At 37.4% G+C, this 72089-nt stretch overlaps 4 protein-coding genes across 4 annotated transcripts; 2 read left to right on the top strand and 2 right to left on the bottom strand.

The window, feature by feature from the left end:
• Window positions 1-15402: 15402 nt before the first annotated feature.
• LOC145821312 (uncharacterized) lies at window positions 15403-16552 on the top strand. The gene is made up of 2 exons (XM_082917819.1): window positions 15403-15906; window positions 16205-16552. Exons 1-2 carry the CDS (start codon window positions 15403-15405, stop codon window positions 16550-16552), a joined length of 852 nt encoding a protein of 283 aa, XP_082773945.1.
• Window positions 16553-19020: 2468 nt separating this feature from the next.
• LOC114287504 (alpha 1,4-glycosyltransferase family protein) lies at window positions 19021-20848 on the bottom strand. The gene has a single exon (XM_028230881.2). The coding sequence runs from the start codon at window positions 20585-20587 to the stop codon at window positions 19361-19363; it is 1227 nt and encodes a 408-aa protein (XP_028086682.1). The 5' UTR covers window positions 20588-20848; the 3' UTR covers window positions 19021-19360.
• A 16288-nt stretch (window positions 20849-37136) lies between these two features.
• LOC114287485 (clathrin light chain 2-like) lies at window positions 37137-41102 on the top strand. The gene is made up of 3 exons (XM_028230864.2): window positions 37137-39003; window positions 39565-39718; window positions 40538-41102. Exons 1-3 carry the CDS (start codon window positions 38726-38728, stop codon window positions 40883-40885), a joined length of 780 nt encoding a protein of 259 aa, XP_028086665.2. The 5' UTR covers window positions 37137-38725; the 3' UTR covers window positions 40886-41102.
• Window positions 41103-41542: 440 nt separating this feature from the next.
• On the bottom strand, window positions 41543-49722 carry LOC114287484 (Protein kinase superfamily protein). The gene is made up of 7 exons (XM_028230863.2): window positions 49171-49722; window positions 48928-49062; window positions 46209-46321; window positions 45834-46044; window positions 45182-45419; window positions 44111-44261; window positions 41543-42049 (listed from the first exon to the last, which is right to left on the bottom strand). The coding sequence occupies exons 2-7, from the start codon at window positions 48983-48985 to the stop codon at window positions 41705-41707; spliced, it is 1116 nt and encodes a 371-aa protein (XP_028086664.1). The 5' UTR covers window positions 48986-49062; window positions 49171-49722; the 3' UTR covers window positions 41543-41704.
• Window positions 49723-72089: the final 22367 nt, after the last annotated feature.

Raw genomic sequence — 72089 nt, 5'->3', positions numbered from 1 at the left:
GAATCAGGCGTTCTGACATATCTGTGACCAGCCACTAAAGGCTCAATCAGAATCCTATAAGCCTCTCCAGTGTACCGCCAACCCGTCAACTCGGTTAGAAGCTCTGGCCAACCAAAATTCTGCCTAGCGAGGGGTACCCCTCTAGCCCTGCCCCTCGGCGCTCAAGCTCTACTCATCGAAGGGGCATTTACTGCTCTCCCTCCACGAGCATGAATACCCGTCAAAGGAGACATAAGATGCGTATGGATGTATGTCGCATAATCCCCCTCTCCAACAAAGCAGTCGGCCTCCACGCCTCATGTAAAGTGGATCACCTCCTGGGAGAAGAGACTTTCTGTGGCCAACATGGATGGCGGAGGTGGCAGGAGAACTGCCTGTGATGGCAAACCCAAGGTCTAGTGCAGGAAACGCTCGCCTAAGAACCAAGCTTGGCCTACTGGTCCCTCAAGTACGAGCCGGTAACGGGAAGCGCCCCAAGCACCAGTAAATTATCTGACGCCCTTGGGCATCGTCGCCCAGGGCTGCCATGAGATCTACAGACAACAAATACATAGATTGTTGGTTTCCATTAGATATGCAATATGAAGTAGAGTTGAAGTAAAGTTGAAATAACTGTGAGTTTCGAGTTACCTCCGCTGCAGTCGCGGTGTCAAAATACCGGCGAAAGAATGAGAAGGTCTCCCTAGTCCTCCTCATGCACCTACTGTCGTACCGATGAGAATATGGCACGACATGAGGCATCTCGACCTCCGGCTCTGGGGGCAAGTGTTGGAAAATAAGCATACACCCATAGCTGCAGAAAGCAAAAGGGGGACAGTGAATATACAACAAATAAATACAGGCAATGCAGAAAGCAGAATATATGTGCAATGTTCAAAAAATACAGAATGCAGAGAATACAGAATATAGGGGAAATGCAGAAAGCATAATGTATAGTACAGCGTATAGAGAATACAAATGCAGAGCAAAAATCAGACTATGTGTGTGCAGTGTACAGAAAGTGCAAAGTAAAAAGCATGGTAGGGAATGTAAAACATAAAAGTAAAGCATACCTACCAGGCTCTCCAGTAGCCGCCGACTTTGTTCCCGCTTTTATGGGATGTTGAGCTCATGTAGCAATACAAGGTAGTGAGGCCAGCGCCGCCCCAGTCGTAATACCGAACCTGAGACAAGTCCATCAAGGCACCCAAGAGATATAACCCGACAGTGTTTGCCCTGTCGGCGAACAAGGTGGTGCCAAAAAGGAACATCAGGAAACCTCGGGCGTACTGCTCGATCTCTTCTAGGGTTTCTGGCTGTGTCCCTCTGAAATAATCTACAAACCAGCTATACCGCACTGTCCCCGATCGAAAAAGAGGTGGGCGTGCCCCCAGCAGGTAGATCCAGGCAGCCTCCCACTCACCCATGTCTATATCATACGGGATCAGCCGGCCCCCTACCTCGATGCCGGTGAGCATAGCAAAGTCATACGGAGTCATCGTCATGTCTCCCGCAGTAGAGAAATGGAAAGAGTTGGTGGTGTCCCATCATCTCTCTACCAACGCGCCAAGTATGGACCTACTCGGTATAAGACGCAATAGTCCCATGCAGAATAAGCTGAATCCGGCCTCGTCGACAATCTGGTGGATGCCAACGGGGAGGTCCATATACCACTCTCTCGCAAATGTGGTCCCATATCCTTGGATAGAAAGAGAGTCCCCCTGTAATCAGAAGGTAGTGTAAGAAATACAGTGCATGAATGTGTTTCAGAATAAGCAGATGAAAGGCAGTATAAGAAGTACAGCGTAAGTGTGATCTGTGCAAGAAATGCCAGGTACATTGCAGAAAATGTAAGAAAACAGTATATGCCTCGGTGGTGCCATAGGACAAATGAGACTCCAACTCTCGCAACAAGAGATCTGCTGGCGCGTCTCGTGCAAATCCTCTGAAATGACGGACTATATCGGGCGGTAGCATGTGCACCACAGGGTGGTATGTCTCCGGGTGGAAGGGTCGAACCCTGGGCGGTAATGGTATGTGCTCAGGATCTCCCTCCATCCTTGGTGAATCTCCGTCATGGGGAATGTCGTCTACCATCTGGAAAGGAGGTGAAAAAGTGGGCAAAAATGAGCAAAATGAGTGGAGAATGCCAAAAGTCAACCCTCGGAGAGAGAAAATGAGAGAAAAAGTCAACGCCCAAGAAAAGGCACAGAACCCAAGAGAAACTTGAGGGAAACAAGCCTCAAGTGGTGAAAATAAAGAAAAAAAAGCACCGAAAACAAATTCCAATCGGTTCAAAACGAAGGAAATCAAGAGGTTTTAGCAAATCAACTTCGCGTAGGGCGTTAGAAAACGCATGTAAAGCACGGATCTAGAGGGGAAAAGTGTCTAGAGAGGAAGAGGAAGGATTTTCAGCTATGGAGGTGAGGAAATGAAGTTTGGGATTGTGTACTTAAAGACCGAGCAGAAAAGACCAAAATGGCCCCAAATTGCCATCGGTGGCCCACCGGCCACCATTGGCAGCCGACGGCCACCATTTATGGCTGACAACATCCATTTGTGGCCGACATGTGGCCGACACCCCTCCAGGGTGGCTGATAGGCCTCCAATGCTCTCCCTGTGTGTTTTGTTGCTGTTTAATGTCCTTGGTTCTCGAGTAAGTGCAAGAAAGGTTCACTTGTAAGTTCAAAGTGTCTCTGCGGAAGCTCCAAACCGTGTCTTCGGCACATGGCTCCTCACTAGTCAACATGAACGAGGTGTATTTTTTAAAAAAATATATTGCAACTCTTCTGAGAGGTAAATTAGAAGTTGCGACTGAGTTGTTTTTATCAAACACGCTTTTGTTATTGCATAGAACATGTATCTCTTTGTCGTTGCATGGAACGTGCCTTCCACATAAGATCATGCATAGAATGTGTGCTCCTCATATTTGCATAGAACATGCTTCAGTTTCCCATTCGCATAGAGCATGCATTTGGTGTTTTGCATTGAACATGCTGTTAATCTCGCATTGAATATGCATTTTCTACTATTGATCATTGCATAGAACATGCATCCTATACTATTGCATAGAATATGCATTTCTCTGTCTATTGCATAGAACATGCCTTTGCTATTACTACATGGAACATGCACTTCCCCCTTGCTGCATACATGCTTCCAATTCATCTCGTATAGAAAATGCTGTCACTACATTTGCATAGAACATGCTTTGCTTATCTTGCGTAGAACATGCACTCTTACTATGTTATGCTTGTTAAGTATCTTTCTGATGCAGGCACGCTACTGTATGTACAGTTCATTCAGAGGAATTCCGGGTGAGATCATTCATGTTCTTCGATTTACCCTGTTTTGGTTAAAAGCATTCGAGCATGTCCCGGTCACCACTTCTTTTGGTTAGAAGCATTCGGGTGTGTCCCGATGTTTACACCACTCCTTTTGGTTAGAAGCATTCGAGCATGTCCCGGTGTTTACACCACTCCTTTTGGATTAGAAGCATTCGGGTGTGTCTAGATGTTTACACCACTCCGCTTTCAGTTTAGAGGCATTTGGGTGCGTCCCAGTGTTCTCATTACCTCTTGCTCCTCTCGCGTGCGATGCGTTAGGACACTTCGGTTTAGAGGCATTTGGGTGCGTCCCGGTGTTCTCGTTACCTTTTTCTCTTCTCGCGTGCGACGCGTCAGGACGCTTCGGTTTAAAACATTCGAGTGTGTTCCTGTGTTCACACCATCTTTCTCCTCGCCCGACGGCTGTGTTGTTCTTTGCCTTTCTTGCATGATGCGTAGTCCAGTTTGCATAATTTTCTTACATCCTTTCTACATGAAATGTGGTTTAGCTCATTTACTTACTTCTTTTTATGTATGAGATTGCTGTAGCATTTCTTTGCATAAATCTTGCATCTAGGGGTTTCATTACAGCCTCATTGCATGATCATAAGTTATGTTTTTGCATCGTGCATATCATTTGCATCGTGCCCAGAACTACACTGGTTTGATTCCTTACAGAGGGATACGTAGGCAGCCAGCGGGAGCAACCGTGCTTTGTTTTGCTTGTTTGTTTGTCCACATCTTCGGCCTTGCCAAAAATGGGTCGTCTCTGGGCTTTGACATTCACTCATGTCATTTCATGACTTCCGAGTTATAACAAAGAGGGGCAACTGTAGACACTTCATTTTTTACCATCCTCAAGACTTGGACGTCATCGTTTGTGCACTCGATGATTGTGCATGTTTGTATTCATTTGAGCACCTGAAGTCCTCGGCGGAATGCCTTGACTTTGAGCCTTGAACCTTGACTGTTTTGTGCTTATTTTTGGACCAAGAGCTTGTTGCCTCTTGCCTAGAAGAGGGGGGTGACCTGTCAGCCAGCCCTAGACCTTGTCGACCACAAGTTGTGCCTGTCGGCCACCATTGGCCATTGGTCTTTTTTTCAGATATTTGTTTTCCAATTGTGCCAGCTGTTGCTCACTGAGCTGCATCTTCATACACGTGTATGGAGGGATGAATTCAAGCTCAAACCTTGATTTTCTATATATAGGGGGTGTCCTTTCCTATTTGGAGGGGTTAGAATTTTTGGATCAAAAATCTTTCTGTCTCTAGACTTCTCTCTCTCTCTCTCTCTCTTTCTCTCTCTCTCTTGTTATTTTGCATACACTTGCTTAGTTTCTCTACACTTTTACACATCAACCCTTAACCAAACACTCTCACCTTTGAGCTGGGGTCCCTTGGAGCTTTGTTGAGCCTTGGAAGGGGATTTGAGCTTGAGTTGGTGGCTGAATTGCACTTTGCTTCAAATGTATAAAACTTACCTCATTTAAGCTTATTGTGCATACTTGCTTTGCCATCTTTTTCAACTGTTTTAAGGCAATTTTTAAAGTGTAAAAAACTCTATTTTTGAGGCATAAAAATGGTAGTTTAAGTCTTTGTGAGTTAGGGGGTTGTTCCCCCTTCTTGCTCCTTAGTTTGTATAGCTTTTTGTGCATCTTTCCTCACATTTAAATCAAACTTTTTGGGCCTTTTAACCACTGAAATTCAGAGTTATTTCAGTTGCAAAAACCTTCTTTTGAAGTCCAAAATTGGAGGGGTTAGCCTCCCCTCCTTATGTCTTGTTTGCATGCCTAGATAGCTTAACATGTGAGCATGTTTTTCTAGCATTTTGTAATTTGATCTCAGAATGTTTTTGCTACTATTTTGACTTTTTTTAGCTTTGTTTTGGGCTGGTTAGGTCCTTTGAGCCTTGTATGGCATGGTTGTAGTGCAATTTCCTTCATTAGCTTGTTGTTTCAATGCTTTGATCATCTTTCTTTTGAGTTAATGGCATGATTTAGTGTTGTTTTGCACTCCATTTCAGCACTAAAGTCTCTGCAATTTCCCTCTATTCTTCACTTTTTCATTTGCTTTGAAAGTGGTTTTAAACTTCTTGTTTGCTTAAGTGTGAAATTGAGACATTCATGCTTAATGGTTTAATTCCTTCGGGAGTTCATTATCAACGACATGAGGCCTCTTGCATGCTCAAGGCACTTGTGGTTTAAGCCCACTTTCCAATAGAGGACACTCACATTTGGACTTATCAATTAAAGAATGGATTGGTAATCTAAAATTAGTAAACAAAAATGAATAAGTAAAAGAGGCAAGATAAGCATCTTTTGTGTTGCATAGCATGTGTTCGGATCGGACGTTAATTCGAACATGAGGAAAATGAGACGTTTCATACTCAAAGTGATGAAACGTGCCACTTTCCTTGGTCACCATCACCCTTGATCATGCATGATAGGGTAATGGTTTTGTTGAGTCTTGTTTTGCACTCATTAAGCTTGTACAAGCTTGGTTCCTTAGCCATCATGCATGGAAAATGCTTGGTTGATGGTTTAAGGGCCAAGAGTTACACTTCTTTGAGCTTGTATGATGATAAGGAGAGTAACAGTACACACAAATCTTAAGAATACATTGTTTTGCCTATGTTTTTTTTTTTTTGAGTGAATAAACTTTGCCTATGCTTTGCCTATGTTTGCTCTCTATTGCAGCAAAAAAAGAAGTTCAGGGAAGGGGTGGCCGACGACCACCAGTTACAGCCAACCGGCCACCAATGGTAGCCGATGGCCACCATTTGTAGCCAACCTGCCATCAATGAAGAACGTTGCTCTGTGTGCTCCTGCAAAGGAACATAAGTGTTCTGGGAGTTGGCACAATTTTCAGTGGTCAAATGTGTGCAAACAGAGGCTGCAATGGCAAGGCAGTGGCATTTTCGGGAGGAGAATCCAAGCATGCATGCATCCCTCACCTCTCGAGGCCGTTTAATTGCTTTATTAGTTAAGTGGTAGCTAATAAATCAATTTACTTGCTTTGTAATTATTTAGTTAAAGTGTTTAGCTAATTAATTCATTTTGTAATATTTAATTAGCTTAGAATAAGTTAGTTAAATTCATTTCAATTGTTGTAAGAGTTAGCTTAATTAGCATAGCTAGTTAGCTTATTCATTCGGACCCTCCTTCGCAAGGGCATAATGTCGTAATAAGTGTACGTGCATGTGTGTATGTCTTCCAACCCCACGTCTTTCTCCTTTTTACTTAATCGCTTTTGATGGTTGAATTAGGGACATTTTCAATTAGTATACCTTATGCTCGCATGTTTGCATCTATCCATTTGTCTTGCATGCACCGAGGCTCAGCCATCATTCAAACTGCATCGCAATTTCAAATACTTCTTTGAATACGCGTTTATAGTATGTTAGTCAAATTGATCCATATGTCATATTATTAGCCGAGCCTATTAATTACATTATTGCATGTGTCGCATTAGACATCTTGTATAGTTAGGATCACACATCTTTCTAACTAGTTTCTATTTTGGCTTGGAGTACTTGGTGAGTTTTATGCTTTAGCATACTTGCATGAGTGTGATTACCATATTTCCATGTTTCGCATGCTTGCCATGAGGCTATGTGCTTAAATGCTAAACTGCATAAATGCCTATGGATGAAGGCTTGTTGTTTGAATTGGAACGATTCAACGAATGTGCGTTTTAAGCCCACTTTTTTGTGGCAAAATCATGTTTTAAACCCACTATGTTTGGTGGCAAATCCGCATCTTTAAGCCCACTTGAGGGTGGCAAATTCCAACCATTTCGAAAACAAACATGAGTTGAATTTTCCAAGTCTTGCGACTAGTCTATACTTGCTTGTGTGCGTCACATAGTAAAGTTAGCTAATAACCGAAATAAGAACGCATAATGTTTATAAATGAACATATCATGATTAGCAGAGCCAATCTTTGATCGGGCGAGCGGGGGTGCTCAATTCATGACATTCCTCCTTCGTACCTAAGTTCTCGAGCCAAGACAACTTTGGTGATGACGAACACGTGGCCTTTGGCACGAGTCAGGGTTTTCTATATTTCTCCAAAATAAAATATTTAGGTGGCGACTCTGTAATCTGGCAAAGCAGTCCAATTTTGGTATTATTTGATTTAAAATCGATTTTCCAAAAAGGTTTGTTGGATTTGGACTCTTTGATGATTATCAGTTTCACATTGCACTTGTGAGACTAGATTCAGAACCGCGGGAGTCCAAACTGTGAGACCTTTTTTTCAAACCTTTTCCGAAAGGCGGGGCGTGGAAAAATGCGAGTCCACAACGGTGGACCTACTGACGGTCAGCCATCCTGATGGTAGGCCACTCTCGATGGTCACTCGTTATTTCATCTCCATTCATATTCCCTTCGTTGGACTAAAGCTGCACTTGGGAATGGGGGACTACTGATATTGATGGGCACCCAGGGGGGCCCAGCCCACGGCTCAGGGTCCAGCTCACAGCCCAGGTGTTAAAGCCCCGTAAGCCCAGTAAATTTGAGAAGCCAATTCTGGCCCAGGACCAATAGCATTCAAACACTTGTCAGGTAGGGAATTAACCACATAAGTAGATAAAGATCCTGCAAAGTTATTGCACTCATACATTAGCCATTTAATGAGGCCACTATAGCATTAAATGCAGCAAGACCCCTCACGCTGGAGTATGCAGAATCACCATGAACGATGTTAATTAGGCCATAGACTTTCGGCCAACAAGACAACTTAGAATGGACAAGGAAATGATGAGTAAAGGAGATAAGGAAGCCTTAGAGATACATTAGAGGTTAAGTTTTGTATCCTCTTTACTTCTCTCTCTCTCTCTCTCTCTCTCAAATCAATCTACCCTAACCTAACTTGATCGTCGAAGCATCTGTCGGGGGATAATCTCCCCCTCTGGACCTTTTTGCAGGCACCCCTCGTGGATATCAAGGTCAGTAGGCCCGTTGGAAGCGTAGATCAGTCCGACCCATTCTCCATTTAAGTTATTACATTATCAGTGAGAAAACAAAACCTATGAAAAATAATTTATATTACAATTTATATTCTCAATTAAAAAGAAAAGAAATTGATGAAAAATAAACATATCAAAATAAAATTTGCAAATTTGCAATTATTTTAAATAGACATCAATCATGAGTTTGCAAGTCATAAGTTTTCTTCTTTCTTTTTTTTTTTAATTCATATTCAAATTGGAAATAGTTTTTTTCTTTTTCTTTTTTATTTTCTTCTCTTGAAGTAAATTTATTTATTTAAAAATTTTAAGCTACAATTGTCCCATAACACTTGCAAAAAGACACAAAAATACACTACAATTTTTTATAAAGTATTAAATTTTGATTTTATGTGTATATATGATACATGAAGAGATTTATTATTGAAGAAACTTAAAAGAAAACCAAAATGTAATAAAAATAAAACAAAATAAATATTAGGATACATGGTAAATTTTGAGTATGCCACATGCCATAATTGTAGAACATTTAAGTGAAAAGCACTACTTTATATTAAATATGACATCAACATATTGTAAAAGGAATGTAACTTTCTTTACTATACGATTCTGCTATTATTCGCATTCTACATGCGTAGAATGACTTGTCGAGAGCTTGAAGAGATACTTGCCTGTGTTGGATATCCATTAAGGTCCATATACTAATTGTGAATTTGTGGTTTTTGCTATTAAAAAAAAAAAAAAAACTGCCCAAACCAAGCTTTGAGCTTATTGGGCCTGCTCTATTAGTACTGTAGAATTAGGTCCACAAAAATGGAAAATTACAATTTAGTAGGGTTTTCAAAAAAATATTTATACATACATACAAAAAAAAATTTAAGATTTTAATTATCAATATTTATAAAATTTTCCACGTGTAATTTTTTTTTCCTAATCAACAATGAATTGCATTTTTCCAAAAAAAAAAAAAAAGGGGGTATTTGGGCCATAAACCTAAATTTGAAACTTTTGGACCAATTACTTCAAATTCTATTCATTTTTGTCAAAAATAACAATAACAATTTTAGAGATTATATTACCTTTATCTATATATTTATCCGTTCATCTATTTGTCCACTTTTCTACCTATTTGTCCACTTGTCCACCACTATTGTTTTTCTTCAACCCTTCTAGCAAGTAGCCAATGGCAATAAGATGCGATTGGTAATATTGTGTGAAAATAGAAAAAGAAAGTAGGAATAGAACAAATACAAGAATTAAAAAATGGAAAAAAAATTGTCTTTAAAATAATAATTTGTATTTCTTACCAATATATTTCAGTAATCATATCTTTATAACATTAACTTCTAGGTTATGGATAAAAGGTTTTTAAAATCTAATACATCAGGTACCCTCACGATGAATTGCATGACTTAAAAATTTAAATTTGGTTTAGAATAACTGTTGTGTGCTTCAAAAGAATGAGGAAGAATTGCTTGATTTTGAAATGTTGATTTAGAGTAACCGTCAAATACTTGAAAAGATTGTACAATAATTAAATAGGGTTGAATTCTTGCTCTAGAATAACTATCAAATGTTCCAAATCTTGTTTTGAAATAATGCTTGAAAGAATGAGGATTTTTTTCTAAAGGATCTCTCGAAAGTTTGAATAGACTATGGATGAATTGCTTTAATTAGTTTCAAATGTTGATTACGAGACTAGAGGACGTTGTTTTGGTCCTGTAATCTATTTAATTTATTGCGTTTGTCACAAAAAAATGTATTTATGTATATGTTTTATTTTTAAAAACACAATTGTCGTCCAAATTGTTTTTTTTTTTTTTTTTTTTTGTGACAAACGCAATAAGTTAAATAGATCATAATTAACATAGCGACCTTTTTTTGTGATAAAATACACAAAGTATCCAACAAATTGAACGGTTCAGATCATTAAAACGGGATCCGTGATAAGGCGCTCAAATCCAAACAACGCCTTCCAATCCATATTTTGGATTGGAGGAGATCTCTTCCTATAATAATTGCCAATGTTTTTTTTCTTTTTCTTTTTTGAAGTTGATGTGGACAGTTTGACCATAGAGTTTTTAGAACTCATCGACAAACAAAGCAAAAGGAAAAATAAAAAGCACTAGTAGAGGCAAAACAACTAATGCTCGAAATGTCATGAAATTTGGCCAATCCAATGTCTAGGCTTTGATTTAGCAATTTTACAATTTCAAACTAGGTTTTTTCTAATAGGGTTAATTACAAACAAAACAAAAAAAACCAGGATTTCGCGTTTTTTTCAATTTAAACCCCAGAATTTCAATTTCGACAAATTAAACCCTAGAGTTTCATCTGTGTTTCAATCTGACACCTCCATCCATCTTCGTCATATTAAACTAACAGAAATCTGGGCAAAATTTTATATTCAAACCCACATATTCAAACACTTATATCTCCCTCGTTGTAACTCAGTTTCGCATCATTTTTACATTGTTGGATTCACCTCATGGCCTAGTTTTCATTCCACTCTTTATACACCTTGTTCCACATCTTTTTACTTGTCGTCGAAGCTCTAAAATTTGGCCCAAAATAAGATTTTTCTCTCTTTGGGAAAAATTTTCAGATTCAAAATGATAATGTAGCTCATCTGTTGCCTCAAGAATGGGCTATGCCACCAACTGCCTCACAAGCATGTATGGATAGCAGATTGAGTAAGGACAGGTGTACAAGTTCTGGTAGTTAGATTCTTGAGTTAATTAGAATACTGTTACAATATTGTTAGAGTGATAGATACATTTATGTGAGTGATGTATTAGGAATCGATATAAATATCTTGTAACCTATTAATTAGAGATAATGAAAATATGATAATTCAAACTTTTTTCACTATTCGGCACATTATTGATACTGCTATCACTTTACTCCATTATTCCTCTATTCCTTTACTTTATTGGTTTAATGCAGTGGTTGTGGTCATCTTTCTTATCAATCGCATGCCTAGTAATGTTCTTCACAATAAATCTCCTTATGAAGTTTTGTTTTATTCCATTCCAGATTTTTCTTATTTCCAAGTTTTTGGCTGCCAATGTTTTTCATGGCTCAAACCATACACATCTCATAAACTTCAGCCCAAATCTGTGGCTTGTGTTTTCTTGGGCTATCATCCTACTATGAAAGGATATCGATGTCTTGATGCTATCACTGGCAAAATATATGTTTCTAGACATGTGCTCTTTAATGAACATTGTTTTCTTTTTTCTCACAATTTTTCTGATGCTCCTCATTCTTCCTCTCCAATCCCCATTCTTACTTCTTTTTTCTGGGTTCTTCATCTGTTTCCTCTTTAACTCAATCTTTTTCTTCATCTCACTCCTCTTTCTTCCTCTCCCATCCCCACTCTTACTTCTTTTTTCTGGGGTTCTTCATATGTTTCCTCTTTGACTCAGTCTTCTTCTTCATATCAGTCATCATCTTCGTCTCAGACCTCTTCTTCTCAAACATCTATGCCCTTAGTTCCTTTGTGTTCTCCTCTTACCTCTACTGCTATTCCCATTACTTCTCTCACTGTTGATTTACCTCTTCCACCTCCTACTGCTCCTTTACCTGCTCCTACCTCTCATCCCATGGTCACTAGATCTAAATCTAGACATCCTCTTTGTCTCACTGCCTTATCTTCTCTTCTTCTAACTAAGCCTCTATCTGTTAAAGAAGCTCTTCATTCCTCAGTTTGGGTTGCTGCCATGCAAGAAGAATTTCAAGCCCTTCTGACTCAAGATACTTGGGAGTCGGTTCCTCTTCCTTCTCTAAAAGTAGCCATTGGCTACAAATGGGTATTTCGCATTAAAAGGATATTGCTAGGTATAAAGCAAGGTTAGTTGCCAAATGATATTTGTAACAAAAAGGGGTTGATTTCCAAGAAACATTCAGTCCTGTGGCCAAACAACCCACTATCCGTACTCTTTTGTGTTTGGCTCTCCATTTTTATTGGCCTATCAAGCAATTGGGCAACTCCAATGCCTTCCTTCATGGCCACTTAGATGAGGAGGCTTGTATGCTGCAGCCTCCTGGTTTTGTTCAAAATCCTACTCAAGTTTGTAAGCTCAAAAAGGCTCTTTGTGGCCTCAAACAAGCCCCTTGGGCATGGTACTCTACTTTCTCTTCCTTTTTGGTTACTCACGGCTTCCATAACAGTCTTTCTGGTCCATCTATGTTTTATCAAACAAACCCCTACTAGTCTTACCATTCTTTTGGTTTATGTTTATGATATTTTATTGACTGGCAGTATCCTGCTCTCATTACTCAGCTTCTTAGTCAAATGCATCATACATTTTCTATGAAAGAGCTTGGCTCTGTGTCCTACTTCTTGGGTATTTCTGTTAATACTTAGGATAATGGCTATTTTTTGTCTCAAGAGAAGTATGCAGCTGGTCTTTTGCTTAAAGCTAATCTAGTTGACTACAAACCATGTTTTACTCCCTTAGCAATAAAACCCTCTCCTTCAGCCACTGATTCTCTTCATTTTTCTCAGCCTTCTTTCTACAGAACCATTATGGGTGGTCTATAATACCTTACCATCACTCGCCCTGATTTGGCTTTAGCTGTTAATATGGCCTATCAACATATGCACTCTTCTACCAATGCTCATTTTTAGGCTGTCAAAAGGTTGCTTCGGTATGCCAAAGGCACTATTTCTCATGGACTGCATTTTTTCCCAGGTCTTTTTTCCCTTCATACTTTCTCTGATTCTAATTGGGCTAGTGACTCTGTGGATAAACGATTCAACTCTGGGTATTGTGTCTATCTTGGTCCCAATTTAATCTCCTGGTCAACCAAGAAACAAGCCACTGTTTCCAGGTCCTCCACTGAGGTTGAGTACAGGGCCTTAACTCATGCTGTTGCTAAGCTCACTTAGTTGCAGCAGTTGTTAAAGGGCGTGTGTCTTCCTGCTCTTTGGGTTCCCATTTTGTGGTGTGACAATCTCTCTGTTGTGGCCCTTACTTCTAATCCTGTGTTTCACTCTCGTTCCAAGCACATTGAAATTGATTGTCATTTCATTCGCGAAAAGGTGATGGCTAAACAAATTGATCTTCATTATGTGCCTTCTACTGATCAAATTGTTGATGTGTTTACTAAGCCTCTATCCAATTTTCGATTTCACTATCTCAAGGACAAGCTCTTGGTGCTTCATTGCCCCAATCGTTTGTGAGGGGCTGATAATGTAGCTTATCTACAGCCTCAGGAATGGGTTGTGCCACCAACTACCTCACAAGCATGTATGGATAGCAAATTAAGTAAGGACAGCTGTACAAGTTCTAGTAGTTAGATTCTTGAGTTAGTTAGAATACTGTTACAATATTGTTAGAGTGATAGATACATATATGTGAGTGATGTATAAGGAAACGATATAAATATCTTGTAACCAATTAATTAGGGATAATGAAAATATGATAATTCAATCTTTCTTCATAAATTCACATATTCAAGCACTTGTATCTCCGTCGTCATAACTCTATTTCACTTTATTTTTGCATCATTAGATTCAACTCATGGCCTAATTTTTATTCCACCTTTCATATGCCTTATTTTATCTCTTTCTACATGCCGTCGGATCTTCGAAAGTTAGCCAAAAATAAGTTTTTTCTCTTCTTCCTCCTCCTCCACGGCTTTTCCTCCTGGCTTGCTACTGCAGCTGCTGATACTTCATCATTATTATCTGCAAGAAAAGGTGGTGGTGGTGGTGGTGGTAATGGTGGCGATATCGTCGAATAGTGATAGGTATACAACTACACATAAAAATCAAAAACCAAATGAGTTGATGAGCATGTTAGGGCACCTTGGTTTTCAATCAAGCGTCATCCATTGCATCTCAACTGCCAAGAATAATGTTGCAATAGCATCAAGAAAAAAAACAAAAACAAAAAAATAATAGAGAAAAATCTTACTTTTGGCCAACTTTCGAAGTTCCGGCGACATGCAAAAAGAGGCGAAACAAGGCATATGAAAGGTGAAATAAAAACTAAACCATGATTTCAATCTAACAACGTGAAAATGAGGTGAAACAGAATTACAATGATAGAGATACAAGTGCTTGAATGTGTTGATTTAAATTTGAAAATTTTGCCCAAAGAAAGAAAAACCTTATTTTTTAACCAATTTTCAAAGCTCCGACGACAAGTAAAAAGATGTGGAACAAAGCGTATGAAGAGTGGAATGAAAACTAGGGCATGAGGTGAATCCAATGACGCAAAAATGAGAGGAAACGGAGTTAGACGAGAGAGATACAAGTGCTTAAATATGTGCATTTGAATTTGAAATTTTTTTCCAAAAAGAGAAAAATCTTGTTTTTGACAGACTTTCAGAGCTCTGATAGCAAGTAAAAAGATGTGGAACAAAGCATATGAAAAGTGGAAAGAAAACTAGGCCATGAGATCAATCCAACGACGAAAAAATGAGGCAAAACGGAGTTACGACGAGGGAGATACAAACGTTTAAACATGTGGGTTTGAATCTGAAATTCTGCCCAAATTTTCATTAATTTAATATGTTGGAGATGAACGGAGTGGCCAAATTGAAACACGGATGAAACTTTAGGATTTAATTTGTCGAAACTGAAATTCTGGGATTTAAATTGAAAAACACGCGAAACCCTAGGGTTTGTTTTGTAATTAACCCTTTCTAATAGAAGTAATTTTCATTATAATTTTTAAATTTGAGCTTACCTCAAATCATCTCATTTTTGGTAAATTTCATTTTAATATAAACAACTGTACAAGTTTAAGGGCAATTCACTTTTGATATAATATCAACATATCGTAGACGAGTATTAATTTTTTTTACTATATGATTATGTTGTTGTTCATGTTTCACGTGCATCAGAATCTCGTCGAAAGCTTCAAGAGATCATGGAAGAATTGCATGAGTTTTAAATATTTCATTAGAATATTCTTGTCACAAATTTCCAGCAATGTGGGTATGCCAAAAATGGCTTAAACCTCTAGGCAAAACTTTTGTTGATTAAAGAAACGAATTGTTAAAAAGCATCTATAAATAGTGGGTTTTTCTTTGCTCAAACCCATAAATCCTAAACCATTTTAGCCCAAATTAAGCACAACCCAAGATCGATATAGAAGAAGATAATCACTTGCCCGATGCGAGCAATCAGTAAGCCTAAGGGTCTCATGATGAGGCTTACAGAGGCTGTTGGTAAAAAAATTGATGAAGGAACACATAAGACTGAATTCACATCTTCTGCTAGCATTTACAGGGTCCCCGATGAGCTTCGTAAGCTCAACGAAAGTGCCTATGTCCCTCGCCTCGTCTCCATCGGACCTCTTCACAGTGAGGACCGAAACTATTTCAAATCACCAGTACACAATATCAAATTGAGTTATGTGAATTTCCTCCTCAGTCGAAGCACCTGTGTGGGGTCAGATCAGCGTCAATTGATTCTGCTCGAATGTCTCACTCAAATGAGAGAGTCATTAGAGGAAGCCAAGAAATGCTATGTGGAAGAAGTTTATGATAAGCTCGACGAAGAGATGTTGGTGATCGATGGATGTTTCATACTCGACATGACTTGTTATTGCTCAAGAACCAGCTTCCTTTCTTCGTTCTCCAGAGGTTGTTCGGGCTCACAGTCTCACCTATACCGTGTATGAATCTTACTCTTATTGATTATGTCTTCTAATTTTTTAGCGACATTTTGAATACAGAATCAAAAGTCAATGAAAGAACAAAACAGAAGATGAGTAAGAAAGCTGATTATCTTCATATCCTCGATATTCCACATAACCTCTACGATTCTTACAAAAAACCCAAGACTCAACCATCTTAAACTGTCCATGCCTTCTGCATCAGACTCGAATTCGCAGGAATCAAGTTTGTATCCAATCGGCCCCCAGCGGAGAAGAATTTAAGATCAGGTTTAATGAATATAAATGTCTTTCCAAGATTATTTATGGAGCTCGTTTTGTAATCCCAACTTTGTTCATCTACGAGTCCACCGAGCCATTCTTGAGAAACCTCGTTGCTTACGAGCAGTGTCCCCCTGGTGTTTGTCGTTACTTTACATCATATGCCAATTTTATGGATACCCTCATAAGCAGTGACAAAGATGTTCATGTGCTGGACAAGGCTGGAATCATACGTAACCATCTAGGCGCCGGTGAAGATGTAACCAAGTTCTTCAACAATCTCTGCAAGGAAGTTGTTCTCAAGGAGTCTTATAATTATTTCGCTGAAACAATCAGTGCTGCTAATCACTACAGCAAGGCTTTTTGGACTGATTTGATGGAGTAAGGATCTTCTAGAATTTTTTCTTCTTAAAATTTTCTAGAGTGGTGCATTGTGTGGTTGAGATTTAATGATAAGTCACATCAATTTTTCAGCATTAAATTTCAACCACACAATATACCACTTTAAGAAACTTTAGAAAAAAAACACTCTAAAGGATCTTTGTTGGATTTGATGGCACGTCTGAGGCGTAAATACTTTGCAAGTCCATGGGCATTCAAGGCTTTCGTTGTTGGCTTTGTCACTTTTGCCGTTGCTGCGTTTAAATTCATCACAAAGACTTTCCATATCCGTATCCCCCCGTATGATTAATTAATGAGGATGATGAATATATATTATGTTATAGATCATCTTAAGTCAACAAGTCATCCAGTATTGTCTTAGCCTCAACAAGAATTGTGTCAACCAGAATGTCTAAGGGCATGTGTTTCTAAAACGTGGCGTGTTTGGTTTACTATGTAATCTCTCATTCTTGTATGGATAATGTTATACATAAATAAATTTCTTTCACATTATCGCGTCTAATTCAAATAAGTAAGAATATAATAAAATTAATATTATAATGTGTACTTAAATTCACTTAAAATCAAATTTTATATTTTAGAGATTTCCACTACAACATATAAGAGTTTTAAAGATCAAATTTTTTGATCTCTAAAAGTAAAAATTTTGTTGCAAACAATGGCGACTCCAGGAATTTTTGTCAATGGTGTCAATCAAAAACTTAAATACCATATATCTTACAGAAAATTCACATTAATCATTATATCACATATGGAGAAAAAAATCAACAAATTAATTTAAATTCTAAAATTATAAACAAAAATATTTCAATATATTGATACTATTATTTAAGCAAAAAGACATGCTAATACACGAGTTTCTACAATTGACCACGACGAGATTTCATATTTTGAAATCGTTGCATAATAAGCTCATTATCAACACTATCAAATAGTGGGTTCAAAAGAGTAGGATTTAAATCTATAGGTTCAAAGTTATATTTTAGTGGGTTCAATAACTAATTTTTTTCCTAAAATCTAATCTTTATATAATAATAATAATAATTCAGCCAGGGGGTTCGGGTGACACCCCTGGCCAGGCCTTGAAGCCGCCCCTGGTTGCAAAAGATATTTAGGTATCAATTTTTATCGTTGTAAGGATAATCACTAAAAGATCGTCCCAAAAAATAAAAAAAATAGGGTTTTTAGCTATAAAATTTTAATAATGTCACTAATAAATATACTTTTAGGGACGAAGAAAAATATGTTGCCCATTCTTGATTCAGAACGAAGAAAAATAAATAAATAAAACGAAAATTTTAAGTAATTCCAATCTTGTCTTTTCTTACACAAATCAACTTTCCTTCAACAACTGAAAGTACAAATGAATTCTCCTGCCGGCTTTGCAATTTTTTTAATGATTTTCATTAGCCATCTCAAGTTCTTCCTATACCCTTCTTTTCCTTGTTTTCCAGTACCATTTTTTTGAGAAAATAATGGCATCAGAGATAACAGAAGAAAAAGATGAAGAAGCCCTTTTCACCATCAACACAGAAGCTAAAAAAGACAAGATCAGACAGATCATAGAATACCAGAAATCACTCTACTTTTCTTCGTCTTCTTTTTCCTCTGCAGCCACTTCTTCTTCTTCGTTTTCATCTTCACGGATAAGTAAATCTCTGTTAGACTTGATGAAAGAAGGAAGCACTTCTTTGAGGCGATTATTCGACATGGAACATACTAGCTTGGCAACCCATATGAATGACTACAGTGGCTCTCCCATAATTAAGTCTATTCCCCTTTGGGGCAGCGATACAGACGATGGAGTTCATGATGATCCATGGAAGTCCATAAACAGGAATGTTGGACCTGTGTTTGGGTCTGGAAGTGGTGCTCAAAGTGTGTTGGGTGCAGAGAGTAGATCCATGGATGGAATTGGATTGCCTGTTGGTAGAAAACCCAGAATTAGCAAACACAGGTTGAATAGAACCAAGTCGTTTAGGAGGCTGCCAAGATTCAGTTTTTGGAGATCCAGAGATTTCCGATTCGGGTTGAGGTTGAGACGGCTGAGGAGTATGATCTGTGGTAGAAAGTTCTGATAACGTAGTTCAATTAACGGGCAAATGGTGAGGTTTCAATTAACGTAGTTTTTGGATTACACATACAATAAAACACCACACTCTAATCAAATGATGAAAAATCTTCATGATATATTTCATATTATTTTTTTCATGATCCCTAATATTATTCTTTATCTGTTTTGACCCAATATGCTTCTCTTCGGATTCTTGTACATATTGAGTTATTTTAGAGTTTAGGGTCTAGTAATTTTTGAAGGTCTTCTATAATAGAAGATCGTGTTGAAAGATCTTACTAACTGTAATCTCTATATTTATAGTGAAACTCATTTATTTATTTATTTTATTTATAAATATAGGTTTTTATAGCTAAATAACTCATTTGTCGTTCTACTTTTTCCATAACAAGAACAAACACTTTCACATGCACATTTATTGACAACATTGAATATCAATTACATTTTGCTACATGTATGAGATTATCACAGGAGCAATTTTCCTATTCACATCTGAAAAAGAGTAAGAGCAAAACAAAAACCAACACGGAAAACAAAAGAATCTTTTGGAATTGATTGAAATTCAATTCCAAAGCCCTTGATTCTGGAGCTTATTGTACCAAATTGAACTCAAATTTTCAATCTGAATCAAAGAATCCATTCTTCTATTTCACAGCAATCAAAATACCCACTTCATAGCTGAAAAAGCTATGTCATTCAGCTTAGGGGCAAGCATGTCTAAGAACTGTATATGGGCCTGCAAATCACACAGTGACTTGAAATCAATCTCCCTATGATACTTCCCTCTTCAATTCTCAATCTGCTACTCTCTCTGTTCCACAGGTGAACCCCATAACTCGCCCAGGTTAGCTGAAACAACTTGGCTTCGATCCATTTTGAATGAGCCCGGTTAGTCGGTTTTTCAAAAAGCCCTCCTATCCTAATCCAATCCACCGGATAAAACGCCATGGGCGGCAAGACAGTGAAATTACCCTTAGGTCCTTCTGTTTCCATCTTCTCAACCACTCTGGAAACCAAGTAGGGTCCATTGTGCCCCCATTTGTTCCCATCAAAAGTGGTAGCAAATTCCTCCATGAACTTGTACAGAATTGGATGATTCTTATCAAAAACAAGCACTGCATTGTTCAATCTTGTCCATTTACCCGATCCATCGACGCTTTGTGCTCCGAGTGAATTTCTCAAAACTGAGAAATTCCTCAAAACTATGAAATCAGTGTCTAAATAAACCCCTCCATACTTATACAGAACCGCGAGTCTGATCAAATTAGACAGGTTCTGAGCCAAGGGAATTTCACCGGGGTCCTTGTTACCGGTCTTGATGTCATCAAACCATGACTCAGCTGGTGTGTTCTTGAACAGAGACGACAAGTTGGGCCTGACTGCTAGAACTCTGAACCCCAGCTCGAGCAGTGGTTTCAAGATCCTAAACCCAAAAGCAGAGTCCATAGTTCTTGACAGAATCAACAAACACCCACGTGGGTTGGCTTTGAATAGACTCTCCAATGCAAGAAACTCCCTAGGCCCGAATGATTTTGCAGGGGAAATCCATGTCATGAAGAACTGACCTCTACAATGATCATCAAGAAACTCTGTGACTCTGCCATGGAATTGGGTAGTGAGGGTTGTTTTCTTGAATATCTCCAACTCTGATGACTCTTTCTTGGAACTTGGGGTTTCAATGTGTGGCTCTGTAACAACCTCTTCTTTGAGGGAAAGAAGCTCATGGGTTGAGGTTGATTTGAGTTTTTGTTGTTGGTTGTTGTGATGAGCAACAGAGTGGAGAGAGAGATTGGAGATCAAACTGTTGGCGAATATGATGATGAGTAGAATGGCAGCGAAGGAGATGGTGGAGAAGATGGGTAGTTTGGCTCGGCCGAGTCTCGGGGAATCAAACATCTTAGAAGAAGGAGTAGTAGTAGTTGATCTCAGTTGCAGGGAAGACATGGGTCTACCATTGAAGTAATCATGCTACTGATATAAATAGAGAGAAGGGGGAAACATTTTATATATATGTGTGTGTCTGTGTGTTTATTTTTCTAGAAGCTTTGTTGATCTTATTCTATATGAAATGGTTAAAATGCCTAATACATGAATTACATGAATTGATGGTTAAAATTCCTAGTACATGAATTACATATGAATGGAAGGTTCAAATGTCAAGAAATGAATTACATGAATTAATCAAGCCAATATGTGATTCATCACCTAGGGATTTTTTGTCTTTAAATATTTTTGTTCCCCATCTCAATTTATTCACAATATCTTGAAATTTTCACATTTTGAAATTTGTATAGGATGGATATTAGTGGATTAGAATAAAGGACGGTTTGAGAGTAATAGATCATTCGCTATTGGTCACATCCCACTTAGTTTGAAGTAAATATTGAGTAGGATAGTGATATTTTATGCGGTTATTACTAATCAATGAGAAGTATCACTTTAAAATAATAATAGTGGGTGGCACACGCGATACGTGTGCAATTCAGATAACTAATAATAAAAATGAATAATAAAGAATTTAATATCATAATATGTATGTTACTTGAGTGATAAGTATATTCTTAATAAAACCCAAGGTTTTGGGTTCAAACTTGCTTACGCTATATATAACAATTTTTTTTATTTTAGCATATATAAAGTTGCCACGTGACATGAGGAGAAGAAGGTTTCACTAAACTAATTTAGGCATTCACTTAATAATAGTATAGATAAATGTAGACTACATAGTTGGGCTAGTAGGAGATGAGAGATATGAAATTAAAAACTTTAAAAAAAATTGAATTAAAATATTTTAAAAAATTATCAAAAAAAATACAAATTGAAAACTCATAAAATTTTACTCTAAACCATTCGGATCTCAAATTTAAAGAGATAGTTGTTACGAAAAAAGAAATTACAAAAAATTTAAATAGTTATGAAGTTAATTTTAAAATTGATAGATTCACATTGGATAAGTGGCTTAATTAATTTCACAAACTTATAAGATTCAGAAGAAAAAAGAGTTTCTAAAGTTTGATGAGGGCTATTTATTTAGTCACCCTAAATAGCGCAGATTCCAGACCACAGAGATATAGTTCAAGAGATATTATAGACTAATAGACAATTAAGGATAAAATATAAAAAAAAAATAAAAAAGATAGCACATATGAAGAAGATATTTGCTTGTTGAGTTTATTATACAAATTAAAGTTATAGTTGATGAAAAATGGTGAGACAGAAAAAAAATTGAGAGCTTAGACATGTACAAATCTCCTGCAGCTTGGCCACTTGTCTTGTAGTGCAAAAAAATATGCCATTTTCCATCTCTTAGACTTTAATTTTTGCCTAACATGTCCAAAGCTTAATTAGGGACAATTTGAACTCTCAATTGCCATAGAGATGACTGAAATTACGTAGAGAAATTGGCATGGATTTCATGAACTGTGTTTGGATCATGAATTTTTGTAAAAATTTAAAAAGAAAAAGAGAAAAAGTGAAGAAAATATTAATGAAATATTAACTAAATTTTTTCTCTATTTTTTGTTTCTCTTTCCAAACACCATCTAGCATTACATGGTGGTGATAAATTTAAAAGTATGTTGATGATGTTTTGTTTTAATGTAAAATTTTAAAATTTACTATAAAAAATCGAATGTATCAAAATTTCATTTCGAGTGGTTATGTGCATACTCAATAATAGCAAACCGTGGCCATTTTATCTCTTATTCTCCTAATAAAATGACTATATGCTTTCAGTTATTAAGCAGGTTACCTATATAGTCGTGTGAAATATTTAAAATGTTTCACCTAATTCAATCACAATATTATGTAAACAAAAAAAAATTACTAGGTATTTTTCTCTATCATAGCATTAATTTTTCTTATTTTTTTAGTTTCAAGTGATAACATATAGCAAGTAGCTGCAAAAGGCATTTGGAAGAGTTGGAATGTTAATTGGAAAACAGTTAATAGGGATTAGCTAACATTATTGGATTTGATCTGAAATGAAATGAAATGTGATGTTAAATTCAAAATGACCTATTGATCAAAACGCAATACCTTCGAAGGTGATATGGATTATTTTTTAGGAAACAATACATCCTTAATTTAGAACCTAAATTACATAAATTTTTTCATTAAAATTTATAGTCATACAAGTCAAAAATGATCATGGCAAGTTTTACCTTGATTCTAGGTTTTATGCTTTGTCGTGATTTTTTTAATTTTCTTTATTAATTTTGTGATTTTAATAGAATCAACCTAGTTTGTTGTTTCTTATTAGGATTACAATTTTTTCAATATATAGACTTATATAAGTCCAACAGCTTATCAGTTTTCAAAAATCGAATAAATTTTTGTGTTTTATATTCTGGATATTTTTAAAATCAATAACAATATAAAAATAAGAAGTAATCTTGTCACACCAATTATGTTTCTCCACATTTCCACCATCATGTAATGATAAATACACAAAAATTATTTATATATTCTTCAAATTCCCATTTTAATAAGAAATCAAAAAGTAAAAAATAAATAATTTTGAGAAAATCCTTTTCTTGAGAGATGGGTTACCATTGTCTTTCCATGAACTATAAAATAAAAAGTAATGTGAGGTTTGGCTTTTCAATCATTGCAAGACTAGTCATTGATTATTAAGGCCAAGTTTGGGAAGACTAAAAAAGTGTATTTTTTGTTTTTTTGGACTAAAAAATTGAGGTTGAAAATATGGATGTTTGGGTTAACTTTTTGACTTTTTATTGAAAAATGTGTAATAAAAAATTGTAAAATTTGATTTGTAGGGAAAAATTTGAATTGGGAGTTGTGCAGTCGTAATTGTTGACTTTTGGTGAATAGTGTTAACTTTTTAGCTTTTTGAGTAACTTTTTGGCTTTTTGACTTTTTTAGATCTTCCCAAACTTGGCCTAATTTAAATCTTATTGCATCATTGACTTTGGTGGAAGAAAACATCTTCATCTTTATCTGTTTTTTAATTTAGGAGTGGGGTTTTGAAAAGATGGTATTGCAATGAACATGTTTTTATTTTATTTATTTTAAAAAAATAATAATAATTAGTGACCGAGAGGATATGAATTCGAAGAAGACTAGAGGACCTTTTACCTATATGGGTGGGCTTATTAATCAATGTCTATTATGGAGCCAACTTTGTGATTATTTTTATTTTCTTTTATTTTTCTTTTGTAATGATATTGACTTATTTGTGTGCCTTCTCATTGTAGTTAATGGGTGTTGGAGCATCTTTAATAATATTTTTAAATTTTTTTCTCCAAATTTTAATTAAAAAGTGTGTTTTTCATTTTAGAGGGTCACTTTTTCACTAGTCTCTCCACTAATGCTTCTTTTTTTTTTTCTATTTTATTTGAATATTCCTTCTTTATACATTTCTTAAACTAGGAAAACATTTGGAGAGATGTTGGAGCATGGTTTTCGAAATGAAACTCTCTAAAATAGCTAAATATAGGGTTTGAGGGAGATGTTGGAGGCTTTTATTAGGATGTGAAACCTTACATCTTTCTCATTGTGACCGACAAAAGCACCATTTCATATATCTATGTATGCAAGTATATAAATAAAAAATAAAAAAGGGTATTTAGAATATATATGCATGCTTTGAGATAAATTTGAGCTAGAACTTAGATTTGGATAAGTTAATAAGGGTGAGAGCATGACTCGAGTTTAGACAAATATCTTTATAATTTGAGTTAAGCTTAGATCCATTCTCAAGTCTATCAAACTTGACCAAGTTGCAGCCTTACTTAAACCATAAGCTACGACAATTAAATATTGCACTTTGTATCTTGTAATTTTATATAATTTGCACTTTCACTTGAGAGATAACTAAAGACCTGTTCAGTTGTAATTAAAATAACAATCATAATAGATTATAAGTAAAGATCACAAAAAGTCCAAACTAGAGCATATAGTATACTTCTTTTTATTTTATTTTTTGTGTATTATAGAATTTTCATTTCTTTTTTTTTAAATCTCAAAACAAGTAATGTAATTTATCCATTTTTTTTATTTGTTATATGTTTCACACAACATGTGGAAATACAATTACAATGTTCTAAATAAGTTCTTTTTGGGAAACCATCATCTCTGACCTGACCTCTATATTAGGCCCTTTCATTTCATTTGTTTTTACTATTCCACGTTGCAAAAGGTTTCTTAATTGAGCTGCTGCCTATCAATGTTGACTTAATTTTTAACATGACCCACCTGTCTATCATGTTATGAACTGTAATGATCTGTATTCAAATTATGTTAGAGGTAAATGAGGGTAGTCGAGTTTTAGTATATTTAGATTTATTTATTAAGATTTTAATAAGTTTGAATTTGAGTTTGAGGTCAATAAAAATTTAACGAGTCGAGCTTGAACCGAGTTAGTTTAGGCTTAACTCGAGTTCAAGTCTATTCACGAGCCTTAATGAATCAAAATATTTATAAATTTATATTTGTGTATAAAATTAAAGTTATAATTAAAACTTTGATTATACAATTATATATGTATAATATATATAAACATACTATAAAAAAGTCAATATTGTATTAAAATAATAATATCTATTATTACTATTATATAAATGTATTATCTATAATTAACTATTATTTATATTTATATTTTTTAAACATATAAATAATATATTTATCTTATTTTTTATACATATTTTTACATTATTTAATATATAAATAATAAATGTTAAATGTTAAATGAGTCAGTTAACGAGTTGAGCTTACGAGTCAAGCAATAGTATGTTTGGAGTTGTTTATTAAAAATTTAATAAGCTCGAACTCGAATGTAAGAAAAATTTAACGAACCGAGTTTGAACGAGTTTTTACTAAGCTGAATTCGAACTGTTCAAGAACGACTCTGTTTATTTCCAGCCCTTATAAGAAGTAATGGGCTGGATTACAAGGAGAATGGCAACACACAGATTCCTCATGCATCTAAAACCCAAACCCAAGGAGAGGTGGTTAATCAGAAATTAAAGGAGAAAGGGGTACGGAGGTGATAAACCCAACTCCAATCAGTAATGTTGTGTTTGGTTAGAAGATTTGGAGAGAGATTTGGAAAGGGAAAAGGAAAAGGTATGTGAAAGTAGGTGAAATATAGGCATGTTTTATTCACATTTCACCTACCTTTTCCATTTCTCTTTCCAAATCCCTCCCCAAATCCCCTAACCAAACACAGCATAAGTCTACTGTGAAGGGGAGAGGGAAAGGGAAAGTCTTGCGAGGTAAGCTATGGAAGAAGAAAGGAAAGTTGGTTGGTGACAGAAATTCAGGAGAACCATCTTTAAATCTGTGGAAATGAGTCATTTTCAGGTCTGCTGTAGCTGCTATTTCACTCTCAATAGCAAGAGAATCCAGCAGAGGAAGGTTAGTGTTGTCGGAGGCTGAAGCCTCACTTAAAATTGGAAAAGCTCTGGTTATTGATTATGACGGGAAAGAAGATGAAGTGATCAATCAATTGAAAGAACTGGAAGCTCAAGATGTGGAAAAAGTAAGGAAAATGGATGGAGATGCTAATTAATTTAGCCAACTAAGGGGAAATGGAGTGTTAAGCAATGTTTAATGAAGATACAATCATGGAATGTGAAAGGGATTGGGCGACTAGAAAAAAGAAGAAAGATTAAGAAAAATCTTGCTGTTAGAAGAGTGGATATTATTTTACTTCAAGAAACAAAGAAATCAAAAGTCAATCTGGAGTTAGTAAAGAGTATGGCCTGGTGACTCTTTTGAATTCATGTCTGTTGATGCAATTGGTAGAGCTGGAGGTCTGTTATGCATTTGGAACTCGAAGGTTTTTCAATTGAAGGCATGCTTGTCACGACCCGCTCCCCGTACCTAAGGATTAAGTATCGTGATGGCCAGTAACTAAGGTTACCTCCGGCCAATCTTAAACAAATCAATAAACGCAAGCGGAAGAAATATTTAAGTAATTGGAACTTCTATTTTTATTACAAAATTTATTAACTAAAAAGGCCGATGTTTACATAGAAAAATATTAATAAAAGTGTTGTGTGTATCTATTCCGCAGCCCACTTTCCAAAAGTTATTTCTAAATTGCCCAGATCAGTTCCTCCCTATTCATAGGAAGGTAACGCCACTAGCAAGCCAACACGTGGCCAATCCGTATCATTTCATAGATTATTTCATAATTCTCCTGATTCACTCCTAGATTCATAGTTATCTTAAGTAATAATTAAGATAATTACGTGTTGACCCAGTATTTTAATATAATTATATAAATAAATTAATTCTTAATTAAATTACACTCTATCGTATATCAGCAAAAAATTAATTATTTATTTTATTACCACACCAATGATTATTATTATTATTTATTTATACTTTGACCCCTAAATTTTTAATAATTATATTGTTTTACAAAATTACACATAATAATATATAATAAATTATATATTTTTCTAACTGTGATTAAATAATATTAGTATAAATTCTACAAAATAATTAAAAATCTGGGTTGTTACAATCTTCCCTCCTTTTAAAATTTCGTCCTCGAAATTTGTCATATGTAAGTTATCCACTACGCACTCTGTTAAATATATATTAGATGATTAATCTGATAGAAAATATTACCTCAAAAAAAAGCCTTACCAAAAATAACTCACTGTCTAGTTGTCAAAAATTGTTTTGGGCCAAAATAAGAATAAGGAGCGACTTTAAAAACTTTTCACTCGTTTTGTTTATGTTAAAAATAAATAAAAATGAGAACACAATGACAGAATTATATGCAAGAATTGAAAATTTTGAGATGTACTTTTCATTGATGGGAAATAGTTTCAAAATTAGTATCTTTATAATTTGAATCCACTTTTAAAAAAACATCAAAATAAATTTTTTTTTTGAATACTGAACTGAAAATTATATGTATTTAATTATATTATAATTTTGGTGGGTGCTTGAGCCCGACATCCTTCTTTTCTTGTCCTTCTTTTACTATAACAAATATAAATTATATCTAATATCCTTCACAAATTAGGAACACTAAAAAAAAAATATTATATATGTAATCATATAAAATTATAATATAATTAAATCGACTAACAAAATATAATATTTAGGTACTACTTACCCGCTATCTTTAAATGTGTGTGTGTCCTATGCTCCAATGATGAATTTTTTTTTTTTCTAAAAAAATCATTGCTCTGATACCATTTGTCACGACCCGCTCCCCATACGCAAGGGTTAAGTATCGTGATGGCCAGTAACTGAGATTACCTCCGGCCAATCTTGAACAAATCAATAAACGCAAGCGGAAGAAATATTTAAGTAAGAGTACCAAAATAATCATTGGAGCTTCTATTTTTATTACAAAATTTATTGACCAAAAAAGCCGATATTTACATAGAAAAATATCAATAAAAATGCTATGTGTGTCTACTCCGCAGCCATGCGTCTAAGACTTTTCAAAAGCTATTTTTGAATTGCATGTTTCCTGAAAATTGGTAAACAGCTATAAGCACATGGCAGAGTGAGAAATATTATACCAAGAACATAGGGGAGATGAAATAACCATGGATAGTTAGTTAGGCCAAAACATTTACATAACTCAGTTTGGTAAATAAATCATTTAAGTAGCAGCAACTGAAATACAGAATTTATGTAAATATATAATCATAACCACGGTACAGAACAGAACAGAAGTCACAGAAGTGACAGTCAGAACAGAGGTACGGATTCAAGAGGTGGCTCATACGGATTCTAAAGGTGGCTCCCACAATAGTGTAGCACTTAGCCCCGCACAGAACAGAGGTACGGATTCAAGAGGTGGCTTGTACGGATTCTAGAGATGGCTCCCACAATAGTGTAGCACATAGCTCCGCACAGCACTTTGCTCCGCACAGAACAGAGGTCAATGGATCCATGACAGACAAAGGACCACAAAGTGGTCAAGCAGAGGCCAATGATTATTTAAGTCCCCAAGGCATGGGACTCCCGTTGTGGTACTTACAAAACATAATTGTATATAAGGTCATAGTTAAATATTATTTAAAATATAAACAAACATATCCATGGGTTTCCTTTTCACAAATAGGGTTCAGAAAATAAACCACGTAACTGAAATATTTATATAATTTATAATGGTTTATAAAACATAACTTGTATAAGATAAATATGGTAAGTCAAAACATACGTAAAATATATTTAGGTGACTCAAGGTATAATATAACTCAGCTTAACTTTAATACATTACGTTTTCTTTCCACTATCAAAAATCCTTTCAGCTTCCACTATTTTTTTCTTTCCTTTCCCCTCTTTCTTTCCTTCCTTTCTCTCTTTCCTTTCTTTCTTTTCTTTGTCTGCCCAGATCAGCTCCTCCCTATTTATAGGAAGGTAACGCCACTAGCAAGCCAACACGTGGCCAATCCGTATCATTTCATAGATTATTTCATAATTCTCCTGATTCACTCCTAGATTCATAGTTATCTTAAGTAATAATTAAGATAATTACATGTTGACTCAGTATTTTAATATAATTATATAAATAAATTAATTCTTAATTAAATTACACTCTATCATATACCAACAAAAAATTAACTATTTATTTTATTACCACACCAATTATTATTATTATTATTTATTTATACTTTGACTCCTAAATTTTTAATAATTATATTGTTTTACAAAATTACACATAATAATATAAAATAAATTATATATTTTCCTAACTGTGATTAAATAATATTAGTATAAATTCTACAGAATAATTAAAAATCTGAGTTGTTACAATGTTGCTGTAACCATAATTTCTTGATGTTATCAGATACAATTTTTCATAGTTTTGAATGTGTTATCGTTAATGTATATGGTCCTAACGAGGTGGCACAAAGAAAAGAGGTTTGGAAGTGCTTAATAAGGTTAAGATCTATCTTTTCAGGGTCGTGGTGTATAGGAGGAGATTTTAATGAAATCAGAAACATCTCAGAAAGGATTGGATGCTCTAGACGGGATAGAGGGATGAAGGACCTCAATTATATGATTGAATAACTGGAACTGATGGATATACCCATGCTTGAGAGGAAGTTCACTTAGTGTAACTCCCAAGATAGAGAGAAATAGAGTAGAATTGATCAATTCTTACTTAATCTTGAATGGGTGCAAAACTTTAATTTTAAATAATGGGGGCTGCCTAAGTTGTTGTTTGATCATTGCCACATAATTTTAATGGTGGACGATAAGGACTGGGCCCCTATGCCATTTAGGTTTATTAATGCTTGGTTGTTACACCCCAACTTTCTACCTTTTGTGAAGCAAAACTGGTCAGAGTTCGTGGTGGAATGGTGGGTAGGGTATAAGTGTCTTATGAAATTTAAAGCATTGAAGCAAGCACTTAAACAGTGGAACATGGAGGTGTTTGGCAAGATTGAAGCTAAGCTTAAAAGTGTAGAAGATGAAGCTCATGCTCTTGATATATTAGTTGAAGAGAGACCATTTCTTGATACAGAACAGGTTAGAAGAAATGAAGTAAGGGGTGAAGTTTGTAGGTTAAGCAAAATGTTGGAATGGATTTGGTTGCAGAAATCCAGAAGCAACTGGACCTCTAAAGGTGATAGAAATACCAGATATTTTCACATATTGGCTTCTAGCAGAAACAGTAGAAATTCCTTGTGTTCAATTATAGTGAATGGATCCATGCTTGAGGAGCCGATGGAATTAAGGAAGAAGTTAAAACTCATTTCAAGAGGCAATTCTCTGAATCTTGGAGTATTAGACCTAGATTATCTGGCCCTTTTAAAAACATTGGAGGTGCTCAAGTGGGGGAACAACTGGAAGCTGATTTTACAAAGGAGGAAATTAAAAAGGTGATCAAGAGTTGTGTGGACAATAAGGCCCCAAGGCCTGATGGGTACAACATGTCATTTTTTAAGAAGTGCTGGGGAATTGTAAAATATGATGTCATCCAATTCATGAGAGAATTTCATTGGAATGCACGCTTGGTCAGTGGGCTCAATAGCTCATTTATTGCTCTAATTCCAAAAACTGATAGTCCATCTTGTTTGAATGAGTATAGGCCAATTAGCCTCATTGGCTCTTTGTATAAGATACATGCAAAGGTGATAGCAAATAGGATTAAACAGGTGTTGCCTAGGATTATTAGTGAGGTTTAGTCAGCTTTTTTGGGTGAAAAGCACATACTGGATGGGGTCTTGATAGCCAATAAGGTAATTGATGGTTGGAAAACTTCTAATAGAACAAGTCTGGTAATCAAACTAGACTTTGAAAAGGCATATGACTCAGTTAATTGGGAGTTCTTATTTTTTATGCTCTCAAACTTTGGTTTTGGAGAGAAATGGGTGAGCTGGATGAGAACTTGTGTGTCTTCGGCTAAAATTTCTGTCTTGGTCAATGGATCACCAACATCTAAATTTAGTCCACAAAAGGGTCTAAGGCCAGGTGACCCATTGTCACCATTTCTATTTAACATTGTAGCAAAGGGGCTAAATATCTTGTTGAGTAGAGCCAAAGAGTTGGGCTTAATAAAACGGGCTGAGGTGGGTTCTACTGGTATTATAGTTTCCCATTTACAATTTGCAGATGACACTATTTTTTTTTTTTTTTTTTGTAAAACTGAATGGGTGGAAATGGTAAACATTAAACGAATCCTACGATGTTTTGAGATCTTATCAGGTTTGAAAATAAACTACCACAAGAGTGTCATTTGTGGTGTGGGGGTGGATGATGGGCTGATGCAAGATTTTGCCACTAGTTTCAATTGTCTGCACTAGAAGCTATCTTTGAAATATTTGGGGATGCCTTTGGGGGCTAATCCAAGAAGGAAAAATACTTGGAAGCCTGTTTTGGATAAATTCAAGAAAAAATTGTCTTCATGGAAGAGGAGGTTGCTTTCTTTTGCTGGGAGGTTAATTTTAATCAAATCTGTTATGTCCAACTTACCTATCTATTACTTATCCCTGTTCAAGATTGCTATAGGGGTGGCTAAAGAGATTGAGAAACTTCAATCAGCTTTCCTTTGGGGTGGATCTAATCTTAGAAAGAAGGTGCATATGGTGAAGTGGGAGGTCATTACTAAAAGCAAGACTCTTGGTGGTCTGGGTGTGCGAAGGATTAGACTTATGAATGAATGTCTTCTATTAAAATGGTGGTGGAGATTTGGGTCTGAGCATAAATCTTTGTGGAAGGAAGTGTTATGCAGAAAATATAATATAGGGGGTGGTAGTTGGTTACCAAGTTTGGTTGGAAGACGCTCAAAGTTGTGGTCTGATATAATCCACACTGTCATGTTTAATTCAAATTTACACAACTATTATCTTAATAGTGCAATGATTGTGTTGGGTGATGAAAGGAGAGCTCATTTTTGGTTGGATAAGTGGGCAGGTAATGTATGCTTCAAGGAGGAATTTCCCAGACTGTTTTCCTTATCCACTAACAAGCATGGTGTGGTCAATATCTTCTTTCAGAGCAGGGGAGAAGCTGGAAGTTGGAAAGTGGGTTTTAGATGAGCTTTGCTGGCTTAGGAGGAGCATGAGGTAAGTAGACTTTACACTCTTAGTACTGTACCTATTCCTTGTAGCACCAAAGCAAATGAATTGATTTGGGCGACAGTCTCATCAAGGATTTTTACTATCTCTTCAATTTATAATTGGTGTGAGTCTTTACTTGGGCCTAAGCTGGATATGGCAGGAACCATTTGGAATAATTGTGCTCCACCCAAAGTGCAATTTTTTGGGTGGTTGTCTTGGCACAGAAAGGTTAAAACTTCTAGTTTTTTGCAAAGAGTTGGTATCCTTGATGGGAATGCTAATACTGTTTGTGTATTTTGTCTTAGTGAGGTAGAAACAGTGGATCATATTTTTCTCTTTTGCCCTTTTGTTTGGAGGATTTGGTCCAATATTGTAAAATGGTGGGGTCTTCAGTGGGTTTTACCTGGTTCAGTACATGGATTACTGCAGTGATGGGCTGGGTGTAAAATGAAAAAGTTGGAAAAGCAAATCTGGGCAGTTCTTTCCTTAGCTATTCTCTGGTCCATTTGGAAGCATCGAAATGAGTGTGTGTTTAATGGTATTCAACCAAATTGGGATGAACTGTGTGATCTTGTTAAGGTGAGAGTAGTAATGTGGATTAAGGTTTCCCCAATGGTTGTGGTGTTCTCTGTGAACAATCTGGTGCTTAATCTGCAACAAGTGCAATACTGCATTAGGAATGGTGGTTGAATTTTCTCTACTATTGCTGGTTCTGTGTTAAGGTATGCTCTGCTGCTAGTATGATATGCTGCTGCTGTTGTTATTCTTTGTTAATGCTCCTGTCAATGGTATGCTCTAATGCTGATATACTCTGCTGTTGGTCTGCTATTGCTGGTTCTGTGTTGAGGTATGCTCTGCTACTGGTATGATCTGCTGCTGCTGTTGTTGTTCTTTGTTAATGCTCTTGTCTATGGTATGCTCTGATGCTGATATACTCTGCTATTGGTCTGCTATTGCTGGTTCTGTGTTGAGGTATGCTCTGCTGCTAGTATGATCTGCTGCTACTATTGTTGTTCTTTGTTAATGTTCCTGTCTGTGGTATGCTCTGATGCTGGTATACTCTACTGTTGGTCTGTGGGGTTGCTACTGTTGGTGTATACTCTATTGCTGGCTGAAGGTTGTGTTGGACTGCTGTGCTCAGTTGGGGTTCAATATTGCACTAGGAATGGGAGCTGAGTATTCCATCTGTCAGTCTTCATATGGGAGGTGGACTGAGCATGGAATCTGGTGTGATCTGTTGTTGGTGTGGAGTTTGATCTGGTGTGATCTGTTGTAGTTGTTGTGGAGTTTGGTCCGTTTTCTCGTTGGTTCCTCACCAACTCTGGAGGTGCTAGCAAATGATAGAATGAGTTTTTTTGTGCCAACCTAGTTGAGATGATTTAGCCCATTGTGATGTTTTTGCACTTCCATTTTCTTTATTGATGTATTTTGTTTTGTGCATTCTACTTGATTCTTACATCAATAGAGTTTCTTTTTTACCGATCAAAAAAAAAATGTATGTATGAGAGAGAGAGAGAAACAATTTTGTGGGCCTTTTTCATGCCAAAAAAAAAAAAGAGGTCAAGACTCTTTGTGGACTTTTATGCATGTTCTCTATGGGCCTCGCTCCTGGACCCAAGAAAATTATAAAAAAAAAAAATTAGGATAGTGAGTCACTTTTCATAAAAAAAAATTTAAAAAAAAAAATTATAATTGTAAAATATTTTTTTATTTTTTTTTATTCATTTCCAAAACATTTTTGTACCAAATCTCGACACGAACAAGTGCCTTAGCATTTGCCTCCTTCATAAAAATTTCACGAAACTCTTGTAATCAATATGTAAATGCTAGCATATGTCTCTAGAGCATTATTTAGTGTCAGAATTAAAGTAAAAAATGTTTTGAAAATAAGTTTTTTTTAAAATATTTAAAATATTTTAATTTCAATGAAAAGTGAATTGAATGTAGTAAAAAGTGGTTTAAATTCAATAATACCTGTCATGTTCTTTTACTTTTCTATGAAAATAAATAATGAGGCGGCCCCTAGTTTAGAATAGCTGCTTTATCTATTATTAATTTTCCTTAATTCTTATATCTGGTAGAAATATTATTGATTTGTGGTAGGCCATGATATTCAACTCACTTGAGCTTTCACGTACTCTGTTATTAACTATTTTATTACATCAAACACAACTCACTTGGTTGAAGTTTTGTCATACAATTTCCATTTCCGAAAAAAATTCATAACAATACAATTTTTCCAAATATTACCTTTGTTTAACATTTATTGTAATGACCAAAATGTAAAACCAATCAACCAAAAATTATTGTACGCTACACAGACTCTCTCTTTGATGCAGCGCGAAATGTAAAATAGTAACAATTTTAAAATCCGTTGATTTAAACAAGAATACTGAAAATAAGATTCTTTTCTAAACTCGTTGATTCACAAAGAATACCGAGAATAAAAGTTCAACAATAGTTGATTTACAAAGAATACCCAAAGTTGTAATAAAAGAGTATAAAACTCGAAATATATTAATTCTCAAAAACTAAAGAGCCCTAAGGCTTACATTTATTATTTATAAACAAAGACATAGCTAACTTAAATAGGAAACAACCGAAATTAATAAAAATCATAATGCAATATGGAAATAAGGAAATATAACAAAAATTACCAAAAATAGAAATATTGCAATACAATGAAGAAATTACTAATAACTTCACGATCATGGCAAATTTTTCGAAATCGGATTCTGAGGTCTGTGTTAAGAGTAATCTTAATTTCAAATATATTCAAAAAGGACAAATTCACGAAATTGACCACCCAAATGATGGAATTTGCTCAAAATCCACTCGGATCCATCCTACTTAAAATCACGTTTTCCATTGACCCACTAAATTTTACGTGATTCCGAATCCAACCCGTTTTTTACCTTTGCCTTACCTATCCCTTTGATCCAAGAATTGTATGACCATACATGCCACATCACTCTCTCTCTCTCTCTCTCTCTCTACATAACAGTTTCAATTGCACACTACACACAATAGTGTGCATACTCTTATTGTACGTATAAAAGGTAGAAACTTTGCAGACACAAAATGAACTTGTGTAATCTTCCAACCTATACAAGATACAAGCGATATGAGTCCCTGCAAAACTAAGGACACAAGTTACATATATGCCAACACAATATCAACACAATCAACAGGTTCAACTGCTAAAGCAAAGCCTACTTTCGGCCTCACTAGTCCAAACCTCCTACTTTTTCTTATTTGGGACAACCAATTTGGCAGAACCCTTCCAATTTCAATTTCAAATGCTTCAAACCTTACAATTCTTGACTTCAATACCATGAATTTTCAAATGGCCTATTGACTTTAGAAAGTTGCAGAAACTAGAAAGGTTGAATTTGTATGGGAATGGTCTGGGAAGTGGGGAAGCCAACGAACTCAGTTTCATCTCCTCTTTGACCGACTGTAGAAAATTGAGAGTATTGTATCTAGATGAAAATAATTTCGGAGGGATATTGCCTAATTCCATTGCCAACCTCTCAAATTCTCAATCCAACTCAACTCTTTTCAGCTGCAGCAAATGAAATATATGGGAGCATTCCAACAGGTATTGAAAACCTTGTCAACTTAAATTCTCTGACTTCGTATTACAACAAACTCTCAGGAAGTCTTCCAACCTCTATTTGTAAACTCCATAAGCTACAAGAAGTTGGTATTGGTAAAAACAAGTTGTCAGAGAAAATCCCTTCCTGTATTGGAAATTTAACATTATTGAACAAGCTTTGGCTAAAGCAAAACAATCTTGAAGGAAGCATACCTTCAAGTTTTGGAAATTGCCAGAATTTATTGTTTTTGAGACTTTATAGTAATAACCTGAGTCAGCATACCCCAAACATTGATGAATTTGTCATCTTTGTCGATATCCTTAGACCTTGATGATAACCATCTCAGTCGTTCCATACCAATAGAAGTGGGCAACTTGAGAAAGCTGGTTAAATTAAACCTTTCCCATAATGAGTTGTCTGGTGGGATTCAAAAGCAGCCTAAGTAGTTGTGAAACTTCGGAATACCTTTATATGGATCATAATTTCTTTAGAGGAACTAATCCACAATCTTTCAGATTTTTGAGAGCCACTGAAGTTCTAGATCTTTTGTGCAACAATCTCTCCGGTGAAATTCCCAAGACTTTAGGTACTCTTCCGTGTTTGAGGAATTTAAGCCTGTCTTTGAATTTCGATTTATGGAAATAATAAGCTTTGTGGAGGAATAAGCCAATAAAGCATGGTAATAATTTCAAAGCCCTTGTATTTGAGTTCATGCCAAATGGAAGCCTCAACACTTGGTTGCATCCAATTCCATCAACTGGGGTACATAGGGAACCAAAGAGTTTAAACCTTCTTCAACGCATAAATGTAGCAATTGATGTGGCCTCTGCTTTGGATTATCTTCATAATCACTGCCACACGCCAATCATACATTGTGACTTAAAGCCAAGCAACATTCTTCTTGATGGTGACTTAACTGCCCATGTGAGTGATTTTGGTTTAGCAAGGTTCCTAAAGCAACATGACAATGAAATTTCTCAGTCATACCAGCTCCCTTCAAATTAAGGGAACTGTTGGATATGCAGCACCAGGTAATGTGGCTTTTGTACGTATATGTATATATTATATGACAATTATCACAAAACTAATAATGTGAGATGTGTTGCAGAATATGGCATGGGAAGTGACCTGTCAACATACAGTGATGTTTATAGCTACGGTATCCTTTTGTTGGAAATGTTCACAGGGAAAATACCCACTGATGACATGTTTAAAGACGGCCAGAACCTTCACAAATTAGCTGAAATGGCTTCGCCAGAACAAGTGATGGAGATTGTGGATCAGGTACTTTTATTCAAGGTGGAAGATGAGGAAGCAACCAGCAGCAACTCTAGGACACAAGCGAAGATGGAGGTAATCCAAAAGTGCTTGATCTTAATATTCAGGATTGGTGTGGCATGCTCCATGGAGTGACCTAAAGATCCGATGAACATTTCTAATGCTTACAAGGAACTGCAGTTGATTAAGGAAATGCTTGTTGAGAATAATAATTCCAACTGATCATGAGGTAGGCTTTATTTTTATCGGTGCCTCATTTACATTGGCTAACTTGTCTTGATATTGCGAGGTTATGACAGATTCTACCTGAGTTCCTCAAACTCTAAGGTTCTATTTGCTTCACTAGAATGAGTTGAAATGGAATGGAATGATCATTCCTTAAGCTTTCATATGGAATGATCATTCCCTTAAAATGGTTAATGATGATTCCATTCATAATGTATTTTTGTGATTATTTTTTTACTCAATCAAATATGGGAATGAACAATTTGATGGAATGTTCATTCTATTCCGTTTTCATTCTAATAAATCAAACACTATCTAATTTCTTCTTCTAGATTTGCTTGTATGCTCTGGTTTTTGGTGAACTCAATTGTCCGACGAGTCTTTCTTTGTGTCATTGTTTTAATCAGATTTTGTTGATTTTCAATCTGTTTTAGAGTTCTGATGGATTAGGTTGATTTGAATTTTGATCTCCTTTTATAGATTATGAAACCTTAGATACAATTTTATACACACTAGATAGAAGTGAGTTCAAGATGTAAACCCTAACTTAATGTGCGTAAATCAAGTTTTAGAATGAGAAATTTTACCTGTTTGAAGACGATCGAAGTGGATTTGGATGATACCAATGCAGACGAAATTGAGAGATATTGACTATGGTTTGTGTTGTGAGTGCTCGTGCTGGTGGCAATGATTTTTATCAATACCGGTGGGACTTTAGTTCCAAACATATCACTGTGGTTCAGTTTGGAAAAATTTCATAATTTTAATTTGAATAATTTTAAGAGAGATACTAATTGCACACCACTTTGTTTCAAAGACAATCGTTTCTTTGTCCTTAATATTTGAAATAAAGTTGAGTCGAATAATGACTCTTAATTTTAATTTTATATTTCTAATTTTGTTATAATATGATCTTTTTGTTCCTTTAATTTTACACATGATTTTTTTCTGTTCAAAATTTTAAAATGATCACATTACAATAAAATTAAAAGTGTAAAAATTAAATTGTTCAAACTAAAACTACGGACCATGATGAAATTTAACTCAAACAAAAATTAGTAGTGTAATTTACCTTTTTATTTATAAAAAAAAAAACTATAAATCACTAGAATAATAAAAAAAATAATTACATTATAAATAAAATCTATTATGGTGCACTTCTTTAACACACGTAATAGACGTGCACCAATTATAAAAAGGAAGAAGAAAAATGTTAAATTAGATGGATGAATCATTATTCCCCCAAATATGCTCTCCTCATAACATCCACTATTTTTTTTTTTTTAAGTAAGCCAATACACAACTGCCACGCAACCACTTCTAATGATATGTCCTCAACATTACTCTATTACATTTCTTTACCAGACGACTAAGCAAGCTTCTCAAGAGGCCATTCGACGAAAATTTCCCCAAGACACAGAGAGAGAAAGAGAGAGAGAGAGAGAGAGAGACAGTAGTGTAGTCGGAGTGACATGTCATCGTCGTTCGCCGCCAGCTCTTCCGCCGTGACTCCGCCGTTCGACGACGACGACGACGGCGGCTACGAGCGGTTCGATTCCTCCAACTTCGCCGACGGCGAGTCGGCGGAGGAACCGTCCAACTTCTCCTCCTACGTCGCCGCCGCAGATGATGAGGTGTTCTCACCGGAACTGAATGGAAATAGTGGCTATGTGGCGTCGGACGGCCCGATTCTTCCGCCGCCGGCGGCTATGGAGCCGGAGGAAGGGTTGGCACTGAGGGAGTGGCGCAGGTAACCTTTATTATATATCAGTTTTATATATATATATACACATGTACGAGTTGATTCGATTAGTGATTGCGATAACGATGTAGCGTCGATCAGATGAATTTCATTTCCATGTTTTCTTGTTTATCTAGCAATTGAATCGTGGTCAACACTGAAGCTTTGTGCAAATTTGAATTTGAATTGTGATGATTGATGTGTATAAAAATACACTATTACTAATCATTTTGTACATCGATTGGTTAGATTTTATGGTGTCTCATATAATTCAGAACTCAATTATACATCTTTCTATTGGACTTTGTTGTGCATAAATAAATACATCACTAATAATCATTTAGTGTTTAACTTTAGTTGCTAGTTGTGGAGTCTGATCAAAAATAAAAATAAAAATAAAAAATAGCATAATTTTGAACCAATAATGTATAATATACACATACATATATGTAGATATTGATGTGAGATGCTTATTTGTATTTATGAGATACATGTACACAGATATTGATATGTATGTACCTTTCAGAGTTGGTTATGTGTTTTTTCTTTGATTGTTTGCGTATGTGCCAGATTGAATGTGATTCGATTGGAAGAGAAGGAAAAGAGGGAGAAAGAAATGTTGAGAGAAATAATCAGGGAAGCTGATGAGTACAAAGTCGAGTTCTACAGGAGGCAGAAGCTTACATGTGAGAACAACAAAGCTTCCAACAGGGAAAAGGAGAAGGTAATATCCGCAGACAAAATATTACCATATTAATTATAGCATTTCACTTTCATTTTTTGTTCCAGTAATTAGTTTAGTTATTGGTGTTTCTGGGTTGAGCTGCTATTTTGCCTAGATATGCTTGTGTTTGGCATTGAGTTGTAGAACTAGCATTTTTACCTTTAGAATTTTGTGTTTGGAAGTATGGAATCCATGTCTTCGATTTGAAATTTGAGGCCATCTTAGTACAAATTTTGAACTATGATAGCTGGTGATTCCAATTTTAAGGAGTGGATTCCATGTTGACAAACATTCTTTGCAGAATTGTCTAAGTACGTATGAAAGTAAGTTGCTCGAATGGACTTTGTTTGTTGTTGAATTGTAGCATGTACCATGGAAAGGCATTCTATGTGGAGACTGGAGAGTTTTAATATAGTTTGCGGGTCATCAAGTGCATAGGTAAAGTAAAGAAATTGCTTAATTGATAGGCTATCCAAATTTAATTGGGAACTGTAGAACATTTGGGTAATTAGGAGTTCATGTGGTGGATTGTAGACACCAACTAGTGCCTGTGATCCATTTATATATGTCATTATGCACTCTCCGAGCGTTTAAGCACACAATTCAGATTTTAGGGCATCTTTGAACTGAATCTCTTTCAGTGGTTAGCACTAAACTAACATTTTCTCTTTAAACTGCCACTAACAAGAAACTCAGTTTTGCCTGGATATATCAGTTGAACTGATATTTGGTGCCCCCAACAAACTTGAAATTTCACAAAATAAAACTAATATGATGTTTGAAGTATGAGGCAATGCCTAACTTGGATCTATATTGCAGCTATTTGTGGAAAGACAAGAGAAGTTCCATGCAGAAGCTAACAAGACTTGCTGGAAAGCAATTGCAGAACTCATCCCAAATGAAGTGCCAACTATAGAGAAGAAGGGGAAGAAGGAGAAAGAAAAGCAGCCATCCATTGTTGTGATCCAGGGCCCCAAGCCTGGTAAACCAACCGATCTTTCAAGGATGCGTCATATACTTGTGAAGCTTAAACACAATCCACCATCCCACATGAAGCCTACACCGCCACTGTTGTCAGAAACCAAGACAGATGCCAAAACTGGCACTTCACCTCCGGTTGCCGCCTCTCCTTCTAAGCAGGCCTCTGTTCCTGTTCCCGAGGCTTGAGAGTGTAAGTGGTGGCATGCTACATTTGATTCTGTTTGTAAAAAGAAGTTAGCATAAGCAGAGATGTTGAGTTTTGTATTATAGTGGACCTTGAATGTGTGGAAGTTTTAGAGATTTAGGGGCATTTCTGTATGTACAAAAGGCAGTCTGTGGCTTGTTTTGATTTTGTTGGATTTATGTCTACTCCATTGTAATTTTAATGTTCTGCTGTTCTTCATCCCCTTTTCCTTCTACAATGTTTCTGTCTTGTTGTTTTTGGACGATTCTTTTGTTTGAATTTTCATTGTCTTGCCTTCCTTTTTGATGAACTGGGTAATGTCACGTGTTTGATCCAGTCTAAGAACAGTTGCCGGAATTCGCAAAATAGGGAAATAAAGATCCACATGTGTATGTTCAGATAACAATTTATATATAGGAATCTCATTTTGCAATCAAATTAAAATTGAAAATTTTCATTTGTGGATAGAATGTACCTCAAAATCATAGCACTACATTTTAGACCAACAATGGCCAGTTCAAACTTGCAAGTAACAAGGGAAGAAAGAAAATATATGGGTTGAGATGTGGGCGTGACAATCAAATCACTTTCTTTCGGTACTTACTTCCATAACTTTCTATTTACGCAAACAAAGATCAGATACGATTGTGAAGCCATGGTGAGCAGATTTAAATATTTATTATGTGGAAAAAAGAATAGAACAGAAGAAGCTCCCAAAGAGAATGCCATTTTAAAGGCGCCTAGAAGAGAAAAAGGTTTTAAAAAGGTCACAAATTGACACAGAAAAATAATTTGGATTAAGACACTGTACTGTACATTAATCACCTAGGAAGCATCTGTGTCACACTATCCAACTGGCTTACAATAATAGAAGGATTTACTGATTGCTTGCCTTTGTTTGATGATGTCTCCTGTGAACTGCCACCAGCCCCATGCCGAGAGGAATTCGTGAAATAGACCCCCGGCTCCGTCAATAACTTCTCGTTGAGGATAACATCTTTGGAAAGCATCTCCACCACTTGCTTCATTCCAGGTCTTTGATGAGAAGCTGCTTGGGTACAAAAAAGCGCAACCTTGATGAACCGCGTTACCTCGTCCTCTGGATATTCAGTTAGTTCTGGATCAACAATGTCTAGAAGCCTACCTTCTTCTCTGAGCTTCCATGCCTGCAACAACATTCTCATTTCAATCAACACATATATGAAGATAATGACTTGCAAATCATGTGTGCGCGCTTCCATGTCTGTAACAACATTCTCATTTCAATCAACACATATATGAAGATAATGACTTGCAAATCATGCGTGTGCGTGTGCGTGTGCGTGTGCGCACGCTTGCTTTATCAATTTAGTTTTAACTTCTAAGGATCTTCAACAAGGGAAAACTTCCGGTCCTGGTTCAGATACACATTAAATCTATAGCCATTGAGTGAACTCATTACAATTGAGAGGGAAGTTTGTGCCGAATAAATGGACCGAGCTAACCCTAATCTGGACCTTTGTTTTGGACCGCACGATCCAATTTGGTCGTCTAGGATGTTGGATCATGTTAGGCGGTCAACGTGGATTGCGGGCCAAGCCAAGCACGCACTTTGGTGATGGGCCGGGCTTGGTTGGAATTAGGCCATCAACACAGACCGTGCTGAACAAGGAATAAGCCACGAGTATGGGCCGGCCTAGGCCAAGATGAGATCGCTGCCTAAGACCGAGCTAACGCCAGAACTAAGTGGATGGCGAACTATGAGGATTTCAACCGGGCTAGGCACAAAGAGTCCAGACGGTTGGGCCAAGCTATAGGAATGGTAGAATGGCCGACCTAGATTAGCCCGGTTGGATGTGGCAAAAGTGAAATCAACCCAAGCGGTTGCTCGGTGAGGGCATCCCACGTGGCCCAATGGAATAAAGAGAGGAATCCACTCAAGGTACGCATCAATGCTGTTTGGCAGTTGGCTAATATTGTTTGGCAATATTGACGCGTACACGTGTAAGGAATAAAGAGAGCAGTACAGTCACGTGTCCAGCAAAAGACGACAAAAGTAGTGCGCATGCAACCTTAGGACGCAAGGCAACAACCTAGATAAGGCGTATGACCTCACACTCAAAAAGGGGTAAGAGAATTCTAAAGACTCACTCTCTCTCTACATTCCTTCTCTCTCTAAAGGGTTCTAACTTGACCATCGGAGGGATTTTTCGGCAACACACCCGCCGGGTAACTCACCGTCATTGTGCTTTTAGGAAGTAAGACGCCATTCAGAGCAAAGCAAGATTAGTAGCAAGGTGTACAAGCGACGACGAATATTTACTCCCTGTACAACAATAATAAAAATAATAAATAAATAAAATTTTAGCCATTGAGTGAAATCATTACAATAATAATAATAAATAACACCAAATTAGTACACATTAATGTGTGTTTGAAAAGGAAAAGATTGAATACACACCTAACCTTTGGCATAATGTACAAAATGGTAGCCTCAAGACTTGAACCCATAACCTCAAGGTTATTAGACCAAGTCTTAACCATTGAACCAATGATCACCTCTCATTACAATAATAATAATAATAAACAACAAAAAAAAAAAAGTCCCCTACAAGGTTGGGTAGAAAAGAGAGATTTGTAGGTGGTATCTAGACAGCCACTTCAAATGGCCTAATTTTAACAGAATGACAGAGAGTGCAAGGACACTGGAAACATAAAACACAAGACAGGGGAGAACATCACATTTGACATTGAAAGTCATCCAATGGAAAGAACTTCAAATCTGACAGAAAATCGTCCAATAATATAGATTGTGTGGAGACCCTAAATAGATATATAGCAAGATAATCCGCCATTTGTCAATAGCATCTCAACAACATAGAGAAAAGGAAGCATAAGCAAATACTTCTTGAAAAGTCATGGTGATAAAACTACAACCCCTTTCTCAGAGGGCCAAAAAAATTAATTAATTAATTAAAATTTTAAAAATAAAAATAAAAAATGTTCATAAGCTACAAAGCAATCAACTTCCCTCAAATTTACAGTACGAATACCTATGTGCTCCATTGTTTCAATATGAAATCTTCTGATGAGGAAAAAGAAAACACTTTAATCTTATAAATGCACCTCCAACTCAAGTAGTGTAACCCCAAGTTTTCAACCCTTTCGCATGTTTTCTTGACAATCAAATAAAGAACATATAAAATAGCAATATGGACAGTAATCAATATAGTAGTTCTAAAACCTACCCATTCCACCAGAACCAAAAGATCCCCTCCAAATGCTGTCTTACTGCTACTTCTGCTACTAATTATTTCAAGTACCAGAACCCCAAAACTATATACGTCTGCCTTTTTTGTAAGCTGTCCTAACAAGGCGTACTCGGGGGCTAGGTATCCCCTGCAGAACGTAAAAGATGAACGGTGAGATATGTAGAGGAAACAACAAATGAAAAAAAGAAAGAACAGAAAAAATCTCCCAGCTATGGTGCAAAAGATATATATATATATATATATGAAAGTGATAATCTCCCATGATCGCATGAATAACATCATGATTACATGACACAAGCAAAGTAATGCTAACCAATTATTACATTTTCTGAAAAAATATAACCATTTTAAGTCATTGGGTAAATTATAACAAGTTCAAACTTTCCCCAGGTTGCTAATAACAATAGGGTCACGAAATCAGCAATTAATTTCAGAGAAGGCCAACACTTCTTAGTTTTGACGGATACACTATAACACATCATTTTGAGTGCATACCATAGATCAGCAGTCAACCTTCATTCATCCCGTGAAGCAAACAACCAAAAGATAAGTTTCAATGAACTAAGTAGAAGCTGAAAACTCTGCCATTGTCAAAGAAACGCAAGCTATACCCATTTGACATTTAGCAAAGTCGAAGCTACCCAAATTAAATAAAACCCTGTATCTGGAGACTCTATTTTAAATTTTGTTTCATTCTCTAAGATTTAATAAAAGAAGAAGTCTACAAATATGGTTCACTTTCCATGCTCCAGCAGTCTCTATGTATGTAATATCATGTACTGGTACAGCTCATACTAAGAGCTTCTTCTATTAAAGTAGAGAGTCAATTCCAGACAATATCTTTCTACGACATCTACATTTTTTTTGGATAAGTTCTACAACATTTTCAACATTACCAGATGAATACTGAATCCTAGTAACTTCAACAGCTAAAGTCTTGAGTAATAAGATCCATGAGAGCCCCAATTATAATTTCCCAACATGCAAATAATCCAGGCAGTTCACCAAGGCATACAAGAATAAAATGCAATAAAGAATCATGCTTACACTGTTCCTGCCACTCGAGTACTAACATGAGTGACATTATCTGGAAAAAGTTTTGCCAGCCCAAAATCTCCTATTTTAGGATGGAAGTTTCCATCCAGAAGTATATTGCTAGCCTTTATATCTCGGTGGACAATGGGTGGTTCGGCTTCCTCATGAAGAAATGCAAGACCAGAAGCTGTACCCATACAAATAGCAGCCCTCTTAGGCCAAGCCAGAGTGACACATTTACTTTGTGAACCTGAAATGGAAATCTTTATACATTAGTTTAACCTAAACTTGATAACTCATTATACTATTACTAACACACACACACACACATACATATACATACACTTGCATGTATAACGCAACTACACTTCATGGTGTAGACAAATCCAAGACCTTAATCCATGGATTATTCTGAGAAAAGAAAAACAAAGAAAGAAAGAAAAAAGGAAGCTGGATGCTTCACTTCCACAAATACCAAAATTGGCTTGTCATGGATTATTTTACAAACGATAGTGAATTTTGAGAAAAAAGGTTGGAGTCCAAATTCTAAAGCCACAAGTCATCTCAAGATTAGTATGTATGCAGTCTTTTACAATTATTTTGCCCTTTAATTCACTCCAATTGAATTCAGAGTCACATCTAATTTCAATATTTTGAGAATTACCAAGTATAACACTAGCAAGGCTGTTGTTCTCGAGATATTCGTATACCAAAATCCGATTTCTACCCTCAATACAACAACCAATCAGTTCAACAAGGTTTGGATGGCGGGTATTTGAAATCAAATTAATCTCTGTCAAAAATTCATTGGTCCCTTGCTTTGACTGAGCAGATAGACATTTGATGGCGACAGGAGTACTGTCCCGTAAAACTCCCTGCAATTATATAGATTAAAGCTGAATAAGTACCAAAAGCTCCAAAGTATGCTTGCAAACATATCTGAGCAATCTACAATTTTCTTCTCCCTTCCCCTCCCACCAGCAAGAGATGCTAAAGTAACTACATAGTTACCTGATACAATATAATTTATCGATCTTACCTTATAGACAACTCCAAAACCACCTCCGCCTATTCTCGTTGATGGATGGAAGTCCCTTGTTGCTGACCTCAACGAATTATAGGAAAAGAGCCTCACATTGTTGGTAGCAATCTCTAACCATGCACAAACACAAAAAATGCCCAAGAAAGTAAAGACAATGTGCAGAATATTGAAGTGGAATCACTACAATTTTTCTGATAAAAATTTGGGAGGAATCACTATTTATCAAAAGAGGGGGGAAAAATCACAAATAGAAGTGAAATAATTAAATGTTAAAACAATACTAATTCATTAACAACATGCAGATCTGAATCTTGGACAAGTTTTATGGTCCATATACCGAACAAAAGAAAACTTTGGCACAAGGAAAGGTTTCATGGAGTTGGAATATTTGGGTTATTATAGAAGCCTGTGAATGTTGAAAAATGCCTAGACCCGAAATCCTGATTTTATTTGTTCATGCAAACAAAATGCACGCATAAAACTTCATAGGACCACTCCAAAAACTCAGTTAAATTTTGGGCTAATAACCAATGCCATTTCAGATAATGATATAAATACATATATGGACAACATTTTTGGTATGCTTGGTTGTTAAAAAATATTTCTGTCTTCTCTTTCTGAATGGCTAACATACTGGTGTTATATGTTAAAGAATACAGAGGAAATACTCAACCACCTTCTCTTGCCAATATTTATGATCTGAAATATTTTCACCTGTGTTCATTGAATCATACCAATAATGGTGTTGGAGGCATTAGGCTTTTGGATGGGGAAGGGCTTGTAGGATGGTTAGACTGGTTTGAAGCACATTGGCTCAATGACTTTGGTGGTGACATGTTAAGCAAGTGGCACGGGGACACTTCCATGGGTGAGCGGTTAAGGCTGGGCATTGTATCGTGTTGGATCGTTTCGTGTCATGGCATCTCGGGTTCATGTCAGAATTACCTCAAAACTAACCTAACCCGTTTATTATTTCGTGTTATCGTGTCGTGTCATTTTCGGTCCATGTCTGGGATCTGTCATGTTAACGTGTTATGCTAAAAAATTTCACTATTAACTAAAAATATAAAATGTATGAAAAAAAAATTGAAAATTTCTTCACAAGTTAAATTTTATAAAACTAATCTCTATTAAAATGAAATTATTTATAAAAATATTTGATTTCAACATAATTTTATTTTCTTAATTTATAAAAATTATATTTTATTATTATATTTTTTACTAGATTAACTCAAAAAATACATTAAGTTCAATTAAAAGCAAAAACAAAATCTATATTAAACTTAAAATCATATTTTACATACTTTTCAATAAATTGAATGTAATTACATAAGAGATTAAAAAATTTCATGATAATCTTTTTTGGAAATAATATTAAAATATGTAATTAATTCTTAGACGAGTTATCGTGTCAATTTCGTGTTATATAGATTTGACACTAACCCGGCCTGTTTAATATTCGTGTTACCGAGTTGTGTCATATACATGTTCGTGTCAGGAAATAGTCAACCTTAACCCTCTATTTCATGTACGATTCAAGTCGTGTTATCATGTCGTGTCGCAAATTCCCACCCTTATGAGCCGTACAACTATGGAAGTTGAATTGAAACAACTGATGCTAAGCTCTTTGTATTTAAGACTTTCAAGTCAAATTTTTTTTTTCTTGATTTTCAAAGCGACATTAGGTTTAGGTAGGGTTCTTATAGCTTTCTACTTGTCCATGCAACCTTCATGTGGACTTGAATGCACCCTCGTGCTTTTGGTGAAATATTTTTCTTATATGAAAAAGGCTCAAACATCTCTCATATTCACACATGTTTTCCAAGTTCAAGACATACCTAAGTTTTTGAAGAATTTATGGGGTGAATAAATGTCAATCTACAGAGGCAAACATAAAGGCTAGGCTGGGTGAACATTATGCTCGCCTGAACTTGAGCAGTTTAATCCATCATTATTTAGATTGGCATGAGACCATTTTGCAGGCTCAGATGTGTTGGCATATCCTAAAGGGCCTATCAATGCACACCAAGCTATAGATACTTAAACAGATTCCTAACTCGTAATTGTGATCGATAGTAAAAACAAATAAATAAATAAATTGCATGATCACAGAGGTTATTCTCAAAACAAAGTTCTTGCCCCTGAAGCTTAAATTTTGAAATGCATTAAACTACATAGGATATTTAATGACTGATAAACCTTGGCCAACCTACACTAACTAAAAGTTCATATATACAAAACTTTGAACCTGAATCCTGTACTGCACACACCCTGACCATGACGTAGTTTAAGGGAATGGGCACCAAAGAAAAATGAAAATGTTAACTAAAATGTTGCGTTCGCTGGAATGATTTTAGGCAAGAACGGAATGGCTATTCTCCTAAATTGGTGAATGGTTCATTTCCGATGGCAATTCCTCTTTCTTTTGTTTTTGTTTACCTAACCAAACATGAGAATGGATACTAAACAGGTACACAAAAGACCATCCAGGACTTTCAAGCTGTGTGCAAATTGAACCGTTACATCAATTGAACCATATCCGTATTCAGGCCATAACCAAGAGTTGAATAGGTCAATAAAGTTCAAGCCCATCTCCCATAACTCAAAAAATCACAAACTTTTACGAACCAAAAAAATAATAATAATAAAAATAAAATCTTGCATCCAACAAATAAGTACTGCATACAATTACATAAAATCATATTCATGCACTTACCTTCTGTTTGAGCCTCAGATTTCTCTTTGCAAGAACTGAATGCTCCAAAACAACTCATCTCTTTCACTCACAAACACTTCTGATAGGGACTGAAAAAGCTTAGCTTGCAATCACATCTTCTCTTCAATCCAACACCTACCCAATTTTCCAACCACACAAACACTTATCTAATTAGTCACCAAAAGACACATCATTGACAATAACACCAAAACCCACATCGATCAAATCAAACCAAGACCAAACCTGTGTTTTTCGTGGCGATTTCAATAGAACCGCGTTACGCAAATAACAAAACCCAGTTGGGTTTGGTCGATTAAGAATTCGAGAGCGATTGCACGAATAGAAGAATTGGGAAAGACCCATTTACTAATTAATATCTAAATACAATATATATATATGTGTGTGTGTGTGTGTGAATGTGTATATAATATACCAGTATTATTTAGATGAGGATAGCTTTCTTTTCCGAGTTTGAGAGTTTGACAATTGGCCTTTCAAAAAAAAAAAAAACAGAGAGTTTGACAATTGAGTGGGACACGGGCAGCCACAAGTGTCCATTAACGATGAAGAGAGTGAAAAAGCGGACTTGGACTGGCGACAATGACTTGGGTTTCCTTGCTTCATGTTCTCTCTCTCTCTCTCTCTCTCTCATGGGAAAGTGTGTATCACGAGTCCAGATTCCCTCCTTGAGCCCCTCCTTCATTCCCTCCTTGCAGGGGTCTTCGGGTCCACTTTGAGGCCTAATTTTGATAATCCGAACCGTTCACATTTTTAGATTTATTCAGTATATTATACCTGTAAAAAATCAAGTTGATCGGATATCAGAAAGTATGCGTTCAGAAAATTGGGACTACAAACTATTTTTTAATAAACAGTTTTCCGAACACATACTTTATGATATTCGATCAACTTGATTTTTTACAGGTATAATATACTGAATAAATCTAAAAATATGAACGGTTCAAATTATCAAAACTGGACCTCAAAGTGGACCCGAAGGCCCTTGCAAGGAGAAAATGAAGGAGGGAGCTCAAGGGAAGGATCCAATTCGTGTATCACTGGTCAAATTATTGACATTTCTAATTCTTAAACAAGTCAGTTCTAATGAGCGGATTGTGAGCTCTACCTATTCTGACGTGATATTTTTTTTTCTTCCCGTTCATTAGTGTTTTATTAAAATATCAGACGACAATGCTACGTAGTTCAAATTTTGTAGTTTAAAAATGATTCAAATAGTTAAAACGATGTCGTTTTGAGTACAAAATAACATAAAAATGGTCAAAACGACGTCGTTTTGGCCATTTAAACTACAAAATTTGAGTTACGAAACATTTTTCAATATCAAAATTAGTATTTTGAATTATTATTGTTGATATTTTTGATTAATCATAAATTTTTATTATTTTTTAGAAAAATATTAACAATCTCAAAAAATTTATCAAATTTTTTATTAAATATCTGACATAGATGTTGGGTCCACACCATGTGAATTATATGTGTGTTCCACACTAACATTTGGTAAAAATTTTAATAAAACTTTTAGAATCTCCAATATTATTTTATTTTTTAATTACACAACACAAAATTAAAAGTTTTATTTCTATCATTAATCACTATCAAAAATAATACAGAATTCTAAATCTAGAGCTCTAATTTGAGCTATAATAATGTGACAAAATAAAAAAACAAGATACAAATATCATATCATGAATGAAGATCAACTCATTAAAATTTCACTAAAACTTTATATTTAGAACACTTGATCTTTTTCCAATCACCATATATTAATCCAATAACTTCTCGTGACGCTGTGTGTAGGGACGAAATCAAATTTTTATTATCCGAAGGGTTAAAAAAATAATAATTTTTTTCATCATATACACAAATATGTACAATATTATATATAAATTGTATATATACATACAAAAAAAAAATTATATACCATAGAAGCAATCTTTAATGGAATGAAAAAAAAAATTTAGTGAAAAATAAAAAGAAAATGCAAGATGAAAAAAGAATAATATATATATATATCAAAAATGCGCCGACCCCAGTAAACCCCACCTCCACCAACCCCCAGTGCCACGTAACACTGCAGAATTGGAAGAAAAGAAAAGAAAAAAACAGAAAATTGGCCAATGGAGGCCCGCCACGTCACTGGGAGTGTGTAGTTGTATATATATTTATACTGAAAGATCATTTCACATATAAAATTATATATATTTTTTTATAATACTATGACAAATAATATTTTTTCATAAAAACAAAAAGGTCCTGACTCTCTATAATCATCTCTTAATTTCGTCCTGACTGTATGGCACGGTCAAGTCCACGAATGTCACTTTTATCAGTTAACTTCCACATTCCCCTCTCACGCGCATTAACGTTTTGACCAATTTATGGACAAACAATCGGTGTATGAAAAAATTATTACAAAATAAAATATTTACATCTATATATATAAAATAAAGATGTGAAATTTATACTAGTAGAGTTGATATATAATTTTAAATTAATGTTTCATTCATATAATTTTTATTTTGACATCTATCTAAATGAGACTTTTACCCGCGAAAATCTCAATTTTATGCATTCAAGTTATAAAAATTATATACATGTAGCAATATTGATAATTTTGAGTTGGTCATTTTAACTCGTCTCTATGAATTTAATTATATCTTATATAAATTAGACAAATTTTATCCGATTTAACGAAGAGATAGGGTCGGAATAGATGCTATTTTCTTCACTAAAGTGTAGATGGTATAGGGTCACGAGATGCATTTGATCCCATTTAATCCCAACCCATACATATATATATATATATATATATATATATATATATGACTATATGTAGAAGCCTAAAGAAGAAAAATAGAAGTCTAAAAGATTCAAACTATCCTACTTTTAAGACTAAGAAAAGTTGATGAAATTGTTTTGCTAACCTACAACGTAGGTTTTGTTAATAAGTTCTATAACAAATTATTTTAACAGCCTCCCTAATGTTTTTGGATAATGTAATAGGTTTGTAGGGTGAGCCAAAAATCTATATTACTGTTTTTTTAGTATTTTGATTTGGTTTAGTTAGTCAGGTGATCCATGTAGGTTAGAATGGCCACTGTGTATGTAAGAGGGGCTAATTTGAGCCCACTAAATTATTTAGGCCCAATAGCCCAAGATTAGTGGGCCCGAATTTATCGCAAGTCCAAGAATCGGTGGACCCAGATTTATCGCCATCAAACGGATTGAATCGCTCTAAGCCTCGAAAGGGTTCGGATCCACGGACCTAGAGACTTACTCGGGCCCGGACTCGAAAGGGTATTAAGCAAGTCTAGAGATCCGAGGCACTCGGACTCGAAAGGGTTCGGATCCACGAACCTAGAGGTCCTAAACACTTGGCTTCGAACGGATTCAGACGCAATCTAGAAGTCGCTCCGTTAATGAGTCCCAGAACACTTGCGGACTCGGAGCTTTCCGGGATCTACGCACCAGAACCATGGGCGTAATGGAGTTCGAACAAAGGACCCGATCCCGAGGACGGTGAGTGGAGATAAATTCACTCTTCGGTTAAACTAGCCTATACCCGGGTCGAGGTGGCACGACCCCGGGGGGTCCATGAGACTCGGCAGTATTTTGTGGCAGGACGTCCTCTGGGACTACCCCTGACCCTTTGGGATGATTGGGGATCATTGGTTAGGTGTGGCTAAGAAGAAGGGTTCGCCGAGGGATTGATCTCCTCTTCGGGGTTTTCTCATCCTCGGAGAGGTCACCTCCTCGGAGAAGTCACCTCCTCGGAGAGGTCACCCCCTCGGACAAGGTGGTTAGAGAGAATATCCCCTATGTGCCTTGCACATGGGCTCCATCCTACATCATGAGGTGCCTATAAATAGCACCCATCCATAGCTTTACAAGGAATGGATTTTGGAGATTTTTAACTCTTGGGAAAGAACTAATTTCCCTTCTCCATTATCAACCTTGAGAGTGAAAGTGGGAGATCCATGGGAGAGCCTTGCCATTATTCTATTCTCTAGCCATTTTGCCTTCTTCTTCACCCAATCTCTTATCTCCATCATCTCCTTTGTTGTCGTGTTCCTAAGTTGAGATTATTGAAGAATCTAAGCCTCTCATCATATTCTAGAGAATTCGAAATTGTTCTTCCAGGATCTTCGAAGATCTTTGAATTTTCCAACTCCTTTCTTGAACCCCCTCCTACATTTTGGCGACTCCACTGGGGAGGCGGATTGTTTAATGGTCTCAACGAGATCTGGAATCCACACAACTCCAACAAGGATGGCGGGAGAAGATGAAGTTCACCAACAAGGATCCTCTAATGGTGGTGATGACAGAACCATGGCTCCAGATCAGCCACTTTTGCTTGAAGCCATTCAAGGACTTCAAAATACTCAGCAAGAGATTCTTACCACTCTTCAGAATCTCACTCACACCATGTTGGTGATGAGTTCTAACTTTGCACCGGCGCCAAACGGAAATCAAACTGGTGGTGGAGTTATTCCCGCCGGAGCGCAAAATCAAATCCAAGGAGAAGCAGGCCCCAATCAACCTGTGGCTCATGGCAACACAGCCACAGTAACACATGCTCAAACCACAGTAGGCGGCAGCAGTTTGCCCATGCCCGGGCTCCATGGCGTGCCGAGCCAAGATCCAATGGTGACTAGGGGAGTTTCTGGTGTAATGAACGGCACTCCAACGACTGTTGGTGTCCAGGAAAACATAAGGAGCATGATGGCGCAAAAGGGAGCTATGCCCGTACCTAATCTTGTTACGCCACCAGTGAATGTTACCCAAGCACCAAGCGGGCCTCCTTTGGTGCCAACAACAAATCTGCAAGCACAACCCGGTATAGCGGCGCCGTGCGGTGGACTCTATGGGCCTCAATTCAATATCCCATCACCAACTGGCTTGTCTATAGGCGCTGATGGCCAGTATCGTCAAATGTCCTCACCAATGATGAATTCGCAGCACCAGAATGGCCAAGACGCCCCTAGCTCAGTCTTCGGGTACATAAGCCAAGTCCCGGGAATACCACCATCAAACTCTTTCCCTCAACAGTTTCTCACTCTCGCCGATGTGCAGGCCATGTTCGATCTCGAACGGGGCAAGAGGACCTTACCCTCTTTGCCTGATCCAGACGTCAAGCCGCCTTACCCCATTGAGATGCTGAGTTATCCATACCCTGAGGGGTATACAGTGCCGAAGTTCATCAAGTTCGACGGCAAACAAGGAAATGCCCGAGAACATGTTGTGCGATTCATCGAGACTCTAGGTATTCATGGTTCAAACCACGTCCTCCGACTGAGAGAATTCTCTAAGTCCCTCACCGACCGAGCATATAGTTGGTATGTTAATTTGGCCCCAAACTCTGTCCGAAGTTGGGAGGAAATGGTTAACAAATTCCACTCCAAGTTCTTTCAAGTGGCGGAGAAGGTGACCACACTTACATTGTGTAAAGAGAAGCAACAAGAAAGTGAAGACATCCTTGACTACGTCAAAAGATTTCAGGACAAGGCCGTGGATTGTCATGAAGCAGTTGAGGAGAGTTATCTGGTTCAAATTTGTCTAGAAGGGGCATTGAGCAGGTACAAAATGTTTCTAGTTAACCACAAGCTACCCACCTTCTCGGCATTAATAGAAGCAGCTCGGAACATTAGCATTCCTCAGGCTCAGGAGTCCGGATTTAAAGCTAGTTACAAGACTAGTTTCAAGTCATCTCGTGGACCTATCGTTGCTGCTGCCTCTGCCCCGGATACCCGAAATTCACAAGGAGGAGGTCATAGAGGCCAGAAAAGAAAGCAATATAATGGTGAAAAGGGGAATGTTTCTTATCCATGTGGAATCGAGGAAGTGAAAGCTCTAGTTAAGGAATGGGTGGCTGACGGAGAGCTAAAATTGCCTTATGTTGAAGAAATGCCATCAAAAAAGGACCGTGAGAGCCCTGAATTTTGTGTCTACCATCGTACATTGAAACATCCGACAGAGAAGTGTTGGACTCTCAGGAAAATCTTCAGAGATAAAGTCGAGGCAGACGAATTGAGGTTCAAAAAGCGAGGGACTCAAGACATCCGAGAACAACCATATCCTCAACATCGAGACAAGGGCAAGAATGTTGCTATGATAGCTTATGAAGGCCCAATGATCGAGGCTATCGCTAATCTCGATGACGATGACTGTTATCTGGACGACATCCTCGAGCCAGAGGGTGAGCAAGTTTACTATGGAAGTGCTCTCGATCCAGAGGGCAGAACATTTATGACTCATGGCGAAGATCCCTTTGATCCAGAAGGAGGAGAAGAATACTATGGAAGAGGAGGACACCATGTTTATGTGGCATCTTATTTTGAGGAGACCGAGGAGATGGTTAACTACGAGCCTCCAAGAGTGGAAAAAGATCCGGATCACTATGCCAAAACCCTGCAAGACTGTGTAAAGTTCAAGCAGTTCTTTGACCAGCTTGGACTTTCCAGGGAGGCAAGAACGGAAATCACCAAGTCTATCATTAATATAGCCGAGGCACACCATGAGGAATGCATGTCGACTGAGGGGTCTATCCCGAGGAAGGCAAAAGAGCAATCTAGTGCCATTACTTTCTCCGAGGCTGATCGAAAGTATCCTTTTTCTCACAATCGCCCGCTTTATGTGACTGTTTTTATTAACGGGGTTGAGTTCAAAAGGGCCTTTCTAGATAGTGGAGCCTCTATCAACATTATGACTCGCGCTACTCTAGAAAAAGCCGGAATCTCTGAAGAACGCATTGTGAAGCAGCCGATAGTCATCACTGGCTTCGGTGGAGAAAGGAGAGTTACTATCGGATGCGTAACAGTTGATTTAGCCGTTGGAGAGATTCGCTCGGCCACCAAGTTCCATATTATCGATTCTGAGGCAAATTATCACATCATTCTAGGGAGGACCTGGATGCATAGATATGGGGCTGTACCATCAAGTTATCATCAGTGTGTTAAGGCTAAATGGGGAAAGAAGACGGTGACAATTCAGGCTACAGAAAGGCCGTTCGAGATCCATGAAGCTCATTATTCTGATGCCATCTACTTCACCGAACTGGCTGTCGAAGAAGTTCCCACCACCTCTAAGCCTCGAGGGGTCAAAATTCCTCGTTGGGAGGATATCAAAGATGACAAGGAGCCGATGACAGAATCAAGTAAGCGGGCGATGTCTAGACCAGAAAGTCCGCCTATTCCTCGGAAGGTGATGAAAGTTCGAGAAGGAGGCAAGATGGTGTATTATTTATGAAGGTGCGGGGAGTCGGTTTCTTCAGTCACCGACTCCGAGTCAAAAGAAGAGCCTCCTGACAATGATATAGTAATAAAGCCTGAAGTGGCTCCAGAATGTATGCAAGATGGGCCAAAGCCTCAGCCTGAACAACTTATCGAAATAGATCTGAGTGATGGACAAGATGCACCGAGGCCGGTATTCGTAAGTTCGAGCCTTAGCCCAGAAAAGCGGGAACAGTTGTTAAAGTTGATAAGCCGATACTCAGATGTGTTTGCTTGGTCATATAAGGAAATGCCCGGACTAGATCCTGACCTAGTCTCCCACTATCTTGATGTATTCCCAAACTCCAAGCCAATTAAGCAAGCTGCTCGAAAATATCATCCAGATCTCGAAGAGAAGATTAAGGAGGAGATTGAAAAACTTCAACAGGCTGGTTTCATCCGGCCAATACAATACCCCACGTGGTTAGCAAACATCGTGCCAGTAAAGAAGAAGAATGGCCAAATCAGAGTATGTGTAGACTTTCGAGATTTGAACAAATCTTGCCCGAAGGATGAATTCCCTCTTCCTCACATCGACACCCTCGTGGATACTACCTCGGGACACCAGATGTTCTCATTCATGGATGGATTCAGTGGATACAATCAGATTAAGATGGCTGAAGAGGACGCAGAAAAGACTGCTTTTAGAACACCTCTTGGAAACTTCTTCTATACAGTCATGCCTTTCGGACTCAAGAATGCCGGTGCAACTTACCAAAGGGCTATGACTGCAATCTTTCATGACATGATCCATCATGAGATGGAAGATTATGTTGATGATCTAGTGGTGAAATCCAAGAAAGAAGAAGACCATCTCCGAGACCTTGAGAAGGTATTCAAGAGGTGCCAGAAATTCAAAATGAGGATGAATCCTCTCAAATGTGCTTTCGGGGTGACGGCCGGGAAGTTCCTCGGGTTTCTTGTACATAGGCATGGTATCGAGGCAGATGAAGACAAGGTCAAATCTATCAGAGCAATGCCTCCCCCGCATTCTCAGAAGGAGTTAAAGAAGTTCCTCGGGAAGGTGTCTTATATTCGGAGGTTTATCCCAGCACTGGCAGAGATCTCTGCGCCTTTCGGCTCTTTGTTAAAAGGAGATGCCAAGTTCGAGTGGAACCAAGAGCACCAAAAGGCCTTTGAGAGAATCAAGGCGGCCTTGACCTCGCCTCAGACCATGATAGCCCCGCAGCCCGGGGTGCCTCTAATGTTGTACCTAACTTCAACCCCCAAGTCCATAGGGGCATTATTGGTCCAAGATGTAGATGGAGTAGAACGCCCGGTGTATTACATCAGTCGGAAGATTCGAGGAGCAGAAGTCCGATATACTCCAGTAGAGAGACATTGTTTAGCTTTGGTATTCACTGCCCAAAAGCTCAGACATTACTTCCTAGCACATCAGATTCAGATTGTTACTAGAAGTGATCCAATCCGATACCTCCTCAGCAAGCCTGCTCTAACCGGGAAGGTGGCAAGATGGTTGTTAGCATTGGGTGAATTCGAGATCACATGTGTAGCCCCCAAGGCGATCAAAAGCCAAGCCTTAGCTGATCTCTTTGCCCAATTTCCAAGTGGTGACTATGAACCAGTGAATGAAGAATTAAGAGGAGAGGTGCACGCAGCTATGGCTTCCGAGGAAAGCTTCTGGACATTGAGCTTTGACGGAGCAGCAGCTGGAGGGAAGGGAGGAACCGGGATAGTCCTTACAAGCAAAAGTGGGGAAAAGTTATATTTGTCTTATAAACTGGATTTCCATTGTTCGAATAACGAAGCCGAGTATGAGGCTCTTATTTTAGGCTTGATAGCAGCTGAGAAGCACAGTATCAAGAAGATTCGGATCCGGGGGGACTCAAAGCTGATAGTGAAGCAAGTTTCAGGACAGTTCGTCTTAAAGGAGCCTGCCTTGGCCACATATCGAACAACAGTCCAAAGGCTTCTTGACAAATTTCAGAAGGTCGAAATAGAGCATGTGCCTCGCTCCGAAAACAAGTTTTCAGATGCCCTCGCAACATTAGGGGCAAGAGTTGACATTCTAGAGGAAGAGGCAACAATTGTTATCAAGAAGAGAACAGAACCTTCAATAATACCCGAAGACAAAGGCCTTCCGGAGGACTGGAGAGGAGAAGTCCTCGAGCAACTCAAAAGCAAAGTTGGAAAACTGACTATGGCCAAGCTTGCCCAATTCACAATTATTCAAGGTGAACTTTACTTCCGAGGAGGTACCGGATTCCTAGCCCGGTGTATTGGCCAACAAGAAGCAAGCTTCCGACTACAACAGATCCATGAAAAGTCTTGCGGGGATGGGGATATCAGTCTGTATAGAAGAATCCAAAGACAAGGTTATTATTGGCCCGAGATGGAGAAAGACTCAAATCAATTACAGAAGGAATGCCCCAAGTGTCAGTCATACATCCGGGAGGATGAGAGTTGCTTTGAAATTGATACCCCTGACTGGAGGCAAGTCTACATTGACTATCTCAAAGAGGGAACACTACCTGAGAGCCCGAGGGACATTGCACACCTCAAGAGGAGAGCGAGGCGGTACTTTCTTGATCAAGACAAGCTGTATAGAAGAAGTATTGAGGGCACTCCCCTGAGATGTCTCTCCAAGGAAGAGTCAGATCTAGTCCTCGGAAGAGCCCACGAGATTGAACATCAAGGAGGGGCTCGGCTGTTCGAGCAACTTATACACCTTGGGTATTACTGGCCGACCATGGAGTCAGATGCATCCCATCACGTGAAGAGGTGCCAGACTTGTCAAAAACACGGAAATTTGATCCATGCTCCAGCTGTAGACCTGCATAGTATCCGAACGCCATGGCCGTTCCATACCTGGGCTTTTGATCTGATAGGGCCCATCTCCACATCTTCTAAGGGGTACAAGTGGATTCTCGCAGCCACAGAATTGAGTACAAAGTGGGTCGAAGCAATTCCTCTGAAGAACGCTACGGGGCCTGCAGTTGCGAACTTCATCAAGGAGAATATCATTTGCCGATTTGGGGTACCAAACACCATCCTCTCGGATAACGGCACTCCCTTCATAAACAAATATGTGAAGAGCCTCCTAGAGACTTACCAAGTGAAGCATCACAAATCCACACCCTACTATCCAAAAGGGAACGGGCAGGCAGAAGCCACAAACAAGACACTGATAAGGATTCTGAGCAAGATGATGGATGAGTTTGGGGGGACTTGGTCCGAACAGTTGATAGTAGCCCTATGGGCGTATCGCACTTCAAAGAGAAAGCCAACTCAAGCAACTCCTTACTCCCTTGTGTATGGGTCCGAGGCAGTGTTACCTATAGAGTTGGAAACGCCATCTGCTCGAATGGCTCTCGCCTCGGGGATGGTATTGGAGCCCCGAACCACCAGATTGGAAGCGTTAGAGGAAAAGCATGACAGAGCTGCAAAAGTCATGGAAAGGTATCATGAGTCCATCGCCCGAGCCTATAACCAGACTGTGGTACCAAGGAAGTTTGAAGAAGGTGATCTAGTATGGAAGATTGTAGACCCAATCATGCGAGGACAATCTTTGCCCAAGTTTTCTCCAAAATGGGAAGGGCCCTACAAGGTGGTTCAGGCCAGCTCAAGTGGGTACTACAAGCTTGTAAGGGTTGAAGATGGCTTCCGAACTAGACCGCTCAATGCAAAGTTTATCAAGCATTACTACCCATAGTTGGACTCATCTATGTTGAAATTCATTTTCATTTTCTTACTTTGTCTAAAAGTCGTATTTCCCTTACGCTATGAAGAAGCTGGTTTTCTCTATGGTGTATGTTTTATCCCATCACTTACAGTGAATCTATTATACTTTTGTCAAGAAAGTTGAAGAACTAATGAGAATATTTCAGCTTTTATAAACATGTGCATATGATTGTTCTTTCCATTGTATCATTCGAAATAAATATTTTATCAAGTAGAATGAGAAAACAATACGAAAATATCCAAACAACAAAAATTTTGTCATTTCATTGCATTGTCCTAGATAAAACATTTTTATCGAAAGGGGCAAGAAAGTAATGATAAAAAAAAACTCAATCTTTCCTAAAGACACCCTCGAAGAAGCTGCCCGTCACATCTACATCTGGAGGGCAAATAGTAGAGTGTGCCTCTAAAGTCTCCAAGGCCCGAGCATAACCCGACTCAAGTTCACGAAGAGTTGCCTTTATCTCATCTATAGAGGTGCGATAAGAGGCAAGCACAGACATAAGTTCCAGCCGATGACTGGCGTTCGAAACTATATCCAGGCGCTTCCGAAGCCATGATAAGTCCACTTGGTGACGCTCCATGTCAGAGATCCCCTGATACGCCGTCTCGACTACTTTCCCATTAAGGTCACACAACCGTTGCCTGTCCAAGCTATATAAGATAGTGGCAAAAGACTCGAGAAGAGCAGTCTGAATGAGTGGACACTGGCAAGCAAATGAAGCAAAGGTCTCCGGGTAACTTGAATGCACAAGCTGTAGAACTGAAGCAAACTCAGGAGCTACCCAATAATGGAGAAATGATACTTTGCCAGAAGCTGAAGGAGGAATTGGGACCGGAAAGCTGCTAGTCTCAGGAATCTCCCCAATGTCTATCGGGTTAGATGAACCACCCGGAGGGGTAACTCCCGGCAGAGGTCCCGAGGCTGAGAATGCCGAACGATAAGGGGAAAGACCAAAAGCATCACTATCAATGTGAAAATCACTGAGATTCAAATCCAAAATATTCGAAGGCACTGGCGATGAAGAACCTCTGGCAGTCGTCTCAAAGGCAGGTGTTCCCTCTTGAGAATGAGAACCGTGAGGAGTTACAAAGAGAGTCGGAGTAGAGTCCGGGGCAGGTGAAGACGGGACCACGGTAGCAGCTAACACTGGAGCAGAGTCTGAGGCAGGTGAAGGCAGGACCCCGGTAGCAGCTAACACTGAAGAAAAGATAAGGAAGCCTTATTAGAGGTAGGGAACAGGAAAGCCATTTGAGTAAAGATTTCTCACAGATAGAAGTAAATGACAAACTTCAGAAAGAAAGATTACCAGAGGGAGAATCAATATGCAAAACCGGAGCAACTGAAGGACTCCTAGCATCAGCAAGGTCACTTGGTCGTATAGAGAGCACCTGATCGATCTCAATGTCTGACAAAGCCTGAACAGTAGCAGTCATCCCTGAAGAAGGAAGTAGGGCCGGAGGATGAGAATCACCATAAGTGCCAGAGCGAGTCTCAGAGATTTCTAGCACATCCACCTCCACACCATTCCCAGAGGCGCACCTCGTCTCTACATTGCTTCTAGAGGCATGGCCTACGACATCAATTTCTGTGGCATTAGTCCCTCCAGTAATCTCAACATCAGAACGGTGAGCCCCAATAACCTCGTCACCAAGATAGTGCTCCTTCTCAGCTACGGTAAGGCAGTGACGACGCATGCGTGGAATAAGGTCACAAAAATGGTCGGAGGACTCAGCCTCATCATCGTCCTCATCTATAACTACTATACGAGAGGTGCGCATCTTCACAAGTCTTGCAGACAAAGGGAGGGTGTCGTCCAAGTCTGAGTCCGGCCTGGGGGAGGCAGCATGGCCAGGAGCCACGGTACTGAGAACGTCAACAACCGCAGGATCCTACACAACATGGACAAATAAAAGTTTTCATTTTAGAAGGTATAGTCGCAAAAAGGAAAGTAGCTTCAAATCAAAAATTTCGGGTACCTCATGAAGCCTTTTGGAAAGGCGAGAAGCGGAAGGACTGGCATCAGAAGTCCTCTTGTGAGCCATCTTCTTAAGGCGGGTCGTCCGAGGACCAGAGGCCTTATTCAAAGGGACTGGCTCCGGAGAAGTAATTGCCAAGCTAGAAGCAGATGCCCGAGCAGAAGGGTCAGTGGGAGCAGATGAGGTGAAGAAACTCTCGTACATGTGGTCAGATTTTCGGCTCTCGGGTAGCCGAAGAGAAGAATCCTTCTTATAAATCGGTAGAGGCAAACATACGGTCGGTCTGCTCTGGACAAATGCAATAAACGCATCGATATTCTTCTGCCAATACCGCCTGAAAGAGGAGGTGAAACCCCCTACTCGACTCAAGCCTGGCATCGTCAAAGAGCCGGATATGGAAAACACGGTGTGTACAAGCCCGCGACTGAAGCGCCCGTAGCTCGCTGAAAATGATAATAAAGGAGGTGCTGGCCCCGGGGCACATTGATCAAACCCGAATTGATATGCTACGCGGTCAGGCCTATAAACGGCACTATCAACGCCTTCCTCATGCCATACCGGTAATGAACTCGGACGGATCATAATCAGCATATCAACAAAGGGTGCAGGGATGTTCTTCGGCAAAGGAAAGGACACCGAGTGGGAGGAACCATGATAGATAAGCGGTGTGGCCACACCCACAGGTGGGCATACATACGGCCGTGCCACAAAGCGTCGGGGATCATCCACTAGAGTATTCAAGGATAAGGTGGAAATGGTACGTGACCAACGTGTAATCAACGGCTGGCAAGACTTCGCTTTCCCAAATGTTCGAGACCCATCAGTATCGAGCACGGGGATGCCATCTTTATCCACTATCTCCCGAAGAACCCCCGCCTCGAATACAGTCGGAGCAGGGGCAAATTTTGGGAACCTCTCGAAAAAGAAACAAAGCAGGAACTGGCTGTGAATGAAGGAGACAGGCTCATATCGACCCACAGAGCGAACCATATCTCGATGTAGCAGATCCAGCCGATAATAGAGATTCCAAGAAATAGGGGAGCCAAAGGGATCCGATCTCCTCTGAAGAGCCTGACTGCCAAGGGGAAGACGAAAGGATTGAGGGAATCCGGAGGTGTGCTCGGAAGAATGAAGAATGAAAGGAAGCAAGCCAGAAATCCCAAGAAATAGAGCCTGGAGCCATACATCGGACCGGCCTCATACTCCCGAGAGTCAGGGTCAGCATCTCTGGCCAAGGGCTGAAGATCCTTGAAGAAGTGGCGGATCCATGCAGTATAGGAGGCACGGTCCGTCCTTACTCGACTAGTCCTCCTCGCTGAACCATCGAAAACGGAACTCCATCGACCACAAGTTTGAAGATTTAGTTTCAGAGATTGGATCAAAGAATCATCTTCAGGGGGTGTTTGCTCAGGGTCGAAGGCATCAGGGCCAGTCACTTCCAGACGCAGCAACATGAACACATCCTCGAGGGTGGGCCCTATCTCGTGCTGGCCAAGTATAAAGGTGTGTGTCTCAGTGCTCCACCGAAGAGCCATGGCTTCCAGGCTAGCATTGTTGCGACGGATGGATAGAGATCTAGATATTTTCACCGGGATCAATAGCCGGGCCTCTTGAAGCCGCTGACAGAAGCTTTTGTCCGAGAGGACATCATCGACCCACTCCTGCCAACCAAAAGGAGGGTTTGAGAAGGCCTTGAACTGAGGATAACAGTATGGAAAGTCCCCCCGCTCAATCCGAAAGCGTAGCACCGAGGAAGGAGAAATGAGGGCCTCATGTCCAGAGTCAGTGTCCTCAGTGAGACATAATGGAGCCCCCTTCGGAGATAGAAGAGAAGTGGTGGAGGTAGCCGCCCGCCAGAAGGGGTCTTTCCGACCAAAATAAGGAGATTTCCTCCACTCAGATGCCGGAGGTACATCCCTCTCTTTCATGAGAGCCGGTTCTGATGACCCCGGAGCTACGGGTTTCTTTTGAGAAGACATATGGCTGAAATAACAGGTATAAATAGTAAGGAGTTGACCGTATTAAAATTCAGAATATTGGAATTAAAGCAACACATTCGAATGAAATTTCGGCATCAACTATTCGTTTCTCTGAGAGTCCATGAATTCAACAAATTATACGAGGAATTTTTTACACCAAGAGTCCAGGTTCAACCCCGGAAGTCATCAACAATTCATTTTCTCGGATATTCTTCAAGCTCAACAAATTTTAATACCAATGGGTGCACCATCAACATATAGATTTTCGTCTTCTATCATCAATAAGAGGTGCAATGTCATAGGTCGCTTCATGATGAAGTTCAATCGGGTCAATTTCTTAAAGTCACTATGTTCCATATTAAAGGTCCAATTTATACGGGGCTCAAAATTTGGACAGAGTGAAGTTCAATAGTAAATTTCAGGCCCGAGATCTGAAGTATATTACATTGCTTATCAGTAGCAAGATTCAATGGATCATTATGCAAATTACAAGAATGTCCTTTCCAAAGTCCATATTCATAAGCCCAGGATTCTCTCTCTCCATGTCAAAAATGGAGCTCAAATACTAGTCAACAAGTTATATTCGGCCTTTCCTCGGTGATAAAGTTCAACAAATTATGTTCAAGCCAAGCACCTCAATAAGGTTTCAAGTGTTAATGCATGTTTCCATATGGCCAAAATCACGGTGTTTGAGCTAAAAAAAAATATCATTGGGATTGCCACAAAAATTGAGTCTATATTCAGATTCAGTTTTTTTTTTTTATTATTATTATTATTATTATTTTTATTTTTATTTTTATCAGGTTGCTTGAGCCCTCTGCATTGCAACAAAAATATATTTATATATATTTAAATATATTTACATTCGGAAGAGGGAGCTGAATTGCATACTTACAAACTTGGGCAGTTAGAGAGGTGAAGTCCGAAGCCGATACTGGAAATTTAAGCTGAAATCAGAGAGGCTTTACAGACTGTAATCAACAAGACTGGGCTAGGCTTGGCAGGACCACACACGTTGCGTTGAGAGGGCGAACGTGTGTGGTGTGCGTTGGAACCGAAGTTGAAGCCGGAAGCAACGCTAGTACCACGGAAGAGTCAGTAACCACACACGTTGCGTTGAGAGGGCGAACGTGTGTGGTGTGCGTTGGAACCGTTGAAGCCAACAGTGATTGGTGATGGATTAGCAGCAGATTGAAAGCAATCAACGTACACACGGCTTCAGTCTCTAACTTGTTGAAAGAAGAATGTGTGTCATTGGAATCATAAATTCTGATTCCGAGGCCCTGCAATAGCAATCAGAATTTGGCCCTGCAATAGCAATAGCAATAACAATCAGAATGTGTGTCATCAGAATTTGGCCCTGCAATAGCAATCTATATACAAAACTACCAAAAAAGAGCTGCCACAAAATAAATATATATATGTACAAGAGGAAGAAGTTCAAAAAGGGTGGAAATATAAACTGAAATTAGAGATGTTTTACAGACTGTGGTCAATAAGAATGGTGGCACGAGCAATAGCTGAGATCGAAAGTAGGCAAACCGATGTCACGTTGAATCGGCGACGCGTTCCGCATTGATTAATTACGGATGGAACCAGCAGGTATAACACAAAACCGAGAGCTATGAGATCCGAGCTCTGGAAGATATTGCCGGACCAAGAAGACGTTGAGTTGAATGGTGTTCGGCGAGACCACGCATGCCGCGTTGAGAGGGCGGCGTGTGTGGTCGGTGCTTGGCAGTCAAGGCTACCAGCAGCGACGTGAGTGGGTATAACTGGACAGCCGAGGCCGGCGGCAAAATTGCAGTAAGAAGAGGACAATAGTGATCGGTGCTGGACAGTCTCGGCCTACAGTAGCAATGGCGTCACTGAGGAATCGACGTCGGCAGTGGTTAGTAAAACTGGGCTCCGGCAGATGCGTGGGTAGACTAAAGTGAAGCACCAGTGGTTGAGCTCGGCAGTCGAAGGGCAGAAGCGGCTGTAACGTCGCTGAGGAGTTGGCGTCGGTGCTGGTTAGTTGAGGAAGGTTTGTGGCCACCGACGGTGTGCAAGGAGGTGTGGGTCTTCGGTGACGACGACGGTGGTACTCGGAATGGCAGCAAGCTGGGTTGGTCTTGTGAGCAACCAACAGTAGCTTTTGGTGTAGCAGCCTCGGAGCTTCGTTGGAAAAGAAGGTTTGTTTTGTTGAAGAAGAAAGATGGTCTCTCAATCTAGAGAGAGAATAGGCTGAGAAATGGTGCGGCGGCTGTGCAAAAATTTTGTGAGATTTAGGGTTTTCGGGCCTTTCTTTAAATAGAAAAAAAAGGGGAGCATTATTCTTGAATATTCTAAATATGTGTATGCCATGTTTGCCAAACAACCGAAAAAAAAAAATGTCCATGAATCTTGTACAAAAAATGTTTTATAATCCTTTGGTTAGAATAAAAATTTATATATATACTTTTTTCAAAAAAAAAATACAAAAAAAAATACAAAAAAATAAATTTTTTGCTTGTCAATTTTTTTTGTAAATTGAAGTGCGTCATCAACTTTATCCATAGGCTCTGTCGTGACAACATGTTTTTTTTTTTGGAAAACGTGACGCGAAGCAGGGTCGAAGAAATGACAGTATGCATGTCTGAGAAATTTAAAATTTCTCATACACGCAAGGGGCAAATGTAAGAGGGGCTAATTTGAGCCCACTAAATTATTTAGGCCCAATAGCCCAAGATTAGTGGGCCCGAATTTATCGCAAGTCCAAGAATCGGTGGACCCAGATTTATCGCCATCAAACGGATTGAATCGCTCTAAGCCTCGAAAGGGTTCGGATCCACGGACCTAGAGACTTACTCGGGCCCGGACTCGAAAGGGTATTAAGCAAGCCTAGAGATCCGAGGCACTCGGACTCGAAAGGGTTCGGATCCACGAACCTAGAGACCCTAAACACTTGGCTTCGAACGGATTCAGACGCAATCTAGAAGTCGCTCCGTTAATGAGTCCCAGAACACTTGCGGGCTCGGAGCTTTCCGGGATCTACGCACCAGAACCATGGGCGTAATGGAGTTCGAACAAAGGACCCGATCCCGAGGACGGTGAGTGGAGATAAATTCACTCTTCGGTTAAACTAGCCTATACCCGGGTCGAGGTGGCACGACCCCGGGGGGTCCATGAGACTCGGCAGTATTTTGTGGCAGGACGTCCTCTGGGACTACCCCTGACCCTTTGGGATGATTGGGGATCATTGGTTAGGTGTGGCTAAGAAGAAGGGTTCGCCGAGGGATTGATCTCCTCTTCGGGGTTTTCTCATCCTCGGAGAGGTCACCTCCTCGGAGAAGTCACCTCCTCGGAGAGGTCACCCCCTCGGACAAGGTGGTTAGAGAGAATATCTCCCATGTGCCTTGCACATGGGCTCCATCCTACATCATGAGGTGCCTATAAATAGCACCCATCCATAGCTTTACAAGGAATGGATTTTGGAGATTTTTAACTCTTGGGAAAGAACTAATTTCCCTTCTCCATTATCAACCTTGAGAGTGAAAGTGGGAGATTCATGGGAGAGCCTTGCCATTATTCTATTCTCTAGCCATTTTGCCTTCTTCTTCACCCAATCTCTTATCTCCATCATCTCCTTTGTTGTCGTGTTCCTAAGTTGGGATTATTGAAGAATCTAAGCCTCTCATCATATTCTAGAGAATTCGAAATTGTTCTTCAAGGATCTTCGAAGATCTTCGAATTTTCCAACTCCTTTCTTGAACCCCCTCCTACAGTGCGGAATTGGAAAAACAAATGTTCACCCTATTTGAGGGTGGAGGTGGGGGATCAAGGTCGGGGCGGGACAAGGGCAAGAGAAATATCAAATCTAATAAAAATATGTTTCATTAGAATTTCTATATATAATGTTTATCTTTTATTTCGCATATGTAATAAAAATCTGTCAATGAATTGAATTCAAATTAAACTTAACATAATCGGAATTCAATTTAAATAGAAAAAATTTGCAGACCATCGTGAAGATGTACGTGTACACTTCATTTGCCTACTGTTTGATATCAAAGAGTTAAGGAGGGTTATCTCACCTTACCAAAATTTAATATTAAATTAAGAAGCCGAAGCTTACCTTACCTTTGTATTGACTCTAGTTATTGACCCCTCTATTGAGTCTATTTTTGATATATTTTATTTTGTAATATATGAAAAAAAAACATTAAAAACATGGATGATAGATATTCAAAAAGCTGTTAATAGTTTTTCGTATTCATCTTCCACTTCCCTTGTTTTGAATGGCTGTGTTTTTTCCTTTCTTTCCTCTTTCTTTTAGACCACTCATCTCTTTTGTGAAAATGTGTCCCTAAGGAAAATATACTAATGACGTGTTTGGTTGGGGGATTTGGAAAGAGATTTAGAAAGGAAAATGGAAAATGTAAGTGAAATGTGAATAAAACAAACTTATATTTCACATAGTTTCACACACATTTTCCCTTTCCCTTTTCAAATCTCTTCCCAAATCCTTCAACCAACATAAGTGAAAATTGACAAAACTTGTGTCAACTAGCCATTACAAATTTGGAAATGAAAAATGTTTAGGAGTTTTAGAAAAGGAGCTCTAGTAACTCTAATATGTGTGTAGATCTCATTTTATATGATATTGTGGCCTTATTTTATTTTTTTTTAATTTTTTACATCAGTGAAACTCAATTAGAATTCTAATTTTGGAGAATGGATCACTGTTGTTTGGAAATTACCAAGGATTGACTGTCAACCTACAAGTCCATTTTGGACTTTCCCGATCAAATCAAACACACCATTCATTTCCATGATTCACCACCGCTTCATTTGGTTCACAGTAATGTATGAGAATGGAGTGAAATTATAATTACTTAAATTTTCATATGAAATGATCATTCTTTTAATATAATAATGATGATTTTATTTATAATACATTTTGTTATTATTTTATTAGTTAATCAAACATGAAAATTAATGTGTGTTTGGTTTGAGTTTTTTTAATTAAATTTTTAAAAAATTGAGTTTTTTATTTTACGTATTTTTTTGTTTTTAATAAATATTTTTAAAATTTTAAGCATTTTTTTACCTTTTAGATGCGCCTTACTTAGATGTATCTAAAAAATAAAAAAATTGTGAAAAACATATTTTAAAAAATTAATAAATACATAAAAATACGAAAAATATACTGAATTCTCTTTTTTTATATATATTTTTTTGATATTTAGTGAATTTTTAAAAGATTTTTTTCACAAAAATTATACCTTTTATGTGTATTTATGTTAGGTGTGTCTAAAAATTTTTAAAAAATTGCTTAAAATATTTTAAAAAAAATTCAATAAAAACAAAAAAAAAACACGAAAAATAAATTGTCTGAAAAGTATTTTTGGAAAACCAAAAACAAACAAAGTGAATATTTTGATAGAATAACCATTCCATTTCGTTCCATTCCAATTCTCCATACAAGTACCATCCATATTCGTTCATGCTTTATTTTTTAGACTCCATTTTAAATTCACAGTGATAATTTAAATTGTTTATTTCGTAAATCTCACAGTAAAAATTGTCCGTGTAAAAAATCAATTTCATCGAATATTAATAAATAAATGAAAAAATAGCATTTTATTTTATATAAAATTGACAATTTTAAGTTAAATTTATAGTTTTTGTCTACTTTAAAAAATAAAATATAATTTATTTATGTGTCTACTAATATCCCATAAAGTTAATTTTTTTACATAACTCATCTTTAAACGGTTCAAATTATTATTATGAACTCACGTTGAGATTTACAAAATAGAATATGAAGGGAATTAAAAATAATGGCATGGAGAAAAACCATTCCCTAATGTTAATTACAATTTTCTCTGCCATTCCATTCACTGTATATTATTGATCTGTCCCATTCCCATCACCATAAGTAGACTAGACTCGCAAGCATTACAGGAGCAAGACTTTCCATTTATAATAATAAGTTCTCGTTTGGGAACAGACTAATTTAATAATTTTTTGGTTATTTAATTAAAATATGAATTAAAAAAATTAGTATATTTGGAATGTTTTTTTGACTTTTTACGAAAAGATGTGCAAAAAGTAAAAAGAAAATAGAATCTTTGAATCTTTGATATGGGTTGTTAGCTTTTTGATTTTTTTAGTAACTTTTTGACTTTTTAACTAAACCGACATGTTGCCAAACGAGACCTAAATATATATATTAGCTAGAATAAGAAATAAATAAAATAGAAACAATATAAGATTTTATACTGAACACATACCTAGTGTTGACATGAACATTTTAAGAAAACAAAAACACCAGGAATTATATAAACCCTCTTTTTTGACCTCCACAACTCTCATAGATACATATCAATCAGAAATAGGAGAAAAAAAAATAAAACAAAACAAAATAAAAAGTTAGCCAATCACAATACATTGAGAGTGGTAGGGGTTTCCCAAAAAAAGGGTCCCAACCTTTTTCCTAAAAACAATATATAAGCCTATTTTTTAGATCATGGGCAAATTACATTAACAGTCCCTATAGTTTGGGACTCGTGTCACTTTGATTCCTAATTTTTCAATTGTCACACATTTGATCCTAAATTTTAAATTTTGTTCCAAATAAGGACAATTGAAGATACCATTGCTCAATTTCAAGGGTAAAGTCGTCAATTTGATAAAATATAAACTAATTTGACAAAAAATAGATGTCAAAAAAATATTTTTGATTTTTTAAAAATAATTTCTACACGCCAAAGATAAAATAATGTAAAATTGATAAATCTTTAAACATTTATTTATTTATTTATTTTACCAAATTAATTTTTATTATGTGTTTGGATGATAATCATGTAATAGGTGATTATTAGGCTTTTAATATGTAATCGATATATTTAATATATGAAATGTTTTTAGTTTTGGATATTATGATTTAATAGATTAGATTAATAATGATATCAAAATTGTTGCCATATTTGACTTTTGAAAAAATAAAAACTAACTTAATAAAATAAAAACAACCACCCATTACATAATCATCATCCAAACACATAATAAAAATTAATTTATTAAAATAATAAATAAATAAATAAATAAATGTCTAAAAAAATTATCAATTTTACATAATTTTATTTTTAGTGGGTATAAATCATTTTTAAAAATTTAAAAATATTTTTTTGATATTTATTTTTGTCAAATAAATTTATATTTTATCAAATTGACAACTTTGTCCTTGAAATTGAGAAATAGTATCTTCAATTGTCCTTATTTGGAACAAGATTTAAAATTCAAAGTCAAATGTGTCATAATTGAAAAGTTAGGGACCGAAGTAACATAAGAAATTATAGGGACCGTTAGTGTAATTCGCCGTTAGATCATTGTTAAGACTCATTGATGAGTAAAATAACTAATTAGCTGATGATTGGGAAGATGTGAGACAGAAACTTGTCTTTAAATATTCAAATGGTGGTGTTACATGTACCAATTAGTGTGCTAACTAGTGTACCAACACTAGTTATGACATTATTATTGACCCCATTTATTATACAAATTATAAATACCAAAAATATATTAAATTATGTCACATCATCAATTAGTACATTAGTTAGTAAATTAATTAATACATATAGTATTATTCATATTCAAATAGAGTATCGCATCATTATGTTTAAAAAATAAGTTTAACTTTTAGATTGGAATAACACTACTCTTTTAAAAATTTGTCATGTAATTTTAATTTTCAAAAAAAGTAACAATAAAAACATAATTTTCTCAAATATTTATTACAGTTATTCTAAGGATCCAAAGAATAAAATCAACAAATAAAAAATTCCTAAGATTATGTTTGGTTAGAGGATTTGATTAGAGAAATAAAAAGGAAAAAAAAAATGTAATCTCACTTTTTGTTTGATTATAATGAAAAATACAAAGAAAAAGAAAGTGAGAAAAAAATGTAATCTCACTTTTTATCTTTTGAATTATGCTATTTTCTTTTTGTATTTTCCAACTCAACCAAACTTAATTTAGAATTCAAATCCTATCAATCCTTTCTCCTTTTCTTTAGAAAAAAAAAATACACACACCTTAAACGTTCAATTACCAACTAATCGTGGGAATCTAGAAGTCAATATATATATATATGGTCTAATAATTTTTATATAAGTGCCGGCAGCACCATTGGTGATGAATAATATGATGACTTTGCTCTAGTAAATAATGGAGGATAGCGATTAAA

Source organism: Camellia sinensis, chromosome 3, assembly GCF_055761805.1.
Source record: "Camellia sinensis isolate YWXY chromosome 3, ASM5576180v1, whole genome shotgun sequence".
Lineage (NCBI taxonomy): Eukaryota > Viridiplantae > Streptophyta > Magnoliopsida > Ericales > Theaceae > Camellia > Camellia sinensis.
This window is presented reverse-complemented; position numbering and strand designations above follow the sequence as displayed.

Coding starts and splice junctions, on each gene's coding strand:
- LOC145821312 (XM_082917819.1), top strand. CDS start 15,403: ATGCGAGCAATCAGTAAGCCTAAGGGTCTCATGATGAGGCTTACAGAG. Junction 15,907..16,204: donor CACAGTCTCACCTATACCGT/GTATGAATCTTA, acceptor TGTCTTTCCAAG/ATTATTTATGGAGCTCGTTT.
- LOC114287485 (XM_028230864.2), top strand. CDS start 38,726: ATGTCATCGTCGTTCGCCGCCAGCTCTTCCGCCGTGACTCCGCCGTTC. Junction 39,004..39,564: donor GCACTGAGGGAGTGGCGCAG/GTAACCTTTATT, acceptor CGTATGTGCCAG/ATTGAATGTGATTCGATTGG. Junction 39,719..40,537: donor CCAACAGGGAAAAGGAGAAG/GTAATATCCGCA, acceptor TCTATATTGCAG/CTATTTGTGGAAAGACAAGA.
- LOC114287484 (XM_028230863.2), bottom strand. CDS start 48,985: ATGAGTTGTTTTGGAGCATTCAGTTCTTGCAAAGAGAAATCTGAGGCT. Junction 44,262..45,181: donor ACTCGAGTGGCAGGAACAGT/GTAAGCATGATT, acceptor TACGTTCTGCAG/GGGATACCTAGCCCCCGAGT. Junction 42,050..44,110: donor TTTTGGTTCTGGTGGAATGG/GTAGGTTTTAGA, acceptor ATGTTGTTGCAG/GCATGGAAGCTCAGAGAAGA.
- LOC114287504 (XM_028230881.2), bottom strand. CDS start 20,587: ATGTCTTCCCTGCAACTGAGATCAACTACTACTACTCCTTCTTCTAAG.